General features: G+C 46.3%; 17 protein-coding genes across 17 annotated transcripts; 6 read left to right on the top strand and 11 right to left on the bottom strand.

Moving 5' to 3' along the window:
- Window positions 1-8,200: 8,200 nt before the first annotated feature.
- On the top strand, window positions 8,201-10,518 carry C8R40DRAFT_1269549 (uncharacterized protein). Its single transcript, XM_046234022.1, has 3 exons — window positions 8,201-8,359; window positions 8,409-9,341; window positions 9,399-10,518. The coding sequence occupies exons 2-3, from the start codon at window positions 8,518-8,520 to the stop codon at window positions 10,213-10,215; spliced, it is 1,641 nt and encodes a 546-aa protein (XP_046078797.1). The 5' UTR covers window positions 8,201-8,359; window positions 8,409-8,517; the 3' UTR covers window positions 10,216-10,518.
- Window positions 10,519-10,545: 27 nt separating this feature from the next.
- C8R40DRAFT_919713 (peptidase S8/S53 domain-containing protein) lies at window positions 10,546-13,495 on the bottom strand. The gene is made up of 2 exons (XM_046236681.1): window positions 13,490-13,495; window positions 10,546-13,437 (listed from the first exon to the last, which is right to left on the bottom strand). Exon 2 carries the CDS (start codon window positions 13,338-13,340, stop codon window positions 10,737-10,739), a length of 2,604 nt encoding a protein of 867 aa, XP_046078796.1. The 5' UTR covers window positions 13,341-13,437; window positions 13,490-13,495; the 3' UTR covers window positions 10,546-10,736.
- C8R40DRAFT_919694 (uncharacterized protein) lies at window positions 13,470-13,932 on the top strand. The gene has a single exon (XM_046236679.1). The coding sequence runs from the start codon at window positions 13,599-13,601 to the stop codon at window positions 13,836-13,838; it is 240 nt and encodes a 79-aa protein (XP_046078795.1). The 5' UTR covers window positions 13,470-13,598; the 3' UTR covers window positions 13,839-13,932.
- On the top strand, window positions 13,933-16,594 carry C8R40DRAFT_919695 (FAD-binding domain-containing protein). The gene is made up of 14 exons (XM_046236680.1): window positions 13,933-14,283; window positions 14,337-14,456; window positions 14,526-14,657; window positions 14,716-14,733; window positions 14,794-14,859; window positions 14,913-15,071; window positions 15,123-15,280; window positions 15,346-15,619; window positions 15,686-15,901; window positions 15,959-16,081; window positions 16,137-16,170; window positions 16,224-16,275; window positions 16,330-16,364; window positions 16,428-16,594. Exons 1-14 carry the CDS (start codon window positions 14,026-14,028, stop codon window positions 16,490-16,492), a joined length of 1,710 nt encoding a protein of 569 aa, XP_046078794.1. The 5' UTR covers window positions 13,933-14,025; the 3' UTR covers window positions 16,493-16,594.
- A 422-nt stretch (window positions 16,595-17,016) lies between these two features.
- On the bottom strand, window positions 17,017-18,788 carry C8R40DRAFT_919667 (uncharacterized protein). The gene is made up of 8 exons (XM_046236678.1): window positions 18,580-18,788; window positions 18,359-18,523; window positions 18,247-18,295; window positions 18,158-18,190; window positions 17,881-18,098; window positions 17,746-17,827; window positions 17,579-17,693; window positions 17,017-17,523 (listed from the first exon to the last, which is right to left on the bottom strand). Exons 1-8 carry the CDS (start codon window positions 18,617-18,619, stop codon window positions 17,149-17,151), a joined length of 1,077 nt encoding a protein of 358 aa, XP_046078793.1. The 5' UTR covers window positions 18,620-18,788; the 3' UTR covers window positions 17,017-17,148.
- Window positions 18,789-19,213: 425 nt separating this feature from the next.
- On the bottom strand, window positions 19,214-22,308 carry C8R40DRAFT_1137643 (5-methyltetrahydropteroyltriglutamate-homocysteine S-methyltransferase). The gene is made up of 8 exons (XM_046229439.1): window positions 22,200-22,308; window positions 22,007-22,148; window positions 21,787-21,954; window positions 20,751-21,735; window positions 20,462-20,700; window positions 20,138-20,411; window positions 19,730-20,083; window positions 19,214-19,674 (listed from the first exon to the last, which is right to left on the bottom strand). Exons 1-8 carry the CDS (start codon window positions 22,234-22,236, stop codon window positions 19,579-19,581), a joined length of 2,295 nt encoding a protein of 764 aa, XP_046078792.1. The 5' UTR covers window positions 22,237-22,308; the 3' UTR covers window positions 19,214-19,578.
- A 777-nt stretch (window positions 22,309-23,085) lies between these two features.
- On the top strand, window positions 23,086-24,776 carry C8R40DRAFT_1178769 (FAD dependent oxidoreductase family protein; the record flags this gene model as incomplete). Its single annotated transcript, XM_046232923.1, has 2 exons — window positions 23,086-24,435; window positions 24,486-24,776. The coding sequence occupies 2 exons, from the start codon at window positions 23,086-23,088 to the stop codon at window positions 24,774-24,776; spliced, it is 1,641 nt and encodes a 546-aa protein (XP_046078791.1).
- A 684-nt stretch (window positions 24,777-25,460) lies between these two features.
- C8R40DRAFT_1075405 (isocitrate dehydrogenase) lies at window positions 25,461-27,186 on the top strand (the record flags this gene model as incomplete). The annotated part of the gene is made up of 8 exons (XM_046226858.1): window positions 25,461-25,560; window positions 25,614-25,708; window positions 25,765-25,830; window positions 25,881-26,021; window positions 26,091-26,354; window positions 26,405-26,541; window positions 26,593-27,100; window positions 27,157-27,186. The coding sequence occupies 8 exons, from the start codon at window positions 25,461-25,463 to the stop codon at window positions 27,184-27,186; spliced, it is 1,341 nt and encodes a 446-aa protein (XP_046078790.1).
- A 518-nt stretch (window positions 27,187-27,704) lies between these two features.
- C8R40DRAFT_1164250 (putative chitin deacetylase) lies at window positions 27,705-29,608 on the bottom strand (the record flags this gene model as incomplete). Its single annotated transcript, XM_046230465.1, has 12 exons — window positions 27,705-27,871; window positions 27,928-28,099; window positions 28,150-28,332; window positions 28,394-28,455; window positions 28,558-28,602; window positions 28,651-28,671; window positions 28,733-28,750; window positions 28,804-28,869; window positions 28,923-29,013; window positions 29,081-29,212; window positions 29,270-29,433; window positions 29,488-29,608. The coding sequence occupies 12 exons, from the start codon at window positions 29,606-29,608 to the stop codon at window positions 27,705-27,707; spliced, it is 1,242 nt and encodes a 413-aa protein (XP_046078789.1).
- A 1,036-nt stretch (window positions 29,609-30,644) lies between these two features.
- Window positions 30,645-32,399, bottom strand: C8R40DRAFT_919040 (uncharacterized protein). Its single transcript, XM_046236675.1, has 5 exons — window positions 32,282-32,399; window positions 32,149-32,229; window positions 31,541-32,096; window positions 31,066-31,476; window positions 30,645-31,010 (listed from the first exon to the last, which is right to left on the bottom strand). The coding sequence occupies exons 2-5, from the start codon at window positions 32,197-32,199 to the stop codon at window positions 30,979-30,981; spliced, it is 1,050 nt and encodes a 349-aa protein (XP_046078788.1). The 5' UTR covers window positions 32,200-32,229; window positions 32,282-32,399; the 3' UTR covers window positions 30,645-30,978.
- Window positions 32,400-32,420: 21 nt separating this feature from the next.
- C8R40DRAFT_918772 (uncharacterized protein) lies at window positions 32,421-34,104 on the bottom strand. Its single transcript, XM_046236674.1, has 6 exons — window positions 33,807-34,104; window positions 33,615-33,754; window positions 33,402-33,546; window positions 32,886-33,344; window positions 32,542-32,830; window positions 32,421-32,482 (listed from the first exon to the last, which is right to left on the bottom strand). Exons 1-5 carry the CDS (start codon window positions 34,014-34,016, stop codon window positions 32,597-32,599), a joined length of 1,188 nt encoding a protein of 395 aa, XP_046078787.1. The 5' UTR covers window positions 34,017-34,104; the 3' UTR covers window positions 32,421-32,482; window positions 32,542-32,596.
- A 562-nt stretch (window positions 34,105-34,666) lies between these two features.
- On the bottom strand, window positions 34,667-35,892 carry C8R40DRAFT_919156 (acyl-CoA N-acyltransferase). Its single transcript, XM_046236676.1, has 2 exons — window positions 35,201-35,892; window positions 34,667-35,124 (listed from the first exon to the last, which is right to left on the bottom strand). Exons 1-2 carry the CDS (start codon window positions 35,825-35,827, stop codon window positions 35,110-35,112), a joined length of 642 nt encoding a protein of 213 aa, XP_046078786.1. The 5' UTR covers window positions 35,828-35,892; the 3' UTR covers window positions 34,667-35,109.
- A 131-nt stretch (window positions 35,893-36,023) lies between these two features.
- Window positions 36,024-38,257, bottom strand: C8R40DRAFT_919371 (glycolipid 2-alpha-mannosyltransferase-domain-containing protein). The gene is made up of 10 exons (XM_046236677.1): window positions 38,065-38,257; window positions 37,687-38,012; window positions 37,479-37,621; window positions 37,414-37,423; window positions 37,261-37,344; window positions 37,134-37,207; window positions 37,005-37,067; window positions 36,859-36,951; window positions 36,695-36,798; window positions 36,024-36,639 (listed from the first exon to the last, which is right to left on the bottom strand). The coding sequence occupies exons 1-10, from the start codon at window positions 38,155-38,157 to the stop codon at window positions 36,439-36,441; spliced, it is 1,191 nt and encodes a 396-aa protein (XP_046078785.1). The 5' UTR covers window positions 38,158-38,257; the 3' UTR covers window positions 36,024-36,438.
- C8R40DRAFT_1137588 (uncharacterized protein) lies at window positions 38,244-39,064 on the bottom strand. Its single transcript, XM_046229438.1, has 4 exons — window positions 39,041-39,064; window positions 38,842-38,978; window positions 38,581-38,786; window positions 38,244-38,522 (listed from the first exon to the last, which is right to left on the bottom strand). The coding sequence occupies exons 3-4, from the start codon at window positions 38,650-38,652 to the stop codon at window positions 38,322-38,324; spliced, it is 273 nt and encodes a 90-aa protein (XP_046078784.1). The 5' UTR covers window positions 38,653-38,786; window positions 38,842-38,978; window positions 39,041-39,064; the 3' UTR covers window positions 38,244-38,321.
- C8R40DRAFT_1137583 (uncharacterized protein) lies at window positions 38,519-39,463 on the bottom strand. The gene is made up of 3 exons (XM_046229437.1): window positions 39,219-39,463; window positions 38,842-39,087; window positions 38,519-38,786 (listed from the first exon to the last, which is right to left on the bottom strand). Exons 2-3 carry the CDS (start codon window positions 38,969-38,971, stop codon window positions 38,689-38,691), a joined length of 228 nt encoding a protein of 75 aa, XP_046078783.1. The 5' UTR covers window positions 38,972-39,087; window positions 39,219-39,463; the 3' UTR covers window positions 38,519-38,688.
- A 10,437-nt stretch (window positions 39,464-49,900) lies between these two features.
- C8R40DRAFT_1000777 (uncharacterized protein) lies at window positions 49,901-50,086 on the top strand (the record flags this gene model as incomplete). The annotated part of the gene is made up of 1 exon (XM_046222749.1): window positions 49,901-50,086. A coding segment is annotated over one exon (186 nt), but the record flags the coding sequence as incomplete, so codon positions are not given.
- Window positions 50,087-50,297: 211 nt separating this feature from the next.
- On the bottom strand, window positions 50,298-50,815 carry C8R40DRAFT_1178759 (uncharacterized protein; the record flags this gene model as incomplete). The annotated part of the gene is made up of 2 exons (XM_046232922.1): window positions 50,298-50,376; window positions 50,481-50,815. The coding sequence occupies 2 exons, from the start codon at window positions 50,813-50,815 to the stop codon at window positions 50,298-50,300; spliced, it is 414 nt and encodes a 137-aa protein (XP_046078781.1).
- Between the last annotated feature and the right edge of the window lie 92 nt (window positions 50,816-50,907).

The raw sequence follows: 50,907 nt of genomic DNA, 5'->3' as shown, positions 1-50,907 counted from the left end.
GGTTTCAATACCTGAAGATAATTCCTATCTGTCTTGGGAACATCTGCAGCAAACGGTAAATTAATGTGTCCCCTACTAAACGAATTAGGGTTATTAATTGGTGGGCTCGAAGAAGCAATGGAAAGTGTTTGATAGTAGTTATCAAATGAACTCCCAATCATATACTTCTCGGCCGCATTCATTACTTCGTCAATCTTGAAAGGGTCTTCCTTTCGTCTATCTGACATAGAAGTAACTGATACATCTTTCACAACTGTTTCTAGCACGCCTCTCCTTACTTCGGGAGTCATAGGTGCCAAGAACAATCTTACTGCATCACTGTTTGTGATCATTTTCGGTTCATCCATCAGCTTTTTCATTTCAGCATCGAAGAGGAGTCTGAAGATTCTCATCTTCTCCTGTTCACCTGCATCAATTGGATTAAATTGATGGACCAATTGTTCAAGCAATAATCTAGATCCTCTTTCGTCTCCTACAGATTGCGGAAACATATTCTTTAGATCCTTTTTAAATTGATCCCAATTCGGTTTCTTCACCGAATCAAAGACTCTTAATGCTTGTCTCGTTTTATAAGACGTCCATTCTAAAGCTAATCTTACTTTAGCCTCGTCAGATGTAATCCCTCCATGTTCAAATATGCTTTCAGTAGCTTCGAACCATGGTATCATTTGACTTGGATCAGTTATATCAAATAATGGTGCTGTCTTATACTTTCTTGGAAGTTTCGCACTGGCTTTATCAATCTCAGCCTTAGCTTCAGCTGACAACGCAGGCATTCCATAATTATTGGTAGTCATTTTGACTGGTTGAATCGTGTTACTGGTTTGAGAGATAGTCTGATGTAACGTATCTATCAATCTAGTTGATTCAATCGACGTAGAAGATGTTGAAATTGACTCTGGAGCAATCAATTCAATTATATCTTCTTCAATATCAATCGGATTAATTTCTTTTCTCTTTCTTTTCGGATCGAGATTAGATTTCTTCAAATTCCTCGGCAAAGATGTAAGTCTTCCTCGAGATATAGATGATCCTGTTCCTCTAGAAACAGAACTTCCACGCGATTCTTCTGTCGGTATTTGAGAAGAGGATGGACGACTGGATTCGTTCGTAGGATTTAATAGGGATGTTCGAGCTGATGTGCCGAACGTAGATCTCCCAAATACAACTCCTGCTTTACGATATTCTTCCGGTGTCAATACTCCTGCTTTCTCCGAATTCTTCGAAGTACGCGGTTTTCCTGATGAACTAATGTTGACAGTTCACAGAAATGGTATCACAAAGATCAACACACTTCTACCAAATAATCGAATATAATCCAAACAAACGTTCAATTTAATTTATCAAGCTAATTGTAGCTTCAAAACCACCCCTCGCGGTGGGCTCCAGATAACGAGCTTGCCTCGTTTTTGTGTGAAAGAGAAAGGAAGGAATCTAATGGGCACTCCAACCAACCAATCTAATACACAATATGCGAGTTCACTGCTATCAAATTTATTTAATAGCAAGGGGTAGCGTTGGCAAAGGTTCCGCAAAGCTTTGAGAGCTAAGTACGAAGCTTCGATCAATCAATTTGAATCGTTCTAAGGATTCGATGTATTCCTTTGATCAAGGTAGATTCAGCACGATTTGTGCTTTGGTTTGTATTGATTTGGGTATATCAAGAATTGGGGGTTTGAATCAAAGTAAATTAAAACCGAAACACACAGACCCCTACGGAGGGCTAGAACTATGTGCTGGCACAACCACACAGCGTGATTTGCCCTTAAGACCAACGACTGATCCTAAGTTCGAAGAATACCCAACAACTGGATATACTTCTCGCAGTCACAAGGAGCAGAACACAACGTTCCTATACTCACAAGTGCCGGGCCCGAATGGCTGCTAGCGAAGAGGTTTCAGTCTGGCGGGAGTGTGTCTTTCCTTTTTACGGATTAGCACTGCAACGTCGTCCCAAAATCACTTTTTTCATTCCAGATACATCGGATCGCTATTTATACATACAGAATATAGAGGCGCATAGTACAATCAATTTAATACAATAAACGTTCGGAACCGCAAGGAAACTTCTACACTCAGTCAGATACCATTTAATTTGAATCTACATGTCCTTATTTGGTCCATATTGGTTCCAAGATTCTAGTATACCTCCAAACATAGGTAGGTACTTCAATATTCATTTAATTTAATTGTTTTTAGAGAATGACTCGAATGGTGTTCAACTGTCATTGCGGTTCAACACTTACTTCGATCGTTTGTCATCTCGTCCGGAGGCAAATCAGCTCTCCTCGATTCTAATCCTATCAATCTGATTCATCTGGATTAAACTAATTGCTTCTCTCTTTCAACAGACACCCATTGTGCCTATACTCTATCAAGGGAGTTACGCATAGTATTCCTTTAATTGCATTCTTCAATGTTTTCTACGTCAGGTCTCTTTGACATCCATTTGATATGTCTTCGGAGCCTCGCAGTACTTCGATCGTTCTTCTAGTCATTTTCCTTAACCATGCAACTTGATTGGTCTATTAGACTAAATCGCAGTCTTTTAGATTAATGCCTGATCTTGTTCTAGAAGGAGTATTTGATAATTCCTGAGTTCTAGAAAGTCATTTCGAGTCAATCCTCGGTTCATGGTCACTTGAGTAAGTTCTTCCAAACTCCTGCCAGTGTAAGGTCCAATAAGAATACCCTTGGTATGTCATACGTGAATGGTCATCCTTCGGATGTAGTCCGAGTCTGGTATAATCCTGCTTGACAAACAGGTAGACTGCTATCCGTAGGTAGTATCGGGGATGGGTAAACTGACCAACTTGTGGTAGTATGGGTATATGGTCCCTTCAACTTATTAGACTGATTCAGTATCGACTTTGACTGTCAATCTGGGTCTCAATTACAGTCCTCTTGATACAAATCTATACGTGAAAATGTCACAATTCACAGCATAGACGTCTAGCCAAAATTTAGGCGTGTCACCGCTTTGTGACAAATGGTTGCTTCGGGGGTTTCTTCAACCTCGGCAGCACGGCCCTTCGATTCTCGGGCCTTTCGCTTATTGCAGTCAGCAATCTGATGCTTACCACCGCAGAGGAGACAAAGGTTGTTCTTCATCCTTCTTTCCTTCTCGGAGGGAAGGACTTTCCCATCTGCACCAAGATGGTTGAACGCGGGGCACTGACCGCCAGATTGGCCGGAATTCGAAGAGTTCTGGGGCTTACCATTGTTGTTAGGCTTACCACCAGAGAAAGGTTTAGGCTTCGGCGTGAACGGCACCGAAGAGCCAGATGGCTGAGAGTTGTTTTGCTGGTCAGTAGAACCAGTCTTAAAGTCCAAGGAACCCTTCTTCGGGTTCCGAGCAACAAAAGGCTTACCAGCCTCACACTTTCTAGTTTCTTTGCGCTTCCAATAATGATTGTCAATACGAAGAACTTCTTGACGATAATCGGCGAGCGTCGCCGGCTCGGGCAAACGCGCCATTTCGTCCTTGATGCGCTCAGCTAAGCCTCGTCCATAAGCCCATTTCAGGGCAGCAGAATCCCAGTTGGTACTAGCAGCCAGGGTGTTGAACCGGATGTTGTATTTCTGGATGTTCTCGGTTTCCTTCATCTTTAGGTTACTGAGAGAATCTTCGGCCTCGCCTTGGGCGTCGTAAATGCCGAAATTGTCCTGTAGCTCCTTTACAAGGGCCTTGAAGGAGGACGTCCAGGCCGGCAGCGAGTCGAGATCCGGGTCGAGGATATCAGGGACAAACCATTCTTTGGCTGACCCACTGAGATAAGAGAGAGTATAATTCACCTTCCGTTGGTCGGTGAAGTACTTGGGACGGTCATTGAAGACCAGGGCGAGATTGACGAAGAACGTCTTGAGTTTTCGGGGATCCGAACCGTCGAATACCTCGGGCTCCTTGACCTTGCTCTTGGATTCAGAGCTGTCAGAGGGACGGCCGAGAGCGGCGAGAACGGTACCAAGGGTCTCAATGGAGCCCTTGAATCCCGAGAGGAGTTCCAACATAGCACGTTGCTCGTTGGGGATGTCAGGAGAGATAGGAGAACGGGATCCACTAGGTCCACCAGGACCGCCGGGACCACCGGGACCACCAGGTCCACCAGGTCCACTGGGGTCACCAGGCTCACCACGCGGTAAACCGCCGGAGTCGTCATCCAGGTTGTCATGATTGTTGTCGGCGCCCGGATCGTCGGGGTCGACAGGAGGGTCTTGATCATTGTGATCACCAGCGTCCAGATTGAAGTGAGGAGGCGGGTCATGAGGAGATTCTGAAGCAGCACGACGTTGAGGTTGTTTACCAGTACGACGAGCTATGGCTTGGAGGATGGGAGATTCAATTCGAGTAGTTGAACGGCCCCGAGCCGGAGCGACCACGGGGGGTTGTCCTCGGCGAGGGGTCAAGACTTGGACAGGTTGTCCGTCACCAGTGTACAAGGTGCTGTACTCAAATTGTTGGTCTTCTTCCATGGCTTCAGGAAGAGTCGACGTAGTAGGGACAGTGGCTGGACCAAAACCGCGATTACGGCGACGTGGTTGACCGATGGCAGAAATAGATTCGGAGAATGGGGCGAAAGATTGGGCTGTAGTGAAGAAAGTGTTTTCTTTGGAGTTAGCTCTGGATTGAGCTCGAGTTTTCGGAGGCATAAAAAATGATAGGTCAGTACGATGTTAACGGATTGAGTTTAATTATACTGTTAAGTTCATGTACACCGTGTAACCATGCCAAAGCCACAAGGTGTCTAAGTGCGGAAGACGAGTGGGACAGTAGTGAAGTTATTAACAACACCGCCGTTACGCCGTTAGTCCCCAGAGATCAAGAGTATAGAGGGAGGGGCTAAGTAGCAGCCAAGTCGGAGCGGCGGTAGCGCCGGTGACGAGGAGCGAACCAGAGGACGTCTAAGTCCTAAGGTAGAGTAGAGAGTACTTCGAGGTGATGAGCCTGAAGACTTAGAGGAGCACAGAGTTAAGGAGGGAATCTAAGTTGATAATTAAACTGAGGAACTACAGTAGCGTACAGGCAGTATTTATATCTACGGATCGGCGCACCAGTGCGGATCGCTAGACTAACTACTAGGAGCTATATGAGTAGTACCTGCAGGGTAGAGTAAAAGACAATAAGGAGGGACTAGAACAAAAGGGTATGTGTAGCAAGAAAGAACAATAAAAGTGAGATTACAATAAAAGGTAGATCTTCGGAATACCGAGCGGCGGAATGGAGACCAGAGGCATGAACTTGACAATTAGACTTCATGACACCTGCAGGTACTACATGTATAGCTCCTAGTAGTTAGTCTGGCACTCCGCTCCAATGTGCCGATCTGTAGGTATAAATATTGCCTGTACTATACTGTAGTCCCTCAGTTTCATTATCAACTTATATCATCCTAGATCTTCTTCTCTTGTCCTCTAAGTATTCAGGCTTGTTGCCTTGACGTTCTCCTTACTCTAAACCTCAGGACTTATAAGTTCTTTGGTTCGCTCCTTATTGTCGGCATTACCGCTGCTCCGACTTGGCTGCTTCGGGCTCTCTCCTTCTCTACTCTCAATCTCCGGGGACTAGCGGCATTAACAAGCTTGCCTCGTTTTTGTGTAAAAGAGAAAGGAAGGAATCAAATGGGCACTCCAACCAACCAATCTAATACACAATATGCGAGTTCACTGCTATCAAATTTATTTAATAACAAGGGGTAGCATTGTCAAAGGTTCCGCAAAGCTTTGAGAGCCAGGTAAAAGCTTTGATCAATCAATTTGAATTGTTCTAAGGATTTGGTATATTCCTTTGATTAATGTAGATTCAGCACTATTGGTGTTTTAGTGGTATTGATATGGGTATATCAAGAATTGGGGGTTTGAATCAAAGTAAATTAAAACCGAAACACACAGACCCCTACAGAGGGCTAGAACTATGTGCTGGCACAACCACACAGTGTGATTTGCCCTTAAGACCAACGACTGATCCTAAGTTCAAAGAATACCCAACAGCTGGATATAACTTCTCGTAGTCACAAGGAGCAGAACACGATGTTCCTATACTCACAAGTGTTGGGCCCAAATGGCTACTAGCGAAGAGGTTTCAGTCTGGCGGGAGTGTGTCTTTCCTTTTTACGGATTAGCACTGCAACGTCGTCCCAAAATCACTTGTATTCCAGATACATTGGATCACTATTTATACATACAGGATATAGAGTCACACAGTACAATTAATTTAATAATATAAACATTCGGAACTGCAAGGAAACTTCTACATTTGTTCAGATATCATTTAATTTGAATCTACATGTCCTTATTTGGTCCATAATGGTTCCAAGATTCTAGTATACCTCCAAACATAGGTAGGTACTTCAATATTCATTTAATTTAATTGCTTTGGAGAATGACTTGAATGGTGTTCAGCTGTCATTGTTGTTCAACACTTCTTTTGATTGTTTGTCACCTCGTCCAGAGGCAAATCAGCTCTCCTCATTTCTAATCCTATCAATCTGATTCATCTGGATTAAACCAATTACTTCTCTCTTTCAATAGACACCCATTGTGCCTATACTCTATCAAGGGAGTTATGCATAGTATTCACTTAATTGTATTCTTCAATATTTTCTACGTCAGGACTCTTTGACATTCATTTGATATGTCTTTGGAGCCTTGCAGTACTTCAATCATTGTTCTAGTCATTTTCCTCAACCATGCAACCTGATTGGTCTATTAGACTAAATTGCAGTCTTTTAGATTAATGCATGATCTCATTCTAGAATGTGTATTTGACAATTCTTGAGTTCTAGAGAGTCATTTCGAGTCAATCCTCAACTCATGGTCACTTGAGTAAGTTCTTCCAAACTCCTGCCAGTGTAAGGTCCAATAAGAATACCCTTGGTATGTCATATGTGAATGGTTATCCTTCAGATGTAGTCTGAGTCTGGTATAATCCTGCTTGACAAACAGGTAGACTTTTATCTGAAGGTAGTATCGGGGATGAGTAAACTGACCAACTTGTGGTAGTATGGGTATAGGGTCCCTTCAACTATTAGACTGATTCAGTATTGACTTTGACTGTCAATCTGGGTCTCAATTACAGTCCTCTTGATACAAATCTATGCATGAAAGTGTCACAATTCACTGCATAGATGTCTAGCCAAAATTTAGGTGTGTCACCGGGGCGACAGATGATAATTAAACTGAAGAACTACAGTATAGTACAGGAGTATTTATAGCTACGAATTGGTGCATCAGAGCGGAGCACCAGACTAACTACTAGGAGTTATATGTATAGTGTCTTCAGGGAAGAGAATAAGAAGGAAGAGGCTAAGTAGAAAGGGAATGTGTAGCAAGAAAGAACAATAAAGCAGAGATTACAATAAATGGTAGATCTCGGAGTACCAAGGCATGGACTTGGACACACACTAGGATTTGCTAGGATCATATCCAAGTTTTGCAGATGTAGTTATTACATATTCCTGCTACCTTTCTAGAAGTAGAAGGATCTTATACCCCCAACATTTTGATTTTGCCATCAAATGTCCTGCCATATGTTTTAGTCATACAATTTCAGTCATTTAATTTCACTACAATACTGAAGTTTCTTTCACATTCTATTAGCAGTGACCTGTGCACATTAGGCAGCTCAGTTCTGCTTGGGGCATCACTTTGCTCCACCCACTCACTACCTTTGTCTGTACAGTAACTCAGTGAGCAACAAAAAAAAGAGTCCAGCAGATGCCAAAAAGCACCAGGTGCATAATTCAAATCTGCAAAACTTGGTTAAGGGCTGCAAGCAGATCCCAGCAGATCCCAGTGCCAAAAGCACCAAAAGCAACATGCTCTGGGTGCTTTCACTGCTGGGAAGTGCTCTTGACTGCTTTCGAACCCTTAGCCGAAAATACAGTTTTGCAGATTTGAACTGTCTTTGTGCTTTGTATAGCCAATCAGATTTTGTATTATAGATGTTAACTCTGCAGCCTCTGCAAGCCTCTATAGTAGACAATAGTAGACAATAACAATACGTTGTCCTCCTCTTCCTGCGAGAAGAGTGAAGAACGGAGTTCTGAGCAGCTCTCGCAGGTGAATTTGCAAGCAGCATATTGGGCCCTTGCAACTTTCAAGGTAGCGGGCCCTGCCACTCGCCGGCGCCGATTGGATATTGATTAGTAGCATTATGGAGGAGCTCCGACTAATCAGTTTTGGGGATTCTGAATTTTGATGCCGAACGGAACCAAGCCATTGCGTCACTTGTCCGTGATCTGTTACTCAGAGGTTTGAACTTCGTCTTCGACGTTCTACTTCCATATACATTTCTATCATAGTCTTCAAAGACCTGGTTAACCTCTTGGACTCCCTTCATATTTTCTCATTGGACCGTTTGGTATGTATGTCCGTCTTTCGTTCAATGTCTTTGCTAACATGCCTGCCAGCCATACTATATCTATACCAACTATTACGAATCTTCACGCTTTCACGCTACTGACAACAATAATTCTGGTTGAATCCCATTGCTACTCTATCGACATCGACTGTATATCCATGCCAATAACTTACCGCCAGCGTTTGAACACAAGTACCAACTCTCACGCGTCTCTGCACCCTTCGTCTACGCCTTCTATCCAGGATACTGATTCTTCCATCGTTCTCTCGGATCTACTACGCTCAGGAGAATCATCTCGACTGCGTCGGAGGGGTGCGGTCAGGCTTGACAATGTGCATAGATATGAAGATCCCCGGGCCTTGAATAACACAAGCAATTTACTAGATGAGGAGGATAACTACCTACAATTATACTGTAGGGAATGTGATACCCCTGCTTATCAACCAGTGGCTGAACCTTCTTCACAAACTCCATTCCGACCATCCATATTCCCTCTTTCTTCTCTTCCGCATCCTTCCCCTCAATGCACAGAGTTCAAAGGCAAAACCCGTGCCTCCGGTCCACAGAGCTTAGGGAGAACTTTGGTACACGATCGTGTAATGGCGCAACGACTTCCGCACATAGACGCTTCCCTCCATGTACATCCTCCCTCCAGCTTTACATACTCGCCAACTGCGGCTCAAGTTATTGCCTTTCTCACGCGCGCGCAGCATAGCAGTAGCGCTAATCATCTTAATGAAGAAGAGCTAGATGTTAGCGGCGAAGACGCTGAAAATGGTGTAATGGTGTGGACATCTGTCTCAGAACCTGTCGAGGGTGTCGTGGTACCTATACATTACGAAGATGATCCGGGCGAAGCAACGGAGACGGGGCTCGGACATGATACACGATTCATGAGTATCGATGAGCTTGCGAGACGGCGTCCTGGCCCGATTTCGACTGCCTGTATGTGCAAGAGGGAGGTTGTCGGTTGTGCTGTTTGGTGAGTCTGACAATGGTAATCTACCTCACGGTGGCTAATGGTACCTTCCCTTGCTAGTGGATCACCTCTTGGAATGCGATATACTCCCTGCACAAGCGCCTTGAGGAAAATATTTCCTCCTCCCACTCATGTACCATTATCACCTATTCCGCCCCGGACATTTGTCAGACCTACTTCTACTTCCACTGCGCGTGCGCCTCCCGTAGACCCAGATGCAATACGTTACAGAAGTAGGGTCGCTGATTATCTTCTTGCCATGACCACGCCTAGGGCTACACGTTCAACGCCAAGTGCTGCACCAAGTCCTCCCGATACCATTCGTCTGACGCCTGAGCTACATAACGAGATTGAGCAAGGCCGGCGGTTCGGAGTCTCAATGTTGCCTAGCAGAGTTCCATCTTGGGATCATCGTAATTCCTCAGCCATGTCTCGAGATCAGGATAGCTCATCGAGCACACGAATACGGGAAAACAATCATGACGATGAAAATATGCCGGGAGAACCCCAGACGCTGCAGACCATGGCTCATGAATTAGCTGATTCTGAAACTGATACTGATAACGATTCAGACGACAGCCAGAATGATGATCATTACCGTCTTCCAATGATTACACAGACGGGACCCGAATCCGCTCACCTTTCTGGGCACTGGACTAACGAAGCGTCGACAAGATATATTTATCGGTTCTTTGCGGAGGCGGTGATACCTGAGCAATGTTCGAAAGCTTCTACAGAGTCTTCAGGAGAAGCAGGGTGCACCTCTTTGATCGACTGGCGCAAGTTCTACGCAAGTTTATATGGACTGGGTCGTCAGCACGATCACGAGGGTCATGCGAGTACTGGAGACGCGGAAAACAGGTCGCCCTGTGGATGAAATGACGAATGGATGGAGATGTTTGCGCTTAAATTCAGAGTGGGTCTTGGCCCCGACTCTTTTTCTCTTTTGCTAGTTGAATGGATTCTCTAACTGACGATACAGACATCTATGATTTTGCATCTACACTCTATATACTTTTACGCCCATTATTCCTTCCACGAATCGGAGCCTTGTTATACCCTAGTGTTGTTCTAGTGTGCTTGACGCGCAATCTCTGTACTCTCTAATCAAATATTTTGGTTGCGTTTGAATGACTGTCAGCTGCTCGAGACGAAGGCCCGTTACACTATAGCTCAGAGGGTGTCTATGTAGTAATTCATCTGAATTCCCGATGAAAATTCCTTCGGTGGCAGGCTTATACAGGTGCCTTGAATATACGGACACAAGGTTTCCCCAGGCTCGAAAGGGAATGTTGTAGGAAAGGGAACGAAAATCACTTGTACAGCCATATTGGCGGTTGTTCGAAAGGCAGCAAACAGCAAGAATACTAAGAGCAATAGAATTACAATGTACAGCTATTATGTATGTTCCCAGCTTCCACTACTCCCGCTGTCATCATCCTTTGGAAGTATCCTCATACTTTCCTGTGTTTTACCAGGTATATCCGATTCCGAAGGTTGATCTCGATACCTTGACTGTCCTATTGCCGCTGACGAAGGATCCTCACGAGGCGTACGGGCACTGCGTGGGAGCATAGGCTGATCAACTCCCGCTTCCTCATCCTCATCATCCTCACCCTCATCCTCTCCTCCATCGAAAGCTTCATACATTTCTCCCCGACCGCCAGGTCTACCACTCCTGTCCCGATCTCCCGGTATCCGACTCATCGCTACATTCTGACCTGCAAGCGCTTCGTAGTCCGCACTCGATCCTTGTTTTCTCCGACGCCACAAAAACACATACAAAACCACACCGACAGCAATAAGGAAAATAAGTTCGAAGATTGCGAAAATGGGTCTTTGGGAGGAAAAAATCTTCCCAAGACTGGATGATGATGACGGGGAGGATGAAGCGGACGTTGATGTGGATGTAGGAGAAGCTTCTACATCGTCATTGATACCTGTAACCTCCAACACATCCGTGCTCAGGAAATGTGTAGGTTTGGTGTAAATTCTAGTGGCTGACCCTGCCAACGTTTCTGTGGCAGTAACCGTAATAGTCACGTTCCCGTCCTCATCCTCGTCGCTATTGCCATGGGGAGGAGGGAATACATCATCGCCTTCCATCAGTATTTCGTACTTGTTTTTGTCTTCTTGCGCAGAAGTCTTGGTATCTGTGCTTGATCCCCACAAAACCATATTCCATCCTAAAAATCTCCCTGTGAAATCGGTATTCACAGAATCCGACACTGTGATGGTCCATGTCCCGAGGGGGTTCTCATCCCAGTGTTTGACACTCATGAAGAGCCAGCCAGGAAACCCAGTTTTGGCTTTATCGTATTTTCTTCCTCCTTCACCACCACTACTAACACCCGCCAAAATGCTCTTGATGCCGTTTGGCGAGACAATTTCGACGCGGACATCTCCCCTTCGCTGATGATCGATCCATACTCTCACATTTACATGTTCAAGGCCCTGAGGTGATAATAGAGCGCGGCTCATCATCTTCTCGGTGACCTCCAGCGTACTGCTCACGCTTACTTCCCCGCCGTTCTTGGATTGCCCAAATGGTATCCCCCCACTAAAAACTTTGTCCTTTGTCATTTTACCGTCACCTAACACTACGGTCCGTGTCCGAATCCAAGTTTGGCGGGGAACAAGATCCCATTTGAGAGCGGCGTGAACAAAGGTGTAGGCGTCAATTGCACCGTATCCGAAAGCATAAGAAAATGGTCGATGTGCGGCTGTAAGTTCATAATCTGTGTCAGAGGGAGAAGACGGAAGGGTACTTGATGGATCGTAATTGATAGGTATCGCAGTGCGTACACAGAGGTGTTGAATATCTCGCCAACTGAGCTCGGGTCTGGCTTGGAGGGCAAGTGCAATCACGCCAACAACGTTGGGCGCCGCAGCAGATGTTCCACCGTGACCGCGACTGCATTGATTCTTTCCTTTGTCTGTCGTAACAATGCTCTTTCCATTCCCGGAGCTATATGCGACAATCATGTTGGCGGCACATGCTTCACTGTAGTATGGACTCCGTCCGGTCCAATCCGCAGCGCCAACGGTGACACTCCATATACTGTTCGTATACCCATCATAGTTACACTCATCCCCACTCCCTTTGCCGTTCCCACTTGCAAAGACAAATATACTTCCTTTTCCCTGTCGGCCGCGATTGACGCCATTAACAATAGCCTTTTGGATGAGATAGTCTGGACCGTCCATCGTGCGTCCATCGTCCGGGGGACCCCAAGAACAAGAGTAGATGCTAACCTCGTCGAAGCCTTGATTGAGAGCTGCGGCTTCGTCTACATCGGTTATGGTCCCGGAAAGAATTCGGACGGCTGCAACACGAGAGTTGTAGGCAAGACCCAAACCACAAACGCCGTTTTTCACCGCAGCTATTTGGCCGGCACACCGAGTGCCATGAGTATCTTCAGGAAGCTTTGGTGTCGGTAAGTCTTCGTGGTCATTGTAGTCGTGTGAATGAACAGCATCAAAATTGGCCGCGAGATCTTCAGATGTGTAATCCAAACCGTCGTCAATCAAACTAGATATTACGCCGACGCCAGTGTAGCCTTCTTCCCATAGACCAGTGACATTCATCATATGTTCTGGGGACTCTGGGTTGAGGATATGCCATTGTTCAGGGAAGAGTGGGTCCTGGATACCCATTTTAGAGGCGAGTTCAGAGGGAGATGGCGGCGCACGTTTACTGCGTTGTCGAAGGGTTTGGAGGGTCAAAGATTTTATTGAACTTGGTTGTATAGCATTATATCGTGCTAGAATGGGATCATCCTCTAGTCCTCTCTGCAGATTCTTCTCAGCCCTAACAAGCCAAAAACCTGCCAACTCTCCAACCTGCTCAACAATTTCTACGCCAAGCTCAGTTGAGAAGGATTCTGGTTCCAAGTCAGTTTCGAGGGCGTAGTAGTCGTGAGTATCGTATGCACGTCGAACAGACGCAGATACTGTCCACGACACCGAAAGGAGAGCGAAGATGGGTATTGGTAGTAGCATTTGTATTGGCACTGTTGTGATAGAATGACACACTGCTACCAATGTCGCTGGCTCCAGTGCTAGGTTACACGACCCTGTGTTACAAAGACACCTGGGACTATTGTGCTACGTGTTATTTCCATGCTCACACAAAGGAACTGGAAACTAACAATGTATCACAGGAAGCCAATCGTCACTCGGAAGCACAGGGGAATTTGGAGATTGACTCTCAATGTAGACGGGGGACCGGAAAGTGTGTTTTGAAGCGAGCGCGGAAGTATGGCCCGGGTGCTACAGGGTGCTACTGCGCTACTGCTACAGGCGCCAACGAAATCTTTGGTACTAGTCACATGCCTCGGTATTCGGAGGCATTTTTCAATTCTCTTCCTGACAATTAAATTGAATACATTTTCTCCACAAAACCGAACTTTCAGCTATATATGTATATCAGGCAGAACCCATAAAACCCTGAGCCCTCCTGAGCCTGTAATATCTCACGAGTTACCAGGCACAAGCTGACCCTACTTCACCGCGGCCTAATGTTTCCGATCCTGTGCGATATCGCGCGTCCTTGTGGCCCTTGGTTTTCGAGATATTCCGCTCCCTGGTCGCTACAGGGTACTTAAGCCTTACATTTCTATACCGCTTGTTCAAGAGCCCCCTTTCGTCATTTAGCAACTATCCCTTCCAGTTTTGCGACAGCAAAATGTTTTTTCTTGGGATCGCTATACAGGGTCTCCTCCTTCGACGCGTCGCTGCTTCAGTTATTCCCAGTGATGCACAATGGGCTGAACTTAATCAGACCGTTGGTGGTCGCCTTTACACCTCACTCCCTCTCGCGGCGTCATGCTTCTCTACAGTGAATGGGTCACCGTCAACACCTAACGCGACGGAATGTGCAATGGTGCAGCAAGGGTATACTCAACCGGACTTTCGCTCTACCCACTACAGCGCCCACATGCTGGTAACTTCTTTGGCTTCAGATGACAAATGCGGACTAATCAGATGTTCCTGCAGCCGCAATGGGAAACCTGCCAGTCAACCGTTCAACGATGTCTGTTGAACTCGAATGATCCTAGCGACCCCACAGCTTGGGAAGACAACGAATGCTGGCAAGGAGCTATCGCCTCTCGTTATGTGGGTCAACATGCACATCTTTGATTTACCAGCTCCTCAATCATTTTTATTCTGATCTTGTTTATGTAGATTGATGTCCGAAGCGAGGACGATGTTCTTGCAGCGCTATCGTTTGTCAATGAAACCGGTATACAGTTCTCAATAAAGGCTTCTGGTCATGACTATAAAGGTCGCTCCAGTTTCGGTTCATTGTCCCTCTGGGTGGGCTCATAATTTTCGTGCATCTGTAACACTATTCCACTTACACCGGAACTTGTAGACCAGGAATTTAGACTCAGTCTGTATTTCATTTGACTATCTTGATTGAATCGTCTTCTCAAGATGTTGTATCCCGCAGCTGAATTATTCCGCCGTTTTTCTTCCTGAAGGAGGGAATGAAACTTACCCCGCAATCACCATTGGGGTTTGTCCTATGTATTTCATCGTGCAATCTTTGCATTCATGTATCATTTGCAGGCAGGAGTTCCATTCGAAGACGTATATGCCTTTGCAGAGGAGAACAATATTACTGTCGTCGGTGGGTACCACCAAACAATTGCCGCAAGTGGGGGTTGGGTCCAGGCAGGAGGACATAGCATACTTTCGCCCATCTATGGGCTTGGTGTTGATCGTGTGGCGAGTACAGTTTATTTGATGGATTTCTATAGCCTGCTCACTGCAGTGTAGCTTCAATACAAGATCGTCACTTTGGACGGCGTTTTGAGGACTGTCAACAAGTTCCAAAACTCAGATCTGTTCTGGGCGCTGCGAGGAGGTGCTGGATCGACATTCGGTGTAGTGCTCGAATCGACAATGCTGGTTGAGCCCCAAATGAGTTTGCGAGTGTACGTATTTACTTTGACCTTCTGATCCATGTTCGAGGCCAAGACTGATTCTTACTCATTCAAAGGGCTGCAATATCGTTCAATCAGACCGCGGATAACGCACGGGGATTTCTCGAACTACTGGTGAATAATTCATACAAATGGGGACAAGAGGGATGGGGTGGCCATATGGGCCCTGCGAGCCTCATTAACGTTAACCCACTGTTAACCCTGGAAGAAGCACAAGCCTCTGTTCAACCTATTGTGGACTACGCTTTGGCTCAGAATGGAACGGCGGTAGTCGAAGATCTAGCTTCGTGGCAAACATTTTTCGCTAAATATGTTGAATCGGCTGAAGCGGTGGGTGATCCATTTCTCACATATGCTTTATCTTACCAAAACATCATCCGAATGCTGCCTTCCCAGAGTGTTGGTGTTCAGACAATCCTTGGAAGCCGTCTTATTCCAACTGACCCCTTCTTTACTGACGACGATGGCAAAGAAGCGTTGGTCGACCTCATGGTCAAAATGGTGGACACTTATGCTGTTAATCCGTATATTATTCAAGGAACACCCTTCTTGTACAACTATACCGAGGGTACAACGAGCGTCACTCCGGCGTGGCGGAATTCCCTCTGGCAGGTCAGTCTATTAGTACATATATGGCCCCAAAATAACTACTGATCCAAATCCGGACAGATTGGTTTTCATGAAAATATGCTTTACAATGCGACGCTCGAGACAATGTATGCCCAGTATGAGATTGTCAACAACATTACGTCCTGGATGAGAGAGCTTGCGCCGGACTCTGGGGCATACTTTGTATGTATAGTCCGTTCACCTTCATGCAGATAGCTAACCAACTATTTTTTGCTAGAACGAAGCGAATCCCTATGAACCTGACCACGAAGGTAGAGTCATTAGATGTCCGTCTTCCTTCAAGTCACTGCTTATATGCGTTCAGTAACCTTTTGGGGTGACAACTATCCCGCTCTGCTTGAACTGAAGAATAAATAGTAAACGAATCTACATCCTTGTCATGAGAATGGTGTGCTGAACTTTGGTTACAGTGATCCCTTCAAATTACTTGATTGCTGGATGTGTGGTTAGTATCTTCGTTCTTGCTATAGGCATATCCCTTACTGAAGAACATTTTATTTTTCTGAAGTCGGATGGCAAGGTCCAGCAGACGAACGTTACTCTTGTTATCTCAATATCTCGACTGACTACTAATAGTACATACAGCATATAGAAAACTCATTTACTGTATTTAGCAAATGAATAGTATGTGGCCCAATATTTGAGCACTGCTGGCCTGTTGCATGTCACCTCATGTCACCTTGCTTGCAAGGTCTATTGCACTGCGGAATTTAAGTACTTTTGTGCAGGCACATTTTGGCTGTGCTTGGCCTCATACTTTTGCAAAACATTTACAAACATCTTGGGCTTCAATTGAAGTGAACTCTGCGCTTTGCGGCGCACCTTGTGTGCTGCGCCGCGTTATTTCCACTCGAATTAACAAGGCTTTTGAAGTGCATATATTCTGCAGTGCACCTTATGTGCACTGTCTTTTGCTTGATACTTGAACTAAAATCTACACTTTGACAAAGACATTCAGAATACATAAATCCTGCATCATTCCCTAGTTCCTGCCATACCAGTTTCAGTATCAACTTAAGTGAAATGTATCCTTTCCCAAGCAAGGTGCAGTCCACGATAGTGGAGCCTAGTTACATAGATATACCCAGTAACACATGGACCTCATACTAATTTGCCAAACGTTTATTGAATCATCCTCAGGAGACGCTCGGTGCCAAGTTGAATTCATAATTTCATCGGGCGGGGGTACATACATATCTATAACGTAGAAGGGCGTGGCGGTCGTTCACTCAACCCATCGACGAACCGGATAAATGCCAGATCGTAGGACTAGAAGTTGGATAGACAACGACTGACTTCTGTGTTTCGAAATCCGATTCCAGTGTCACTGCCAATGAAGGCTCCGTCTTAGCCTTTTCGGGTACTTGAAGCTCCATTGCCGACACTAATAAGGAATCAGCCTGCGTCTCAGAATGGAATCGGACGCTGGAGGCTGCCGTCCGGCTTGGGGTGCGAGGTATTCTTCGCATGTGCACCTCCCCGTTGGAATGGAAACTGGGGTAATACGTGTACGGTTGGCTGTCGAAGTCTTGCCCGTTCTTCATCAACCGATACACATAGGGAGACAAAACTCCAACATTTGCTACCATTAGCGCAGTGCCAGCCTGGCAACGTCTATTCAGTGTGGGTGGTAAGACGGAATGTAAATTAGAGGCCTACTTCAGCTTGAGCGGTGATTGCTTCAAGGAGACCTGAGGGACCAAGAAGAAAGACAGCATGAATAATGGAGACCATGCTCGTGAGTAAACTCGCGCAGAACATCATGTATAGCATTCTGAAATAAAAGCTTCAGTACGTTTAGGAGTGTTCACTCCATGATTTTGTACCTCCGCTTGTCAGGTGAAAGACCGACACCTGCCAGCAAACGAATCGGGATAACCGCGAGAACCACATCTGCAAAGAGATCGGCTGTAACATAATGAAATCAGTTGAGAGTTTATGAAGGACGATTGGACACCTACTAACGAGCTCGACGATTGCGACGTCCGGGCCAAGATGACATTGTGGAGCTGACAATTGGTACCAAGAACGATCCGAAGCACAGATGTATGTTTTTTGAATGAGGGAGCCAGCCCACATGAGAAAAAAAATGACCGCCATCCACTCAGAAACCCTTCGTAACACGAATAGTGGGGGAATAAGTCGAATCACGGAGAAGATCAAACTTATCCGGGCAGACCTGTTCATCCCCGTTCATTGCTCATCAGCTTGATACAATCTAGTAAACCCTACACTTACCACAGCGTACATGTGAATGAAATTGAGACAAGCCTTTGAAGACAATAGTTTTAGCAGAATCAATCATACGCAATGTTTCTAGTACTAACCAATATGCCACGATGCGAGCAGAATGGGATTCGTCGAGAGGTCCAAGACCTGTCATTTACGAGTCAAATCTGTGGTACACTGGTTTCCTAATTGATCAAGTCAACTACGCACCGGGAGTATCAGTCCGTATCCACATAGCAATGAGCAGAAGTTGAGAAAGAAACATAGTCAAAAGAGCCCATGCATCGTCCCACCACAGACGATTAGCTCGCCTGCGGATATTAATCCTGAAGAGTGTCAAAATTTGAGCTATGCCAAGGAGAATGGTGGTGACAACTGGTGTTTGTTTGCTCGGTCAGTACTACCGCAGTCGCCAAGATGAGTGTACGCACTACGGTTCGTCGTCGAGCTGGGCTGCACCCACTGAACCATCACTATTTACATGAAGCAACAAAACTGGGTTGAATGATAGTACTATCATCCTTGTGATCTTGACTCTTATTAAAAAGAATCATCCGAAATCTTGAGATTCTTTTCTGGACGGCGTGCGTCTTTATCTCAATCTTCAGTAATTTAGTCGCGCGGCTTGATGTAGGGACGAAGAGGATCGGACTGAGATCGGAACAGGCGCATCTTGGTCAATCCTTCGGCGGAAACAAGGAATGTACAGTTGGTCAGAGATTGGTCGCTAGACAATGCATCAAGCTTTGTACAAGCTTGTACAAGTGGTGTTTGACCTTTCGGCGAGCCTTCACTGGCTTCATCAGCCTAGAATAGAAAGTGGGAAGTCCGTAGGAGGCGTCGGATTTTGTCCGAATCGTCAGAAATCATCTCTGAAAGACCCTGCAGAACCCAGCAGAGCCCTGCAGATGATATTGCCGAATCTCAATGAAGAGGCACACCCGGGTACACTGCTGTCATTGAAAGAAAAAGGAAAACTATTGAGACTTTCCACGCTGGTCGGAAAAAATTTAACCATGAATATGGTCTGGAACAGTTGCGAACTTGGGACAGCGAGTCCAACGAGGAGCAAAATGTGAGCATTTCATTACCTCACGATGCAACGATGTTTAGCGATACAATGAACAACAAAAAATACACAAGGATTGTTGAAATCCGACGAACTGCATACTTATATACTTTTCTCCCCAGCAACAAATTCATCATAAAACCCCCTCGCGACATGCCCTGAATATGTCGAAGTACAAACAGTCACTTCGAAAACCCAACGTACTCAAGTACACATCCAAAGGAGCATCATCATACTCAGCTTAGCAAAAAGCAATGCCCAATGAAATATCCACCCACAAGTACACGTCAACAAGCAAGACAATTCTCCAGCTATAAGTTAACGGATCTGCGGGCGCTGTTGAAGCGCGGAGTTTGATCGTTTAAACATAATTCTCCCGAGCCCAGCGGGCGGCTTGAACGAGGCTAACGAGAGAAGCCTCGGTTTCCTTCCAGCCACGGGTTTTCAATCCACAGTCCTTAAGAAAGAAGGTTAACCTACATGTATTGTCGAACAAGAAATAGAATGCTTACTGGGTTGACGTAGAGAAGAGACTGGTCAAGATAGGCAAGCATGGCCTTGATACGCTCCTGAATTTCGACATCTCCGGGAACACGAGGGGAGTGGACATCATAAACGCCGGGACCAATGTTGTTGGAGTAGCCGTAGTGCTTGAAGGTGTTGATGAGCTTCATGTCACTCTTAGACGCCTCAATAGAAATAACATCAGCATCGAGACGTTGAATTTGAGGGAAAATGTCATCAAAGTCGGAGTAACAGAAGTGAGAATGGGTCTGGGTATGATCGCCAACACCAGCAGTCGAAAGCTTGAAGGTGTTTCCGGCCCAGTTCAAGTAAGAATCCCAGTCAGCACGACGTAAAGGAAGCTAATGGCATGGTTTAGTCTTCAACAAGGATAACTTGTCAGAAAGAACACTCACGCCCTCACGTAGAGCTGGCTCGTCGACTTGAATAGCCTTGATGCCTGCAGCTTCGAGGTCGCAAACCTCATCACGAAGAGCAAGAGCAAGCTGCTGAGCCTGAAGCTCACGAGAGATATCGACACGTGGGAAGGACCAATTCAAGATAGTGACTGGTCCAGTCAACATACCCTTCATGGGTTTACTAGTAAGGCTTTGAGCATACTGACTCCAGCGGACAGTCATAGGCTCCTTTCGGCTAACGTCCGAGACGATGATCGGAGGACGAACATAACTGAAACGGAGTTGATTAAGAAGCTTTAATCGTGATGGATGTGAACATACCGGGAACCATAAGACTGGACCCAGGCATTTTGAGTGAATACAAAGCCGGAAAGACGCTCTCCAAAGTATTGCACCATGTCATTGCGCTCAGGCTCACCATGGACAAGAAGGTCAAGACCAATTTTCTCTTGGAAGCGAACGGCAGATTCAATTTCCTTCTTGATGAACTCTTCGTATTCTTCCTCAGAGATTTCACCCTTGCCGAGCTTGGCGCGAGCTTGACGAATTTCCTTAGTTTGCTACAGAGAAAGATAAGAGACAAACGCGACGATTGAAAAACAATCCTTACCGGGAAAGAACCGATGGTGGTGGTAGGGAATTTGGGAAGATTGAGGACCTTTTGTGCTTCAAGACGAACAGCGAAGGGACTCTTCCGTTCGTACTGGTCAGGGGTGATAGAGGCGACCCGCTTGCGAACAGAGTCATCGGAGTTCTTCTCGAAGTCACGACGCTTGGCAATGGAAGTGCGATTGGCTTCCAGAGCAGCGGCGACCGCAGCATCCTGAGATCCTGAGACAACGGCTGCAATAGTAGCGACCTCGGAAGCCTTCTCAAGCGCAAAGGAAAACCAATCCTTTTGCTCCTCAGTGAGTTTTTTCTCAGAAGCAAGAGTTACCGGGATGTGAAGGACAGTGGAAGCAGTAGCGACGATGACACGGTCTTCACCTAGAGCGGAAATAGCTTTCTCAGCCAGCTTGATAGCAGCTGAGAAATCAGTTTTCCAAACGCTACGACCAGATACAACACCAAGTGACAGGACAATCGGAGTCGAACTGACGGCGTTGATGGCCTTCTCGAGCTGCTCAGGAGCACGGTCGAGATCGATGTGGAGGCCAGCAATAGGGAGTTTAGCAATGAAGTTCACATTGGATTCGAGACGGCCATAAAAGGTGGTAAGAAGGAGTTTGGGCGCAACGGCGACAAGCTCAGGGTACGCAGAACCATACTGTGATTCAAAGTTGGCACCCTTATCAGTGACGAGAATGGGCTCGTCAATTTGAACCCACTCGGCACCAGCAGCTTTCAGCTCGCTCAAAAGCTGTTTGTACACAGGGAGGATTTTAGGGAGTAAGGAGATGGGCTCGAAGTCAGCCTTCGCTTCCTTGGTAGCCTTGGAGAGAGCAAGATAGGTGATGGGACCAAGGACGACGGGACGAGTGGTGATGCCAAGGGCCTTAGCCTCGTTGAATTCTTCGAGAGGTTTGTTGAAGTTGAGCTTAAATTCAACAGCGTCATCGAGCTCGGGCACAAGGAAATGGTAGTTGGAGTCGAACCTTCAAATAATCTTTAGCGAAATTGAACTGTATGTAAGCTAATAGACTTACCACTTCTTCATCTCACCGGCAGGTACATCGACCCCATCGGCCTGACGTCCACGCGCCATAGCGAAGTAGGTGTCGAGAGGGGACAAACCCAGGCCATGATACCTTTTGGGGATAGCATTGAATGCTGCAGAGTGATCAAGAACATGATCGTAGAGCGAAAAGTCACCGCTGAAAAAATTGAAAGATGATGAGATAACGATAATCGACTCAATCATCGCACCTCGGGATGTAAGTAACACCACGTTGTTGAAGTTCAGTCCAGTTGAGCTTTTTGACCTCCGCGGCGACCTTGGTGACCTCCTCGGCGTTGGTCTTGCCAGCCCAGTAGGCCTCAACGACTTTTTTGATCTCACGATTCGGACCTGAACAAAAACTCATCAGCAACAGAATTGTCATTCATTGACGAAACCCACCAATACGGGGGAAACCAAGAACACTGGACGCAACCATAATGTCAGAAAGAAAGAAAAGATGAAAGGATGAGGGAAGATGAAGGTGGTGTGAAAGCAAGATCGATAGCTTTTTAACCTCAAGATATAATTACGTAAGTGATTAAATTTTGTAGCGCGACATTTTCTGTTTTTACAACATCATTTGTCGTGATACACGTAACGCAACGTCTCAAACACCGTCTATAAGTACTTAGCCTCGAACGACGTAGACCTCATGATAATATCTATGCGATATCTCTTCAAGTATCTGGAGGTGGTACTCGTGAAATGGATGGGTGCTGGGATTTGTGGATAAGGGTTTACGAAATTGAAGGCTTGTCACTGGTTTTTTGCTCGCAAAACCCCTTCTTTATTGCCATGCTTCAATACTGGTCCAATGAAGAGACTCAAACAACTTATCAAGCGGCGCGCGCTTTTATTCCCTCATGCCTTCATTGGTCAACAGTCGAAATACTTGACCAATCGTCCTTCGCGTATTGGTGGGCCGGGTGACCCAGAGACCTCACCTGCATAGCACTCAGCGAATCCAGGAATTCCTTCACCACAGAGTGCTGTTCAACTGCAATCAACTCGGAGACTTTACCCGCCAAAAATCTACCTACTCAGCATCTCTCGACGTTCTGTCGTGTAGATATGTTTTACTCCACGCGCTATACATACGTGTACTATAACCCCCCCAAGTACCCGGCTCGACGTTCGTCATTCGGTACTTTCCATTGTTCGTCTCCGTATCGATGTCACCAATGTCACTCATGACTCACTAGACTTATTTTTACTCGCTTCAAGTACTTTAAGAATCCCAAAGTCCACCTTACACACACACAAATTCCCTCCCATCTCTATCAGTATGTCAGGTCATACTCCTGCATCTTTTGATTGTATAGATGCACTTGTCGTAGGCGCAGGATTTGCTGGTCTTTACCTGCTCTATCGCCTTCGTGCCCTCGGACTTTCTGTGAAGATTTTCGAAGCTGCCTCTGGTATCGGTGGCACCTGGCATATAAACCGATATCCAGGAGTTCGCACTGATTGTGAGGCAGTGATATATCAGTACGATTTGGAAGAGGTGTGGAAGGATTGGACATGGAAGGACAAGTACCCCTCGGGGGAGGAAATTCAGGCATACTTCCGTTATGTCGACCATAAACTCGATCTCAAACGCGACATCTACTTTAATACGCGAGTTACAGGCGCAAAATGGGATGAGCCTTCACATCTCTGGAACGTTTCGACTGCAAGTGGACTCTTCGTTCGCGCGCGATTTCTCATTCTGTGCACGGGAAGTCTAAGTAAACCCCTCATTCCGAATATCAAAGATCTCTCAACCTTTGAAGGACGTTGTTTTCATTCCTCTCATTGGCCTCAGGAGGGCCTTGATTTGACGGGAAAACACGTCGCCGTTATCGGCACTGGTTCCAGTGGGATTCAAGTCATTGAGAACATTGCTTCCCAAGTCCGCCACCTCACAGTTTTTCAACGCACTCCCAATTTGGCTTTACCAATAAACCAAAGCCGATTCGATGAGAAGGAGCAAGTCAAAATGAAAGAAATGGATCTCTATAATCATATCTTCCGTCGACTACCTCAGACTTTTGCTGGTTTTTTGTATGAGTTTCAACCTATCCCTTTCACTTCCGCCACAACGGAAGCGCAAAGGTTACTTTGGGAAAGCCAATGGAAAGCTGGTGGATTCCACTTTTGGCTAGGAAACTATCCAGATATCTTCTCTGACGAAACAGTGAACCGGGAAGCTTACGCTTTCTGGAGATCGAAGGTTAGAGCGCGTATTCGGAATCCCGCTTTGCACGAAAAACTGGCGCCTATCATTCCTCCCCATCCTTTTGGGATAAAGCAACCTGGCCTGGAACAAGGCTACTTTGAAGTCTTTGACCGAGAAAATGTGTCGCTCGTCGACGTGAAGGAGACTCCTATAGAGCAAGTCACGCCAAACGGACTTGCAGTTCGAGGCGGTACCATCCACACGTTTGACATTCTCGTCCTTGCCACAGGGTTCGATAGCTTTACTAGTGCTATCATTGATATCAATATACGTGGCTGCAACGACGTCTCTATCGGGAAAAAATGGAAAAATGGGGTCTTCACTAATATTGGGATGACGACCTCGGATTTTCCGAATCTATTCTTTGTTTATGGGCCCCAAGCCCCGTCTGTGCTAGCCAATTCTACTAGTGTCATTGTAAGCGATATGCCTGCTGTTACAGTTCAATTCTCAATGTTTTTCAACAGCCTCGACAAAGCGATTGGATCACCGATTGCCTCAAGTTCTTGCAAGACAACGATTACACTCGTATTGAAACCAAGCGAGATGCAGAAGAAGCTTGGCGCTATCTCATCCTCGAAATCGCATCGAAAAGACTATGGCATAAATGTGAAAGTTCTTGGTACACTGGAAGCAACCTCGCGTCTACTAATACGAGACCCGTTGAAATGTTGGCCTTCTCTGGAGGATTACCCTTGTATCTTGAGAAGTGCGCAGAGGCCGCAGATAACGGGTATCAGGGATTTGAGCTATCGTAGGAAACTTTGATGACCTGACAGTTGGAGGTATGGCTATTGCAGCGTATCATGGACGGAATTAAACCCGCTGCAGTATTATTGTTACCCAAAGTACACATATGTGTCTATGCAGAGCATCTAGCCATCGCAGCGGTAGAATAGTACAGCAAAAATGGTCAGCATCGAAAAGTCGAGGGCCGAAATCAACCGAGGAGTTGCTTTTCTCGCCATTCCTGGGCCAACCCTCCCATTCATTGCCAGACAATGACATATATAGCATGGCTCGGCATAACATCGCGACCACACATGTTCTGGGTCCTGCTGACCCTCAGATTACTGCCCCGAATACATACTTAAATAACTAGGCAACAAGGAGCTATCATCCGGCATCATCTATCATACTGTATGTGGTTCTAGAGGCAGATGGCTTGCTATACTTGTAGATTGCATGGCCGCGCTACTTATCGAAGGTGAAACGTATAAAGAGACTGTTACCGGGATAAGCTGCGTGAATCATCCACGTCAACCGTCACTTAGAGTCAGACTGCATTTCTTTCGGCTTTCTTTTTTTCCGTCCCCTCGAGAGTGAAAGACTTGAATAATCTTTCGGCCGAAATCCGCTTACTTGGTGTGGCCATACGTTACTTCTTCAAACGTCGGCACTCATAAGCAGGTTGTTTACAGAGGCTTCGACCACTACTAGGGATGGCAGCAGCACAAAGACTCGGCCTCTTATCGGGACACCTTCTTAGAAGCTCCCTTACTCCGTTGTCAAAACGAACGTTCACTTCTTCTGTCAGACTACGTGCGTTTTGTATTATCAACTGTATTCGGGAACGAGTCTAATTCCTTCAATAGAAGCTGGCTTCCAGAAAATTGTTGTGGATAACCCGGTGGTTGAACTGGATGGAGATGAGATGACCAGAATCATTTGGAAAAAGATTCGCGAAGAGGTGAGCCAACAATTAATGCTGTTAACGTTCACAGTCATTTGACAAGCGATTGGTAGCTCGTTCTTCCGTATCTTCAACTCGACATCAAATACTATGACCTTGGCTTAGAATACCGCGACCAGGTACGCAGAACGCGTTTATAGAAATAGCTGCCCCTCATGGCTCTCTGCAGACCAACGACCAGGTTACCGTTGACTCCGCCGAGGCCATCATGAAGTACGGTGTGGGAATCAAGTGCGCGACAATTACACCGGACGAAGCTCGTGTCAAAGAGTTTAATCTCAAAGAGATGTGGAAGAGTCCGAATGGAACTGTGCGCTCAATTATTCTCCGATCCGTCTTTCCATACTCAAAATTCTCACTCATCCCTCTCACTGCCTAGATCCGTAACTTAATTGGCGGAACGGTTTTCCGCGAGCCTATTATCCTCACACGTATTCCTCGACCCGTTCCGGGTTGGGTGAAGCCCATTGTCATTGGCCGACATGCCTTTGGTGATCAGTATCGTTCAACCGACTTTGTTGCTCCTGGTCCTGGAAAGTTGCAATTGATCTACACTCCCGCGGATGGTGCAAAAGCGACTACCCTTGATGTGTACGACTTCAAAGGTCCAGGTGTCGCTATGAGCATGTACAACACAGATGAGGTACGAGTACGCCGCTGAGAAAGTGTTGTCGATGGCTGATTTCTCTTCAGTCAATCCAAGGTTTTGCTCACTCATCCTTCAAAATGGCATTATCGAAAAAAATGCCATTATTCATGTCCACTAAAAACACCATCATGAAGAAGTATGACGGTCGTTTCAAAGACATTTTCCAGGAAATCTATGAGTCGTGAGTAACTTCATTCTCGCGTTTTCTTTGCTAACTTGTGTTATGTTTTAGGCAATACAAGTCTAGCTTTGAGGCTGCTGGTATCTACTATGAGCATCGTTTGATCGATGATATGGTTGCCCAAGTCATCAAGTCGTCTGGTGGTTTTGTCTGGGCATGCAAAAACTACGACGGTGACGTCCAATCTGATATCCTCGCACAAGGATTTGGTTCTCTTGGAATGATGACTTCAGAGTTGATAACCCCTGATGGGTTAGTTGTCGAGTCTGAGGCTGCACACGGAACTGTAACCCGTCACTATCGTGAGTGGCAGAAAGGCAATGAGACATCCACGAACCCTGTCGCATCAATCTTTGCTTGGACAAGGGGTCTGCTGCATCGAGCTAAGCTTGACGGGAACGACAAACTGAAGGCCTTTTGTGAAAAACTGGAGAAGTCTTGTGTGGAGGTCATCGATGAGGACGGTGTGATGACGAAAGATTTGGCATTGGCGATTCATGGAAAGGATATGAAGAGGGAACATTGGGTCATAACGGATGTGTATATGGATGCTGTCAATGTAAGAATGTCGTATTTCTCTATATCGCAAATTGCTGATAACCTTTTTTATGCCAGGCCAAACTCCTGAAGAAGCTGAGTAATTAAGCAGAGAGTTGTACATATCTAGCATGTTACACTGTACCAGTCCTTACTGTTGTATCTATATGTGGAAGCAAGGGCATGCCTAAACGTTCCATTTTGATGTGTAGGACAATATTCACGTTGTTGTGTACCTCTGCCAATATCTAACTCCCTTCAACATAAGGCAGGGATACTTACATTAGTATGCAGAGGGACCTACCGCGTTAACAATCACTTTGTTGGACAAACACAAATTACTATAAAGTAAGAAATAATATTTGCATTGCGAAGTGGACCCCCAGGGCATCCGCAACCTTCCTTGAGGCAAGCAGATTTGAAACAAATCCGTCTATATAGATTGTCCAAAGCGAAACGACGCCAGACCAGTACGAGAAAGATAGAAGTTGACGCACTGTTAAAGGATTAAAAGGCACAAAAGCTGGATATCATAAAGCGTTATAGACAGAAGAACACAATGTCAAAATGCAGGTAATCAAGAGGACAACGGAGATCGTAAAGATATGTCTTCAATGCAAGGGGTCCTATACTGCAAGCACAAAAATTCCGAGGAAAATCATAGCAAAAAGTGTAGAGTCCATGGTGTGACTCAGCGCCGCAGTAGCACTGGATGATTGGCTAGTACTTGAGCCTGAACTTGTAGTAGAATTCGATGATCCAGATGAGTTGGTGGTAGTGGTTCCCGCGACATCTGGACAAGGATCATGAAATTCGAACAACACATGGACAAAAAAAAACACAACACACATTCACTGAAAGTCGGGAGCGAATAATTGGTCTCCACGTATGGCTGGGTCTTATTCAGCGCAACACCAACAGGCACAAGATATTTGAAGGCATCCTTTAACTTGGGATAGTATGTGACAGCAGTTTGCATAGTGAAATTGTTCAGTTCGTGGGTCAGCATGATAGATCCTTCCTAGAGACAACGTGAGGTGTTACACAGCAAAGAAAATGGGACAGCCATACGCTATCGAAAGTGCCATTCCCGGCCTTTGCAATGAAGTTGTCGTAGTTCGCGTAGACCTGCGCTGCGGTAATATTTCCCGACTGTTCTTCCCAATCAAACGAATCATACTGCCAGATGATTGTCTGTAACCCAAGACCTTCGGCAATTGCACGAATGCGGTCGTCAACATCTCCAAAGGGAGGCTAATTAAGAAGTTCGATGAATATAATGCCCTAAGGACTTCAGTAATTCAGCGGAGCTTACCCTCCAGCAAGTTGGAGTGACACCGAGGACAAGTTTAATTGCCTTTATCTGTGTACAGAATTCTGGTTTAGCAATCGAAAAAATTGAAAAAGCGTAACTGATCATACGAACGCCTGAATTTTCAACGCGTTAGTGTTGTGCAAAACAGTCAAAAAACGACGCACTGTAGTAAAGTTCAGCAAAAGCATCTTCGCTAGAGAATCCGGTCACTAGGCGAAATTAGTTTTCACGATAGGAAAAAAGAACGATGCACTCACTGTAATGATGTGACCAGGTGTCTTCGGGAACATTAGAAGTCAATATCTAGAGAGTAAAGGAAGACCCGAAAACCCAACTTACGTGCACAGATTTCGTGACCTGTAATAGCGGTTAGAACGGCTTATTTGAGAATGGAATGTGGAACAACGGACCTTCATCGATAGCTCGCATAGCTTCGTAAGGCCAGTCGAGAACGTTGCTTCCAATGAAGAACATGGCTGAAAACGGGATGAATAGGTGTGGAAACGTCACAACTTTAAATGTTACCCACTAGCTTTTTGGTTCTGTTCTGAAAGGTAGTCGTAGAACGCGTTGTGAGAACAATTTGGGCCATCATCGAAACCGTAGCCCATAGTCTCAGGCTGCGGAACAAAGAGTCATAAATCTGACCGCTGGCGCAGTGGCTTGTGCCGGGGTGTACGAACATACCTCGGGAATGCTGGCTATGTCTGAAGGTAGACTGGAGAGTTTAGGAGTAGTGCATAGACTTTTTGTCCACCAGCAGTCGGGATCTGAGGCGACGTTGTAGGATGTATCATTCCAGTCTCCGTAAATATCGCCCTAAAAAATCTTCACTTAGAAACCCCCCCGATAAGTGTTACACAAGAATGCACAGACATGAGGGTATATGTTTGTTGGAACTGATTGTGAAATGTTAGCCCAAGTGTTTAAAGCCTCAGTGTCATTTGAGAGAATTGAGGCAGGTTGCCATATGGTGGGGAATCCGTATAGGGCGTCGGTGACCGGAGCATAGTAGTACGCTGTGCACTCTTCGACAGGATCTATTTTTCCCCAAGTCAACATGAGCGAAAGAACATTCAGAAAACATTACGCACCTGTTATTTGAGCCTCATCTCCCTCGCTTGTAGCTGTCCTCGCATGAACGGAGTTGAAGTTGATCAAACCCACCAAAGCCGCAATGGCAGTGAATTTAGGAGAAAAGACTGGAAGGCGCATTATAATAAAGAGAGACTAAAAAACAGACGTATTGGAAAGCAATGCAGGATAGATGGGAGGAGGCAGGTTGGGGGGGGTGTAAAAGGATAAGCCGAAAGTCAATTTGGTTTTGAACAATCGAGAATGTAGCTAGGCGCGTATTCCGTGTGGCACACCAATTGACAGTTGATCTTGTTGATCAAGTGGATAAAAATAAAGAGTGGTTGATCTATTTTTATGTCGGCAATGATTGGAAATAGTGGAGCTGACAGTAAGCTGGGTGACTGCAGGGACAACAATTCTTACAAGCCGAAGAAAATGAAACCCTGCAAGGTTGCACTCAGGCTTGAAGCCAGTATGTAGGAATCGGGGCAGTCTAAGTTGAACCCGCAGTTTGAGAAAAACATTCAATAAGGCATATTTTTAGGTGCCTATACGGAGATTGGTTCGAGCCATTGAGACAGTAACATAAGTTGAAGAGCTCCCCGACAAACTCATTCGTCCGTCATGAGCGGCGCTCCACTTTGGCTCTTTGATTGACTTGAATTGCATTGCCGATTCGACGGCATTACTCTCAAGTACTTTCATCAAAACGGCACTGATGAAAGCGACGATGATGTTTACGGCTGGTAATCTCATTCTTGGCCGTACGTGTACTATGTAGCTAGACAGAAACAGTAGCTCAAAGAAAGGAGGCAAATGAAATACAGAAATACACGGCATAGTCTGAGCGGAGCCGAGTATGGATGGGTGAGAATTACCTCTTCTCGACCTTTCTTGACCAGACTCGAGCCGAACCGGAGATGCTTCTGAAGATAAACCCCCCGAGTAAAAACCCCGACGACATTATGCTCGAAGGTTCGGAGGAAGCACGGAAGGATGGACTCCTGTAGGTTTCTGGCGGGACGAGATCATCGACGACACCACATTACTACATGAACTGATTATTGGAGGAAAATATTTAAAGAGCTCCAACAAAACAACATGGTAGCTATCCAGGCGAAGGACTAGTCCTCTGATATCCCCTGGATATCCCTCTCCACTTTGGCTCTTCCAGAACAGGTAATCACTGGCTACCACAGTGGCATGTCAATGATAAGTATATCTCAACCCCAGGCAAGCACGAGGCTCAGCCCCCTTAGTGAGGTCTTCAAGCCTTCTCCTGTTTCCCTTCTGATTCATTGCAAAATAGCGCCAGAATAGATAGCTCTCTCCGAATCCAAAGTAACTCCTAAAGACGTCACAGGGGATTTCCTAGAAGAATCGAATGGGCCATCTGTCATCTTCAAACTACATGCTGTAGAGATTAGAAAGCTGCGAGGAACATAAGCATCCAGACGACATAATGCAGGCTGACCACCCCCGAGTTCAAAACAGATGTGAATAGATTTTTATTTGGTGAAATAGTAAGCTGTAGATTCATCTTGATTTAACCAGAATTAGTTAAGCCACAATGCAAGGATTTGCTCGGGACATACCTTGAGCTGTTGGATGTGATGGGTGTCCGTATTCCTGATCTTCTTTACGTAATTCCAAGTCAGGATGGTGGTCATCAAATGCTGAAACTCCCTGCTCCTCGAGGGCCTGTGGGTAATACTCTTTGAAGGGATCCAATTCCATGTGTTCACATAGGAGCGGAAAATGCTCTTGTCCGGCAGAGAAATCGCGGAATAGGCATTGTTCTGACTGCTGTTCGACGAAGATGCCCTTCGCCTCCGCTTCTGAGACGGACATTCCATTCTGTCCTTCGAATTGGAAATGTACTTCAAAGAATGGTTTCCCATACTGATTTAAGCCAGGATGAATAAGCAGATAAAGTTGGGCTGTGTTTTCATCGTTATTCAAGTTTGGGTAATATTGTATGTTGTACCGGTTACTGTATTCGGAAACTATAAAAATCAAATCATTAGTTAGAGCTATGGACGTATGTGCCCAATATCACATATCACTCACGATGCTCAAAACTGATGTGATGAGGATTTGCAGATGCATGATACATGATAGAGATATCTACCGGTTCATAGCTTTGTGGAAAGAGTATACTCGATATCAATGTGATTCCAGGATTGATGGAGACCTTTGCGCAATGCAAACGGTGCGATTTCGGTTTCATTGTGATGTCAAGGGCCGTTGCAGTTGATGTTTCGTCTTCGTAAGTTGCAGTGACAGTAAAATGAATGTGCGGTGTCCACCTGGCTCGTACAGACAGAGGCCCAGAGCAGCAAGTACAGTAAAGGAACCCAAGATGGGAATGATAATCAGTCAAAGGATCTTCAGAGACCCGACGCCGTTTGATTTTGAGAAAGGCTGCCCCGGACGCAACAAAGTCCCTCAAGACCTGCTGGCGGTTTTCCAACCGCTTGAGCCTTGCGGCAACCAGGTTTAAATCTTGGTCGATGAGTTTGAGAGAGACAGCAGCAGAAGTAAAATTGACTCTGGGGCGAGTGACAGAAGTCCAACCAAGGAGCTTTACTTTCCCGCCCGGCCCAATGAGAACAGATTCTGCAATCTATGAAAGACCTCTGAGTTCAAATATGACAATCCCGATGTCTCTTACTTACCCTGTTACCCTCTTTGTTGCGAGCAGGGTGCATTCCCATGTGTCTTGCCATATATTTTCTTGCGTCCTCTTCAACAAGATTCTGTATAAACTTTACCAACATGGAACAAGTAAATAAGATACGGACAACGTACCACTTTGAATAATATAAGCGTCCTGGCAAGTTCATTTTCAGGTTGATAATCGGGCCACGGAACGTATTCTTCGTCGTCTTGGAACTTTCCTTGAACAACAAATGCAAGGTGTTAATGGAAATGAACTCACGTTCTTCGAAAAATAGTGACGGGCCATGTTTAAATTTACTAAACCCTACCAACTCAGGGAGAAAAGGCAGCCTTACTCGAAAAAAGGAGCGTTAGTATTTTCCTAGGGCATCAACATGTGAAGCTTTTACCGTGCGGTGGAATAAAATTGTAGATGATTCTTGAATGCCTAAAATGGAAAGTTGATCACAATGTCAGGGAGAAGAAGAAAAGCTGTACCTCGAACGCAGCACCCTTCTGTTCGGGCTTATCATTAGCGGCAGCTTTGAACGTCCGCACTCTGTATCGGACGTTACGAACAACAGATGCTTGATCAATGACCAGAACTTGGGAATCCGGACTCATCCATGATCCCTCTTCCTCGTCACTTGAAAGCAGTATCTGTTTCGGCTTCCATTCACTCTGTTTAAAAACGTGGAACTGATCGGACAAACATTGAGCGGTGGATCAATATTAAACCCATTGAAACACGTACGTTGTCTTCGTATTCCTCAAACTCATCTACATTATTCGGCGATGAAAGAGGTGAAGGCATCGTCCGCTTAACTGCGTTCAAAACCTCATCGTGTTGCCGAATAACAAGCTGATTCTGGTCCTGCAAGGTAGTCTGTAGCCAGGCTTGATGATTTCTAAAGTCGCCGGTTGTCTGCAGGTGGTGCTGTAGTGCGAGCTTGTCTTGTGCGTGAAGACCGTCTCTGATGTGCTGACTTTGCATGGTAAAGGCTGCCATCAAATCGGTCTGGTTCTTGCTGATCAAAAATGACTGAGCCTGAGTTTCTGTGTGTAGTGCTTGTGATTGTTGTTGGAGTCTGGATAGAGTAGATTTAGTTTCAACAGCTACTGAGGCTTGGGAAGCTATTCCTTCTTCAAGCTTTTGATCTAGCTTTGAAACTTGCTCTTTCATACTTGAGTGATGGACAAAAGTGGCGGTCACCTAAATCCACGGCGTCAGCTATTAGATGTTTCAACAAACTCAAGACAATATAGATACCAGAACATTCAGTCGAGCATCGTCAAACTTTATTTTGAGCCGGAGGATCGAGTCGCTCACACTATGCGAGTGAAGCAACTGCTTGATCCACTTGTCGTTACGCTGCCGTTGGCTATTTATCGTGCGAACTATATCGCGCAACGATCTGGCATTAGACAGGGAAATTCAGTCAAAGGGTTTCAATGAATATGGAACGAGAGAAACACGACACACGATTCGAATTCCATCAAGATATCACTCATACGACCACACATCGTCTTATCTGCTTCATTAACTACTTTCCGTATCACTTCCAAAATGGACTTGATACGAGCAAGCAGTTCATCATATTCTTCATTGTTCTGGTATACTTTCTGGATATTCCGTAAGTTTCGAATGCTCGATGAAGGATGGAAGGACTTATACCTGGATACATTTGAGGAGGACAGACAGAGCTGCCACCGCCCCTTGTATTTGTGGGAAGGGAGCCGCTGCGGAGGCGCTTTGTATTATGTCTGCGATATCGATAAGCCATCCCAGCGTATCGACGGAATTGGCACTTCGACGAATCGTGTCCGCCTTCGGCTTTGAGACGAACTTGAGACGAAGTAGGTTGCGCATACGAGGTGTTTGCATGGGGTTGATTCACAGGGAAATGCGAAGTGGGACGGAAAGAGGGGGGAAAGAGGAGGGTAAATGCTGTGATTGAACGAACATTAGTCTCTTCATATATATCATCATAACATTCTATGTGTACCTCTATGTACGCTTTTGCGCGCTTGCGAGAACAGAACAATGAGGCACCTGATGATTGAATCGATACCGGAATGATATATGTATTGTGGTATACTTAGTGTCCAATCCGTTTGGTGGCCCTTGAAGACCTTTAGGCTTTGGTACTGTACTTGCACATTCAAACTAGATTTGAATCATCATTTGGGTAGTACCTCGTCGCTGACACTTGACGTTGAGGCACTGCTGAAGTTAGAGCATACTAAACCGTAACGGTAAGGCGAATGTATGAATTGCGATCGTCTGATGGCACTGCACGCTTGGCACACCAGATATGGATAACTTAACTGTAGTGGTTTGGAGTCCTCAGTCTGTCTATTGTGTCCAATCCTGTGCGAAGCTCAACAGGTGTTGGCTCAAGCACAGATTTCGTGAAAATTCTTGGCGGACGAAACTGTACATACCTGGTACATACTTACAAACCCTTGTAAGTACTTCCAAATTCCAATTCTTTCCACGAGAAACGTTTGTTAGTCATCGCAATCTTATCACTAAATGACTGTTGACCGAGGCTATCGGTGGTGAGATGTAAGTATGTGAGATGACCTGCCTGGAAATGATAAATTTCGTCGGTATAGGGTCCCTCTCCCGGGAATGAAAGATAATTGATGTTACACTTTGAAAACTGGCGCTCAGGGGTCTCAGCAAAGCAAAGTGATTCCGCACATCACATCTCAGCACCAGTGACTGGTTCGAGTCGAATACAATCCTGATGCGCTTGTGAGCAACCGATCCTGGAGTCTGCGAGGGGGATTATGTGTGAACGGACTCGGAATCGTATCTCGTTTGTGGAGATTTACTGTATGGTAGCCTTCCGATTGGGGACAACTGCTTTACAGCACTTTGAATCTTCGCCATGGAGTCTCATGGAGGTGGGGACTGGAATACTATATTGAGCCTCGATGTTCTACAACTATTGATGTGCTTCAGACTCATATTAAATAGCCAAGTTCTGTAACAAAAATATAGTTAGCCAAGGCGCTGAAACAACTGAACAGTAAAAGCGTTAAATAGATTCTCTACGTTACCTTTGCCTTGGAAAACTTCAATCCCAACTCATTGAATTTTCCGCCTTCAAACGACTCGAACCCGAATTTCTCATAGAATCTCCTCACCGCTAGATTCCTTGGGTCCATTCCGAGTGTAACACCACCATCCGGATCCTCTTTACGCAAAGCTTCTACCATTCTACCAACGAGTTTGCTGCCCCACCCTTGCCGCTGATAGGGCTCGAGTAGATTTATATGCATATTTGCAGCACCGAAAGACACCCTTGCTTCCGATTTCCCGTGCATATTACGGAAAAGCTCCATGAACTCTTTGTCGGCCGGTTTCTGGGCCAATGAAGGGGGGTATTTCTCAGCCAGGATGGGCCACCAGTGTTCCGCCGCGTAGCGGTCGAATTCCCGAGAGTTTCTAGAGGCTAGTGTGTACCCGACGACGTCTCCTTCTCCGGATCCAGAGTTCTTATCGTCGATCAATACGAAGCCGAGAGTGGTGGGAAGTTTGACGTAGGGGACGGCGTAAGTCAGGCCTGGAAGTTCTTTGAAATCGTGGAGATCGTCCGCAGATTGACCTCCTTTGGCAGTGAGTAGACAAATTCTGGAAACGGCATCTGCGTCAGATTCCTGGGCTTCACGAATAGTAACGGTCATGATGATTCTGAAGTGTTCTTACGGTGAGCTTTACAAGGACATAACTGATAGATGATTCATGGGGATCTACCTGAAGGAGTTTTGATTTGTGACCCCGATGTCTTCTAATTTCAAGGATTTTCTCTGCGAGTTCTTATTAAAGAAAGGGAATCACAGAGGTATCATATGCATCAATTACAAGTCCCATCTGGGCAGTGCAAAGATGTAGAGGAGTGAGTCATCGTTGTGTTCGTGATTTTTTCACGTTCACGCCGACTCCCGACTCCCGATGGCCGACCAGCGCATTCGGATAATCGACTGTAGCCTGGCTACTCCCGTTGTGTATGTCAATTAGTCTCGTATCGGCACATAAATATACAGAAATGCTATAAAATATGACACTGACGTCCTGTGTTGAGGAGGTGACAGTTTTACTCCAAACTTCACAGAAACCAATCAAGATGTACGTATATGTATATCGCTTCCAGCCATGACCGTCAATAATTTAACTTTCATCTCCTGAAAATTAGGCAGCATGGATTCGAGGAACAGCCAACGCAGCATCGAAATCTGCCTGGCATGAATACCTAATGGCAGACGAAAACTTAGGATTGAATCGTTGTCATGAACAGTCAAGCTGACCTCTTCCACTTAACATCCATCGAATTGCCGTAATCACAATCACACCTCCCCCGTTCATACGCAGGGGATACCGGATTCGGACACTGTTCCCAGCCGGTATGTTCGTATGCGATGTCGTCAAAATGGTGTATGCGGTCCCGGTCGAGGAGGAGGGAGATGGCAATACCGTGCATGGGAGCGTCACCCCAGCGCTGTGGGGATAATGAAAATGGTTAGCAGGTGCCATTATGAAGAATTCCAACACACCTCATAATAAAACCCTCCTGCAGCTTCAAGATGTTCAAAGTATTTGGTGTATCCCTCTGATCCACGGAAAAAGTCAAGATCGCCGATTTCGAAGTTGGTCCAATCTACAGGACGACATAGTAAAAGTGATTAACACCTATCTTTCAACAGTTATATTCACGCACAAGTACATCTCGTCCACGTCATCCCTCCATCCTTTGACGCGAAGCGCATAGCGTTATTAGGGTGGAGGTATTGTGGGTTTTGATTAAAAAACTCTGTCGTCGAAAAGGTCAAAGAAGTGAAGGCCAAATTACAGATTCAACCGAACCCATTGACGTATCCCATAATGTAGGTGTGGTTTCTTTTTGTTCTGGTACGGATATGGTGAAGCCTATAGAACGTGGAAATGTAGAACTGATTTGCGCGGATTCCAGTGAAACTTCATCAAGAGGCTAACCGTAAGCCTTATCATTATCCTCCATATATAAGAACGGGTCGTACTCTATTTCGCAGCGGTAGTTAATGTCTGGCCTATGTTCCCCGGTTGTCAATCAAGCAAGGAAAAAATCCAATGAAAAGCTCACTCTACGCGCCAGTAATACTTGAAATCTTGGAGCAAGGGTTGTTTGTAGAAGAATCCAGAATAGAAACGACACATGTTGCGATATCTGGAATTTTCATATCAGCCTGGTATAGATGCGCGGGGCCCTGAGGACGCGTTAGATAGAGGTACATACGATACACTCTCTTCAATCATTTATTAGCATAACGAATATCACGCAGAAGATGCGGTTGAACAGACCAGCATAAAAAACCCCCCTCATCTTCGACAATGCTTTCCTCGCCTTCGTGGCCTTCTCCTCGTCTATGAAATCTGGCTGTACCCATTGCTCGCGTGGAATTTGGCCATAGTGTGTTTTAGCAGAAGTTACTGCAGAGGTGCATCTAAGTGTTACATTGGGCGTGGTATGAGCAACGGCACAGCAATGATACGCAACACAAAGCCGTACCTGATGAATTCCTCTGTGAAAGGCTCGTCGTTCAAAAAAACCCAAGGATAATGTCTATCCCGATTGAATCTCCCCTCGACCTGTTTCATACTATGTATTACACCAGCCAAGTCGCTATTCCGGGCCAGAGTAAGGAAAGTAGCGTTTGCTTTGCGCGTGTAAGTTGGCCGGGGAGTGTGGTGCGGAAACGAGGAAGGGTCGAAAGGATTCGAGCATGAAAGTGGTGATTGGTCCGAGGATTTTGCGTTAAATGAGAGAGAAGACAAGATACGAGTGCTTATTCCACGTTCGAGGAAGACTTCGGAGAGGGCGAGTAGAGAGAAGAGCTAGAGAAAATAGTGTTGGTGAGATTAGTTTTATGTACCTCGAAGAACTTACGAGCAATACTGAGGCAATTGTTATTCTTTTGGAAAGCACCAGTTGCTTCCAGCGAGCAGGTGAAGATGAGAATAGTGGTGAATAGGAAACCATGGCGGATATCAGATCAATAAAGGTCGGGGCAAGCGAACATCATTACTACTGGATGGTCGTTATATTCGATATAATACAGTTTATCTTCTCAGCGCTAAAATATCTGAACTGCCACCATCGATGCTCGTTCTACCCGAGCGTGAAATTCTGGGACCGCAGCCTGATCACATATCTAGGCTCCTCGAACTTGTTCTACGATGCAACCAACTATACGCAAGAACCGGATACCGGAATTCACAGCTGATTGCAGTACCGAAGGCGTGGGTGGAAATTTGCCGCCTCGTGCCAAATTTTCGTGCAATATGAACGACCGATCTTCTAACTAGTTGCCCCCGCAGGGGACACAAACCTTGCTTGAGGTGTTCTGGTAAGTCACATGCAAATTGCCCCTCTCTGCAGTGAAGCAGCAAGCTCAATACATACAGATACATATCTTATCGAAGCTGTTGTAAAACAATACAGCCTGACTACAAGGAGTTGAACCAAAACGAACATACATAAACAATAAAAACAGACAACTGTACGTGGCCTTCAGTCTTTGGCCAACCCGGTGGTCCTAGCCACCTTGGAAGGCCCTGCTTTCGCATTTGGTGCACTTGAACGCTGTTTACCATTGGCATTAACTGACTCTGCTTGCAAGCAGAAAGTCGTCAATGTACAATCACATATATCAGCTACACATACCTTCCAATGGATGTTCCTCCTCCCCAAATGTGAAAGAAGCAACCTTTGCAACTGTGGCTGTTGTACCTGCCATAGGCTTCAACCCGTTACTGAGGAACTCAGAGCCCTGTTGCGCGGCTGAATCCAACATTAAGTAGCTGGAAACAGGTCAAGCAGAATAAAGGGGTGGTCGCGGGTGCGGCACAAAGTAAAGGCTAACGGCGCAACATCGCACATGGAATCTGAGATGAAACAGAGGCAGAAACTCTGTGTGTAAACGATATGTTCAAATGTCAGTCAGCAACTTGTGATAAGGACATGGAGGAGGCGAAGTAAGAACAGGGCGGTAGAAAAGCTGGATTTGTTATTTGATGTGAAGGTGGTTGGTGGTACTCAACAGGTACAAAGGCGGCTTGTGCCCTGGCATGAATATCTGTCAACCGATTTCAGCCATACATCATACACTGAACTTGTGGTAGATATATAAAGGAGGCAGAGTGGGAACAGGACAAGAAACGGCTGGAGTTGTTATTTGAACAGGAAGTGAATACCTGCCGACCTACCTGAGCACGCTGCACACAACAGTGGAGGGACACTGGTACGGTAGACATGTGGTTAAACAGGACAAAAACGACAGGTTAGAATTAGAAACAAGCGCCGAAACCGTGGGTAAAGTTTCCGCAGCGCTAATAATATCGAGTAACAAATGACCTTTGCAAGCAAGGTGACATGGATATCTTCCTCAATTTTCACCTGTTTAGCTAGAACTTTACTGTGTGCCCTGCTGACTGATGAATACCATGGCTTGAGGAAAAAATCCTTGTGTATTGCTGTTGAGGGACATCAGCAAGTTCCAAATTGTGTAATTGGCATAAACACTAGGCTCCACTGCCGTGGATGGCACCCTGCTTGGTACTGGATGCTTTTCATTACATGAAGATAATAATTTTATTGCAAGTACTACAGATACAATGTAGCATGATAATCAGTACATACATTGTATTGCAGGCATTTACAGTTTTGACATGGTGTTCTGCTGTTCCAACACCAACCTCTCTACTTCTTTGCCCAGTCCACCATCTCTGACAATGTATTTTGACCACAAATGTCTGCCAGTACCTGCATCAGTGAATGTGTCCCACAGTCCACTGCAATGCTAGCCACAATCCAATGTATTCAATGCCTTGTCTTCCATTCTCAAAAACTGTCTTTGCACATGCAGTGGAGGTATTATATATGGACCTGTGTGTTGAGAGGAGTATTGAATTCAATGGAAGAAAATTTTGGAGGGGAAGTTGCAGGGCACATAAGAGAAGGAGTGTCTTGGGGGAAAGGTTATCATTGCAGGGAGGTATTGAACATTGAAGAATGATACCCAGAAATTTTGACTGCAAATGGTGCATATTTGGGAGCCACAGGAACAGCATCTGAAGAAAGCATCAATGACAATGGGATAAGGGACATGATGTTCAAAGGGTAGCAAAACAACACAATTTTGGGTGGCCACAGAGGGTACATGAATAATGAGATGGAGGTGGGTGGCAGCAGAGGGGTATGGAGAATTAGCATGGATAAAATGATTAATATGCTTTGGAGTTCCTATGGAGGAGTAGGAACAGTGAGTATCATGCAGAGAAGTGAGAAAGCTGAACACTGATAATGTAGAAGGTGCACCTCAATGTCAATTCAGAAAGACAAGCTGGAGGAAAAAGGGTGCAGTGCATAGACTGGAGCATGCAGGTGTACCTACATGAAGAGTAAAACTGTCATATGCATGCAATTCACCCCCATACGCTTCCCGGCCTGGCCCGGAGCGGCCGGACTTCGGATTAATATTGTAACCTACATTCCATTTATTTATTATTCTGAGCTTTCATCGAGACCTTGTGACTGTATTTGGGATGTATATAAGCTAGAATACTTTGTACGTTGTAGTCAAGCTTGAAATCAAGTGTACCACCTTATCCCACTCTTTAATACCTTTGCTTCTGAGCTGTTCCGGACTCCCAGATCACAGGAACCCCACTAGGCTGCTCATCTTGACATTATATCCTTGCCATTATATTACCGGGAACACCAACAGTGTGTGAAGGGTGTTGCTAATTGTCAAGTCCATGCCTCGGGCCTCCATTCCGCCGCTCGGTACTCCGAAGATCCACTTTTTATTGTAATCTTACTCTTATTGTTCTTTCTCGCTACACATACCCTTTCGTTCTAGTCCCTTCTTATTGTCTTTTACTTTACCCTGCAGGTACTACTCGTATAGCTCCTAGTAGTTAGCCTGGCGCTCCGCACCGATGCGCCGCTCCGTAGATATAAATACTGCCTGTACGCTACTGTAGTTCCTCAGTTTAATTATCAACTTAGATCAACTTAGATCTCCCTTCTCAACTCTCACTCTTCTCTAAGTCTTCAGGCTCATCGCCTTGGAATACTCTCTACTATAACCTTAGAACTTAGACGTTCTCTGGTTCGCTCCTCGTCACCGGCGATACCGCCGCTCCGACTTGGCTGCTCCTCAGTTTCTCCCTTCTCTACTCTCAATCTCCAGGGACTAACGGCGTAACGGCGGTGTTGTTAATAACTTCACTACTGTCCCACTCGTCTTCCGCACTTAGACACCTTGTGGCTTTGGCATGGTTACACAGTGTACATGATCTTAACAGTATAATTAAACTCAATCCGTTAATGTCGTACTGACCTATCATTTTTTATGCCTCCGAAAACTCGAGCTCAATCTAGAGCTAACTCCGAAGAAAACACTTTCTTCACTACAGCCCAATCATTTGCCCCATTCTCCGAATCTATCTCTGCCATCGGTCAACCACGTCGCCGTAATCGCGGTTTTGGTCCAGCCACAGTTCCTACTACGTCGACTCTTCCTGAAGCCATGGAAGAAGAACAACAATTTGAGTACAGCACCTTGTACACTGGTGACGGACAACCTGTCTAAGTCCTGACCCCTCGCCGTGGACAACCCCCCGTGGTCGCTCCGGCTCGGGGCCGGTCAACTACTCGAATTGAATCTCCAATCCTCCAAGCTATAGCCCGTCGTACTGGGAAACAACCCCAACGTCGTGCTGCTTCAGAATCTCCTCATGACCCACCTCCTCACTTCGATTTGGACACTGGTGATCACGACGATCAAGACCCTCCTGTCGACCCTGACGATCCGGGCGCCGACAACAATCATGACGACCTGGATGACGATTCCGGCGGTTTACCGCGTGGTAAGCCTGGTGACCCCAGTGGTCCTGGTGGACCTGGTGGACCCCATTCCCCTATCTCTCCTGACATCCCCAACGAGCAACGTGCTATGTTGGAACTCCTCTCGGGATTCAAGGGCTCCATTGAGACCCTTGGTACCATTCTCGCCGCTCTCGGCCGTCCTTCTGACAGCTCTGAATCCAAGAGCAAGGTCAAGGAGCCAGAGGTATTCGACGGTTCGGATCCCCGAAAACTCAAGACGTTCTTCGTCAATCTCGCCCTGGTCTTCAATGACCGTCCAAAGTATTTCACTGACCAACGGAAGGTGAATTACACCCTTTCCTATCTCAGTGGGTCAGCCAAAGAATGGTTTGTCCCTGATATCCTCGACCCGGATCTCGACTCGCTGCCGGCCTGGACATCCTCCTTCAAGGCCCTTGTAAAGGAGCTACAGGACAATTTCGGCGTTTACGACGCCCAAGGCGAGGCCGAAGATTCTCTCGGTAACCTAAAGATGAAGGAAACCGAGAACATCCAGAAATACAACATCCGGTTCAACACCCTGGCTGCTAGTACCAACTGGGATTCTGCTGCCCTGAAATGGGCTTATGGATGAGGCTTAGCTGAGCGCATCAAGGACGAAATGGCGCGTTTGCCCGAGCCGGCGACGCTCGCCGATTATTGTCAAGAAGTTCTTCGTATTGACAATCATTATTGGAAGCGCGAAGAAACTAGAAAGTGTGAGGCTGGTAAGCCTTTTGTTGCTCGGAACCCGAAGAAGGGTTCCTCGGACTTTAAGACTGGTTCTACTAACCAGCAAAACAACTCTCAGCCATCTGGCTCTTCGGTGCCGTTCACGCCGAAGCCTAAACCCTTCTCTGGTGGAAAGCCTAACAACAATGGTAAGCCCCAGAACTCTTCGAATTCCGGCCAACCCGGCGGTCAGCATCCCGCATTCAACCATCTTGGTGCAGATGGGAAAGTCCTTCCCTCCGAGAAGGAAAGAAGGATGAAGAACAATCTTTGTCTCTTCTGCAGTGGTAAGCATCAGATTGCTGACTGCAATAAGCGAAAGGCCTGAGAATCGAAGGGCCATGCTGCCGAGGTTGAAGAAACCCCCGAAGCAACCATTGAGGTTGTTGAAGAGGAATTGGAAAACTAGTCCGCAGCTCTTGTTCCCCGGTACGAAACGGGAGCTGCATTGATCAGGTTCGTACCTCACCTGGGGAGTTATATCTCAACGTGTCCGCTCTTTCATCCATTGAACGATCTCTTGTAATATCTTTGACTACTGAATTTCCTTTATCTGATTCGGCCGCGCCGGCCGAACCTATCTCTGCTCTTCTCAAATTTCCTACTCTTGTTGATTCTGGTTCTACTGACTCTTTCATCGATACTCGTTATGTTTCTCAAAATTCTATTCCTACGACCAAAATCTCTCCTGTTAATCTTCGTCTTTTTGATGGTTCATTATCTTCTAAACCCATTACCGATATGGCGAATATTGCCGTTCGGTTCCCTTCCGGCGAGCTGCTTCTATTACCATTTTATGTTACTCATTTAGATTCATCTTGTAAAGCAGTATTAGGTTACAGTTTCTTATCCCGCTACAATCCGTTGATTGACTGGGCATCTCGAAACATTACGTTCCGTAACACTTCACACTTTGATTCTCCACAGACGTCTGTGCCTTCTGCTATCAACACCGTTGATGCAAAGGTCGCTGTTCCGCTACCGGAACCTTCGCCATTGGTTTCACCGACAATTCTGGAGACCCCTTCTGGGGACTCACCTTGCTCTCGCCCTCGCTCCCGCTCTTGGACGTTACGGGCCAAGCCCCTTTCGTCTAAATTCCCCTTTGAACCCATCTATTCTTACCCTACGGTCTCTCAATTCGCTGCTCAACTGGAAACTCCCGAGGTCGACATTGCACTCGTCAGTGCTGCAGTCTTTAACAGGGCTTGCAAGGACGCTGGTATGGAACCGATTCTACTTCGTGCTATCCACTCAGAGGTCGCGGCCCGCGCCGCCGACCGCTCTTCCACCACTCCTACTGTCCCTCCACTCCATCCTTCTATCCCAGAAGAGTACGCGGAGTTTGCAGACGTCTTCGACGAGATTGCTGCAGATTCACTTCCTGAACATAGACCTTACGACCTGAAGATTGACTTGGAAGAGGGCGCCTCGCCGCCGCTCGGCCGTATTTATCCTTGTCTGAAAAGGAGTTAGTCGCCCTTAAAGACTTTATTGACAAACAGCTGGCTACTGGTGCCATCACCCCATCATCCTCTCCTCATGGCGCTCCGGTCCTTTTTGTCCCGAAGAAAGACGGCAAACTTCACCTTTGCGTCGATTTCCGTGGACTCAATCGTATCACCAAAAAGGATCGTTACCCACTCCCACTCATTTCAGATCTTCTCGACGCTCCGAAAAGAGCTAAAATATACACCAAATTGGATCTCGCTCACGCTTATCATCTAGTCAGAATCGCTGAAGGTGATGAATGGAAGACCACCTTTCGGACCCGCTACGGCTCTTACGAATGGAAGGTCATGCCGTTCGGCCTTACAAACGCCCCTGCGGCTTTCCAGCGGTTTGTTAATGACATCTTTTCTGACATGCTCGATGTTTGTGTCATCGTCTATTTGGACGATATTCTAATCTATTCTGATACGCCAGAAGAACACCAAGAACACGTCAAGGAGGTTCTTCGGCGGCTTCGCCATCATCGGCTTTACGCCAATCCCGAGAAGTGCGAATTCAATATGGATACTGTTGAGTATTTGGGTTATATTCTTTCTCCCGACGGATTGACGATGTCCAAGGAGAAAGTTCAGACAGTGCTAGAGTGGCCGGTCCCGAGGAAGGTTAAGGACATTCAGTCCTTCCTGGGTTTTGCAAATTTCTATCGTCGTTTCATTTATAATTATAGCGATATCGTTGTGCCGATGACTCGGCTTACCCGAAAAGGCGCTCCCTGGATCTGGGACAGCAGCTGTCAAGAGGCCTTCGAAAACCTCAAAATCGCTTTTACTTCTGCGCCGATACTGGCCCATTGGGAGCCGAATCGCCCACTTATCGTGGAGACCGACGCTTCCGACTACGCCATTGCGGCTATTCTTTCCATCCAATATGCTGACGGTGAAATTCATCCTCTAGCCTTCCTTTCCAGAACGCTTCATGCGGCGGAACTCAACTACGATACACACGACAAAGAGCTACTGGCCATCTTCGAGGCCTTTAAAGCTTGGCGTCATTATCTGGAAGGTTCGGGTGATCCGGTGGACGTCGTCACCGATCACAAGAATCTTGAGTATTTCTCTACTACCAAGGTTCTCACACACCGACAGGTCCGATGGTCAGAATTTTTACACCAATTTAATATGGTCATTCGCTTCCGGCCGGGTAAACTCGGCAAGAAACCCGATTCGATAACTAGACGCTGGGACGTCTACCCTAAAGAGGGGGATATCGGCTACGCCCAAGTGAACCCTCATAACTTTCGCCCTATCTTTACTAACGAACAACTCACTGCGTCTCTTCGAGCTACCTTCCTGGAAGGCCCCGTTTTACGAGCCTCGATTATCATGGATATCGAAGCTCTACACCAAGCTATCCTTCTTGCCCTTCCCGCCGATCCGAGCTCCGTTGCTGGTTTGGAACTTGCTAAAGATCCTTCCAATGAACGTTGGAGCTTAGGTAGTGACAAGCTACTACGCCTTGACGACCGTATTTATGTTCCTAATCACGGCGACCTTCGCCTTCAAGTCCTTCGTTATTTCCATGATCATCCACTCTCCGGCCATTTCGGCCAGAACCGCACTCTAGAAGCTGTACGTCGTCAATACACCTGGCCCAAGGTCAGAGACTTTGTTCGTGACTACGTTACCTCTTGCACTATCTGTGGTCGCAATAAGCCCCGCCGTCACCGGCCTTACGGCTTGTTGAAACCTTTGCCGGTTCCGGTCCGACCCTGGGACTCCATCTCTATGGACTTCATTGAGCAACTGCCAATGTCGAATGGCTATACAGCTATCCTCGTCGTCGTGGATCGATCTTCCAAACAGGCTATATTTATTCCAACTCACGACACCATTACTTCCGAACATCTAGCTGAGCTTTTTGTTATTCACGTTTTCTCTAAGCATGGTGTTTCTAATCATGTTACTTCCGATCGTGGTTCCGAATTTGTTTCGGCGTTCTTCCGGGCTCTCGGTAAAGCGCTCTCTATGGAACTTCACTATACCTCTGGATATCATCCGGAAGCCGATGGGCAGACCGAGCGTGTCAATCAGACTCTCGAGCAGTACATCAGGATCTATTGCTCCTACCAACAGGATGACTGGTCGCCTTTACTCCCGATCGCCGAGTTCGCCTATAACAACGCTCCCAATGCTTCCACTGGTATTACTCCATTCTTCGCTAACAAAGGATACCACCCAAATATCACCGTTTGGCCCGAGGTCGACATGAAGTCTGACCTAGCTAGAGACTTCGTCGTTAACCTCGATGAACTACACGTTTTCCTTCGAGAAGAAATCCTTTTAGCCCAATCTCGTTACAAGGAACAAGCTGACAGGAAAAGAATCTCGCATCCGGAGTTCCCGATCGGCTCCGAAGTATTTGTTCTTGCTAAACACATTCGCTCTACTCGTCCTACTGAAAAATTCTCAGAAAAATATCTCGGTCCTTTCAAGGTCATCAGTCGACCTGGTACTTTGTCTTACGAGCTCAAGCTCCCAGACTACCTTCGCCGAATTCATCCGGTTTTCCACGTCTCACAGCTGGAGCCGGTTACGCCGAATCCTTTCCCAAATCGTACTCAATCTCCTCCACCTCCAATCGAAGTTGATGGTGAAGAGGAGTACAACGTTGCCGAAATCCTGGACTCCAAGCTGGACAGAAGGTACAAACGTTGCCCTCTACGTTACTATATTCGGTGGGCCGGTTACGAAGGCACCGACGATGAATTCTCTTGGGTAGCTGCTGATGAATTACATGCTGACGAACTGGTACCCGCATTCCACGCTCGATACCCTTTGAAACCTGGACCTTGATCACAAAAAATCATTTTATCCCTTTCCCCGTTTCCGCCGCGCTCCGCCGAAGTTTACTTTGTGCGTTTAGAGGATAAACACGATGATAGTAAATTGAGTGTTTATCTCTATCTCTTATTTGCTTATTATGGTTTCTTTAATCACAGTTCTCACTTAGCTTCCATTTACACTTACACTACTTATACTAAACTAATTACTTCTTACGCCGCTTCGCGGCCCATTCGCTTTCCGACTTCAAAATTGCATTGAACATTTATTTATATACAAAAGTCCAAAAACAAGATTATACAGGAGGCAGAGGACTACAAGAATTTACAAGAAGGGCCGCAGGGCCGATGTCCGATGTCCGTGACTCTACTACTCTACTAACTCCTTCTCTTTTCCCTTGTCAGAGGTCACCGTCTTCGCCGGTGCCTCCCCCTCTCCTCCTTCCTCTACCTCCATCTCTCCTCTTTCTTCCTCTACTTCTCCTTCCCCATCTTCTTCCATACCTTGCTGCACTTCCTTTTCCTCCTCCTCTTCTTCGTCACTCTCCTTCGTAATCCTCCGCCGTTTCAGCGGACGCCGCCGCTCGGTAGTCCCCCTCGACGGTCCAGCCGTCGCCGGTCCTCCTCCCATACCCATCATGGCCATTCTCGTCTCCATGGCTATCAGGCGGGCATGGTCGTCCTCTTGCCTCCTCAACAATTGACGGAGGTATTGGTGAGTTTTCGAGTCCGCCTCTCGTAGCGCCCGGCTGTCGGCGAGACTCTGAGCCATTTGGCTCTCCAAAACAGCGATTCGTTCGCCGGAACCGCCTTCCCGTTGTTTCGAAGTTGTAGGGCGCCCCGAGTAGGAACACCTCACCTTGGCGTCGTGACAGGGCTTACAAATTATCGAACTCCTCTTGCCTGCCTGCATTTGGCAAGGGAGTTTTTTGGTCTTGCACCGTTCGCAAGGTGCGCGGTCTTCTTCGTCATCGTCGTCGTCATCCCCGTCATCGCCGTCGTCGGGATCTCCGCCCATCGGCTAGAAACAAAACGTTAGTGAGGGGATTGAAACCACAAAAAGCTTGACTCACCTGGGCCTTGGCCTTGCCTTTCCCCTTCACTACTCGTCGAACCTCCACCACCGGCCTTCTTGGAGAAGCGGACATCTCACTGGGAGAAGTCCCCCTTTGACTTCTGGCGGTCGCCGCCTCGGCCAAAAGCCTTCTCCGCTCCGCTACCTCTTCCTCCTGTTGACGAGCCCGAATGGCCCGGTCCCGCGCCTCCTGCGCCGCTCGCTCTCTAGCCGCCGCCGCTTTTGCAGCCTTCTCCTCCTCGGCTTTCTTCGCCACAGCGGCCGCCTTCCTCGCTCTTACCCTCTCAACTCTTGCCTGTGCCCTCCGGATTATTTCATCCTCGTCCTCCTCCTCATCCTCCACGTCGTCCTCCTCGTGAGCAGTGAGGTCGATGGGCGGTGGTGGGATAGGGCGTGACCTAGAGGGGCCGGCGGTTGAAGAGCTGGTCGTGGTAGTTTGTGTACGGCTGGTCGTCATGTTGGTGGACTTAGGAGATTTTGGAAAGTTAGGCCCTCAACGGCGAAACTCTGGACCTTTTATACGGCAAAACCTGCGCACGGACCAACAAAAAATTTTCCTGCGAATTGTGTTGGGTTTACGGTGAACCGCGCCAATTCCCGATACCAACGGCTTTTGAAAATTTTCCTGCTGACTGATAGGCCAAATTCCCGATGCTGACGGCCTTTGAAATTTTTCTTTGGTGACTAACCAACTCCCGGTATTAATGGCTTTCGAGGGCTCAAGCCTAAGAGGGGGATACTGTCAAGTCCATGCCGCGGGCCTCCATTCCGCCGCTCGGTATTCCGAAGATCTGCTCTTATTGTAGTCTGACTCTTATTGTTCTTTCTCGCTACACATACCCTTTTGTTCTAGTCTCTCACTATTGTCTTTTACTCTTTCGTTCTAGTCTCTCTTTATTGTCTTTTACTTTACCCTGCAGGTACTACTCGTATAGCTCCTAGTAGTTAGTCTGGCGCTCCGCACCGCTGCGCCGTTCCGTAGATATAAATACTGCCTGTACGCTACTGTAGTTCCTCAGTTTAATTATCAACTTAGATCAACTTAGATCTCCCTTCTCAACTTAACTCTTCTCTAAGTCTTCAGGCTCAACGCCTCGAAGTACGTTCTCCTCGACCTTAGGACTTTAACGTTCTCTGGTCCGCTCCTCGTCATCGGCGATACCGCCGCTCCGACCTGGCTGCTACTTAGCTCCTCTCTCTCTACTCTCGCTCTCCGGGGACTAACGGCGTAACGGCGGTGTTGTTAATAACTTCACTACTGTCCCACTCGTCTTCCGCACTTAGACACCTTGTGACTTTGGCACGGTTACACGGTGTACATGATCTTAACAGCATACCTGGATGAGATGAAGGACTTGCTCGAAGCATTGACTGGGACCAATGTCTCTCTTGTCACCATCTGGAGAACTCTTTGACGCAGTGGATATAGGATGAAAAAGTCTTGTCTCTACCTCAACTGCATATCCTTGTACTTATCTTTGTCCTTCTTTGTTGTAGCTAAAACAAAAAGCCATTGAGAGGAGCGCAATCAAGCGGGCCAGATACATTGCACTTATTGGACTACATTACACTTCAGAGCGGCTAGTTTTTGTAGATGAGAGTTCTGCTGATAGAAGAACCACTTATCGAGGCTATGCATGGGCAATAGGTGGACAGCATGCTACTTGCAGTGCATTTTTTGTGTATGGTCGGCGGTGAGTCTTTCCTGTATTCAAAGTATGTCTCTTGCTAACGTGAATAGCTCTAGATACTCCATCTTACCAGCTCTATGTAGTACTGGAATTCTCACTGTTGATATTGTTGAAGGCTCATACAACAACTTGCGGTTCCGAAAATTTATTGACGGACTCCTCAGCCAAATGAATCCATGGCCTCAATCAAACTCAGTGATTGTGATGGATAATTGTCGTATCCACAAAAATGAAGAGGTTCTTGAATGAAAAAGCTCAGTCAGTTTATTGATTCATTTGACACCCATACCAAATCTCATTCACATTCATGGGATACGCTATGTGTTCTTGCCACCCTATTCTCCAGATTACAACCCTATTGAACTTGCTTTTTCTGCCATTAAGGCTTATATTCAACACCATGGAGGTATTGCACATGCGGCTATGTCAGAAAAAGATGATCTCAATGTTTACTTACTACTCAATGAAGCTGTTTGGTCTGTAACTGAAGCAGATACACAAGGATGGTTTGCACATTGTGGCTACTAGTTGTAATAGTCCTAATGTATCAATATTATCAGTAACAATGCCGAGGCATTTTTTCCATCTCCCGGAGATTTGCTTTTCCTTTTTTCTAATGACCTTACATTCTCTCGCTGCACACTCGAGAACCTTCTTTGCTATGCCTCTTGCTATACCTCCACATATTTCCAGAAGCTCATTCATGGTAAGTCCATCAAGGTCAGAGATACGCATGTACTTTTCTCGAAGGAAATCAGGTGAAAACAATGCAAAGTCATGGTTATTGAGACCATGAGGGCTATCGTCCAGATCAGCTAGCCATTGCTCTAACTGGGGAAAGAGAGTTACATCCTCCGTCAACTCTATGGGATTGGAGCTTGGCATCTCATCACACCCTGAATGACTACGGTGTTTGAATGGCAATGCTGGGGGCTGCATAAATCCAGGTGCACCATATGGTGCATTTCCATAGTGCATCAGTGAGTGGTAGGGATACCCAGATGGTATAGAAGCTGTAGCCAGAGCTGGAGCTGCAGGTTTCCTTTTGCTGGCAAAATCAAGTTTCAACT

This window comes from Lentinula edodes (assembly GCF_021015755.1).
Source record: "Lentinula edodes strain Le(Bin) 0899 ss11 chromosome Unknown C8R40scaffold_97, whole genome shotgun sequence".
Lineage (NCBI taxonomy): Eukaryota > Fungi > Basidiomycota > Agaricomycetes > Agaricales > Omphalotaceae > Lentinula > Lentinula edodes.
This window is presented reverse-complemented; position numbering and strand designations above follow the sequence as displayed.

What these genes read in the sequence shown, in the direction of transcription:
- C8R40DRAFT_1269549 (XM_046234022.1), top strand. Translation starts at nt 8,518, where the DNA reads ATGCCAATAACTTACCGCCAGCGTTTGAACACAAGTACCAACTCTCAC. An exon ending in GTTGTCGGTTGTGCTGTTTG is followed by an intron (nt 9,342 to 9,398) that starts GTGAGTCTGACA and finishes TTCCCTTGCTAG; the next exon opens with TGGATCACCTCTTGGAATGC.
- C8R40DRAFT_919713 (XM_046236681.1), bottom strand. Translation starts at nt 13,340, where the DNA reads ATGCTACTACCAATACCCATCTTCGCTCTCCTTTCGGTGTCGTGGACA.
- C8R40DRAFT_919694 (XM_046236679.1), top strand. Translation starts at nt 13,599, where the DNA reads ATGGCCCGGGTGCTACAGGGTGCTACTGCGCTACTGCTACAGGCGCCA.
- C8R40DRAFT_919695 (XM_046236680.1), top strand. Translation starts at nt 14,026, where the DNA reads ATGTTTTTTCTTGGGATCGCTATACAGGGTCTCCTCCTTCGACGCGTC. An exon ending in ACCCCGCAATCACCATTGGG is followed by an intron (nt 14,860 to 14,912) that starts GTTTGTCCTATG and finishes TATCATTTGCAG; the next exon opens with GCAGGAGTTCCATTCGAAGA. An exon ending in ATGTTGAATCGGCTGAAGCG is followed by an intron (nt 15,620 to 15,685) that starts GTGGGTGATCCA and finishes CTGCCTTCCCAG; the next exon opens with AGTGTTGGTGTTCAGACAAT.
- C8R40DRAFT_919667 (XM_046236678.1), bottom strand. Translation starts at nt 18,619, where the DNA reads ATGGTTCAGTGGGTGCAGCCCAGCTCGACGACGAACCGTA. An exon ending in GATACGGACTGATACTCCCG is followed by an intron (nt 18,296 to 18,358) that starts GTGCGTAGTTGA and finishes CGTAAATGACAG; the next exon opens with GTCTTGGACCTCTCGACGAA. An exon ending in CTTTCACCTGACAAGCGGAG is followed by an intron (nt 17,694 to 17,745) that starts GTACAAAATCAT and finishes CTTTTATTTCAG; the next exon opens with AATGCTATACATGATGTTCT.
- C8R40DRAFT_1137643 (XM_046229439.1), bottom strand. Translation starts at nt 22,236, where the DNA reads ATGGTTGCGTCCAGTGTTCTTGGTTTCCCCCGTATTG. An exon ending in TCTTGGTTTCCCCCGTATTG is followed by an intron (nt 22,149 to 22,199) that starts GTGGGTTTCGTC and finishes GTTTTTGTTCAG; the next exon opens with GTCCGAATCGTGAGATCAAA. An exon ending in AGCCAGCTCTACGTGAGGGC is followed by an intron (nt 20,084 to 20,137) that starts GTGAGTGTTCTT and finishes CCATGCCATTAG; the next exon opens with CTTCCTTTACGTCGTGCTGA.
- C8R40DRAFT_919040 (XM_046236675.1), bottom strand. Translation starts at nt 32,199, where the DNA reads ATGGCAAGACACATGGGAATGCACCCTGCTCGCAACAAAGAGGGTAAC. An exon ending in TCACATCAGTTTTGAGCATC is followed by an intron (nt 31,477 to 31,540) that starts GTGAGTGATATG and finishes TGATTTTTATAG; the next exon opens with TTTCCGAATACAGTAACCGG. An exon ending in ATCACATCCAACAGCTCAAG is followed by an intron (nt 31,011 to 31,065) that starts GTATGTCCCGAG and finishes GGTTAAATCAAG; the next exon opens with ATGAATCTACAGCTTACTAT.
- C8R40DRAFT_918772 (XM_046236674.1), bottom strand. Translation starts at nt 34,016, where the DNA reads ATGCAAACACCTCGTATGCGCAACCTACTTCGTCTCAAGTTCGTCTCA. An exon ending in ATGCTCGACTGAATGTTCTG is followed by an intron (nt 33,345 to 33,401) that starts GTATCTATATTG and finishes CCGTGGATTTAG; the next exon opens with GTGACCGCCACTTTTGTCCA. An exon ending in TTGAGGAATACGAAGACAAC is followed by an intron (nt 32,831 to 32,885) that starts GTACGTGTTTCA and finishes TTGTCCGATCAG; the next exon opens with TTCCACGTTTTTAAACAGAG.
- C8R40DRAFT_919156 (XM_046236676.1), bottom strand. Translation starts at nt 35,827, where the DNA reads ATGACCGTTACTATTCGTGAAGCCCAGGAATCTGACGCAGATGCCGTT.
- C8R40DRAFT_919371 (XM_046236677.1), bottom strand. Translation starts at nt 38,157, where the DNA reads ATGGTTTCCTATTCACCACTATTCTCATCTTCACCTGCTCGCTGGAAG. An exon ending in TTCACAGAGGAATTCATCAG is followed by an intron (nt 37,622 to 37,686) that starts GTACGGCTTTGT and finishes TGTAACACTTAG; the next exon opens with ATGCACCTCTGCAGTAACTT. An exon ending in GGATAATGATAAGGCTTACG is followed by an intron (nt 37,068 to 37,133) that starts GTTAGCCTCTTG and finishes CACGTTCTATAG; the next exon opens with GCTTCACCATATCCGTACCA.
- C8R40DRAFT_1137588 (XM_046229438.1), bottom strand. Translation starts at nt 38,652, where the DNA reads ATGTTCGTTTTGGTTCAACTCCTTGTAGTCAGGCTGTATTGTTTTACA. An exon ending in CTTCGATAAGATATGTATCT is followed by an intron (nt 38,523 to 38,580) that starts GTATGTATTGAG and finishes TGTGACTTACCA; the next exon opens with GAACACCTCAAGCAAGGTTT.
- C8R40DRAFT_1137583 (XM_046229437.1), bottom strand. Translation starts at nt 38,971, where the DNA reads ATGTTGGATTCAGCCGCGCAACAGGGCTCTGAGTTCCTCAGTAACGGG. An exon ending in GGAGGAACATCCATTGGAAG is followed by an intron (nt 38,787 to 38,841) that starts GTATGTGTAGCT and finishes GCTTGCAAGCAG; the next exon opens with AGTCAGTTAATGCCAATGGT.